This window comes from Festucalex cinctus, chromosome 1 (genome assembly GCF_051991245.1).
Source record: "Festucalex cinctus isolate MCC-2025b chromosome 1, RoL_Fcin_1.0, whole genome shotgun sequence".
Taxonomy (NCBI): domain Eukaryota; kingdom Metazoa; phylum Chordata; class Actinopteri; order Syngnathiformes; family Syngnathidae; genus Festucalex; species Festucalex cinctus.
In genome coordinates this window covers 26,025,515-26,084,072 of record NC_135411.1, presented here as the reverse complement: position 1 = coordinate 26,084,072, position 58,558 = coordinate 26,025,515, and the positions used below count along the sequence as shown (strand labels likewise).

The following is a 58,558-nucleotide window of genomic DNA, read 5'->3' as shown; positions in this document are numbered from 1 at the left end:
AGGCGGGGTTTAAATGAAAAGATAAAGTACAAATACGCGCGCTGCGGAGCGTCTTTGTGTGCCAGCGGATGCATGAGTGATGTCTCCCAAGCCGATCAGCGTGCTCATCACCGGGACGAACCGGGGCATTGGCCTGGAGATGGTGCGACAAATGATGGAGGACAAGGGCCGAGTGAAGAAGATGTTTGCCTGTTGCAGGCACCCAAACGGACCCAAAGCTGAGGTGGGAATCAGAATAACGTCAAATTTCGCCGTTCAAACGTGTCAGTCTATGAAAGGTATTGAGCAAACTTGAGGGTTTGTTGAAAGTTGTTTTTTTAGGAAACTATATCGTCCCAGCACTCCTAAACCGTAATACAAATAACATTAAAATAATATTTCTAATGTTGTCTTTCAATTTTTGTTAAAGCACAAATGTGACGGACTAATTTCGACCGCAAAAAGGGGGCAATCACCACCACTGATACTACTACAAGTCCCAGAATGCACCGCAAACATGCCAGTTTGGCAGCTGTACTTAATCGTGAGCGAGTTTCTATTTTCAATTCGCATCAAATTTCAATTCAATTTTTTTTTCATTCTTAAAAAAAAAAAAAATGAAAGAGGACAGAAAGAAGTCAAACTTACATCTGCCCCTGATCAAAACACACACAAAAAAATAAAAATAAAAAGGTCAGCAAGCAGTCAAGATGCTTTCAATACAACAATTCAACCAAATAATTCAACAGCATGACTTTGTGCTATATTTTTTATTTTTTTGCAGTAATTGTGCTTTTATACAGTTTTTAAAAAATACAAATGGACTGAGATGATTTAGTTTTATAATGCAAATTGTTAGACAAACTGACACCTTGAGTTGAAACACATCGTTCTTTTGTATTGTTGTATTGTTCTGTATTTAGGTTTGGAAAAAAAATATCAATTCCTCTTAATTTGTACTCACTTTCCCCTTTTTTTTTTTTTTTCAAATTTGATTTGCATGTTGATTGGTAATATTTCATGATGGTCTTTATACATTATTTTAAGGCGGTTGAACTCCATCAATTCTTTACATTTTAAAGTTTTTAGTTGTATATATATTGGATTAGTGTGATCTCTTTATCCACATCCGAAAACGACACGAATAGCACGTTTCGGTGATATTGGTCATTTAGATTTATTATTGTATTTTAATTTGATCTATTTCTAATGCATGAACGTGCATTTATAATCTGAAACTGGGAAAGGGATGTCAAACCAAGGAATACGGTGGTCATGAACAAAATCACTTAATAAAATGTAAACAGTATCTGTATGAGTTGGAGATTTGTGCTTACAGACCGAGATGAATTAGGAGTTTAAATAAGGTTGCAAGAAGCACATTTGTTTCTCTTAATTCCTAAACCAATGCCTGTGTTTCCTGTTGTATTTACAGGCCTTGCAGGCGCTGGCGAATAAGCACCCAGACATCATCACCATCGTCACTATGGGCAAGAGCACTTTTTGTTTGAAATCACACCAGGCCTTGCTTCTTAAAGTCACATACATCTACAATGTTATGCTTTATAATTTGCTGTCTTCAAATATATTTTCCAAAGTGCTTGAATCAGTTCAGTGAAGCGTGTTGGGCATCCCTGATCTAAGTGACAACTTTCTACATGACAGATGTCAACAACCTGGAGAGCATCAAAGAGGCAGCCCAGCTGATCCGCTGCCAACTAGATGGGGCGGGCCTCAACCTCCTGGTCAACAACGCCGGGATCGCCCTCGAGGGGAATCTTCAGGAAACCACTCCCAAGGACATGCAAGATTCATTCGACACTAACGTCCTCGGCCCCATGAACATCGTTAAGGTAGGTGGCGAGCTTCTAACCGTCAATATGAGAGCAAGTCATCAAGCGTTTGGTCACCATTTAGGAGTTCCTGCCTCTTCTCCGGGAGGCGGTGAAGGCCAGCGGAATTTCGGGGATGTCCTGCGACAAAGCGGCCATCATCAACATCTCGTCCATGGAGGCTTCCATGGACGTCACAAAGCATTCGTACGCCGAGGCGGCCGTTGTGCCGTTCCGCGTCAGTAAGGTAATCGTCTTTTTTTCTTTTCTTTTTTCCCAGCTGGTACGGGTACGCTAAAAATGATGTGACATTTCCTTCTGAAAAATGCTCACATCATGGAAGCGCCAATATAGTTCAAAGTCACATCAGACTGCAGTGCTGATTTGGAAGGCCCTGGGCAGATTACATGAATTCAACTTCAAAGGAAAAACTTGTGTTTGAATTTCGGCTGTGAATATCGGTCGGTGCTTCTGCTTTGCTCTATTCAGGCAGCTCTGAATATGGTGACGGTGTGCGCTGCAGAAGAGATGAAGAAGGAGAAGATCCTGTTTTGCTTGTTGCACCCTGGATGGGTGCGCACAGACACGGGTGGCCAGTGGGTGAGTTGACCGACCACACCTACTTATGACACAACAATATACGCCAGAAGATGCTATCTGAAAAGAATTAAACCCATTCTGTGCATGTATGTATGTACACACACTTCCCACACAGGGCCCGGCCCGGCCCTTTATATCACATTGTTAGCAGTTCATACAAATAAAATACAAAACAAAATCAAAATCATCAATCTAACAAACGAGAGCCAAGCCAACAGATGCATGTGCATACATCACACACGCACACACCGACAGACAGACAGACTGGAACTGGTCTTTAAACAAACATTGATTATTACATCATGCTTGACATCTGTACATGAAGACACGCCTCATACTGTCTGAATGTGGGGAATTTCCATGATGCTCTGTGCCACAATGGAACCGGCCCATACTAAATGATCATAAAGCAGTATTGGTGCCAAGCTGAAAACTGGATTGGAGTTAAAATCTTCAGAACAAATACTGTATTTGAAAATGAAAAGTTGTGTTTTTATGTCTTTTTGTTGTTGTTGCATATGCTTATTTTTGAGTAAGCAGTTATTTTATATTAAAAAGTCATATTTGAGGGGAAATAAGGCCGAGTATCGGACCAATACTCGCCCATCGCTAATTTATTTATTTTATTTTTTTTAAACTACTACATATGTACAAAGATTGTTTTTCTTGAAAATAAACTTTAAAGTCAACATTATTTTGTAAAATTACTTTTTTTGTCAAAATTTATGTGTCACAGTTTTCTTAAATTAATATTACATTTGTGGAATATGAGTTATGCAGCAAAATCCATCCATTTTTTTCCCATCTCAGGGGACTGCCATTTTGCCACTTGACATCAATGTTGCTCAAGCAACGACCAGTCATAGTTCACCTGTTTTCTGAAGCTGCACTGTCATTGGTTGTTACCTGAGAAACTGTGATGTCATCTTCAGTCGACAGCAAGTGGCAAAATGGGTGCCATCTGAGATGGATAAAAATGACTCATATTCCACTAAAACAATATTAACCAGAATACCATATTTAGACTCGTGGGGCTGAATAGAACATAATATTGTCAAAAACATTTGTTGGGTTGGCTTCCCTTTTTAAAAAATTAAATTAAATTAAAGCAACTCTTATTTCTGAAAGGTTTGTATTTTAGTCTCTTTTTTTTTCTTAGAAATATACAACTTTTTCTCCCCTCAAATACACATTTTGTTTTTGGTAAAATGAAAAGTTTGTAGTGCATTTGCTTCTTTTTTTCATTGTGAATTTAAGACGTTTTCATGATTGATAGCAAGTAGTAGCATTTTAATATGTGACCTTCTGCCAGTGGTCACACATGAAACTGCAGCTTGATGTCACTTTTAACCACAATCCTTCAAGATTGTTTTCATTTTCATTTGTCCTCCAGGCAGAGATTGATGTCAAGGTGAGCGTGAAGGGGATGCTCAAAGTGATGGCCACCATGGCCGAGAAGCACAACGGACTCTTCCTGGATTATGAAGGCACCACACTCCCTTGGTAGCGTCAGCACCAAAATGGGAAATAAAAAGAATTAAATATCATCTTTTCGCTTGTTGTGAACTGCTTAAATCAGTCAGTGATTGGCAAAGTGAGGATACGTGGCCACACCCTAGTGGTACTCCAAAGTGAAAGAAATGGTGAAACTGCATGTCTTACTATTTTTTTTTTTTTTTTTTTATCCATGATAGCAAACTTATACATTTAGTTTGAACTTTTTAGAACGATCCATTTTAATCAAATCATTTTTTGAGAACACTTAATTGTTGGTGGTATTTGGAGAGCAAAGTACTTGGTGTCATCACCAAGTGGAGTTAGAATCATGCCGAAACCCCGTAAACACGAAAAAACGTGATCTACGTATGATCTACGCTCCCCAAAAATTTCAGGTGAACATATTTAACAGAGTTTTGGATCGGGCTTATAATGAAACGTAACAGATGAGGTCGTCAGGAGTCAAACCTAGAATCTTCTGATTCGGAGTCAGATGTGTTATCCATTGCACCACTTGCCCCTCAAAGGAAAGTGAACTCCTGTAAGCCTCAGTGGAGAGTTGTCATTGTCCCACGAAGAGGGAAGGCTTTTATGTCAATCAGCAGTAAAAAAGAATTAAGCGGAGTGCTCGAGTCATCTGCCGTGAGCCGGATTTGAACCAGGGTTGCTGCGACCACAACGCAGACTATTAACCACTATATAATCACAGCTACACTCAGACCCGTCACCAGAAAGAAATTGTAGGGGGGGCATTACCTTTTTTGGGGGGGGGGGGCACACTTTATCAACCTAAATCTAATGTTCATCAGGTTGAACAGCGGCATTGTGACAACTGCAAAAGTGTTCAGAAATATTTTCTGTCACTTAAAAGCGGCAGTTCGTTCTGAAATCTAAAAGACAAACTAAAAAAAATATGTGTAGTTCATTTTGCATTTATTCAACTCAAAAGTTCATTTGAAACAAATCCACTCTTCACTTCTGTAAACAACTATGTCCGAATGAATGACTCTGTGACCCAGCCCCTTCTATCTGGAATTGGCCAGCAGTTGCCTTCATTTGCGTGTTGGATTAGGGCTGTACGATATGGACAAAATTTCCTTTCATTTTTGCCAGACATCTCTATTCTTTGATCTTTGACTCAGCATGAGACTTTTTTACTTTTTTTATGGTGCCTTCTGTATTTTGTGTTATTTTATTTCTATACTTATACAGATTTTTTATTTTTTTTAGTATTTTATTTGTGTGTATACTTATCTACTTATATTTACTCTAATTAATTTGATTTTGTGTTATTTTATTTCACTTGTGTCTACTAAAAGACTAATTTCTATTCCATGCACAGCACTTTGTATGCAGCAATTGATGTTTTAAAGTGATTTAGAAATAAGGTTGAGTTATGTCGATGATATACAGAAACAACATATGGGTTCAGTGAAAAACTAAGCAGAATATCAATCCAAAAGGATGTGTAAAGTGCTGTTTTTTTTAATTAGAACTTAGTGACAGTCATCAACATGAACAAACTTGGCAATAAAAAAAGAGAATTCAACTCACATTGTACTGCAACTGTTTTAGTGATAAATAATTTTATGCTCCTTAGTTGTTGTTGTGTATGTGTGACTGCTTGGGTCTGTTAACAGCATACTGTGTATTGCTACAATTCATCCGTGCTGTGTGGCTTGACTAATTAAAATAAAAGTTTGACACTCACTTGTAAACGTAACCAGTGGACTCAGGATTCCCAATGATGTCAACTGTGTCATCCTGGATCAAGGTTTGGCGTTTGGTGGCTTCCATTAAAGCCGCACGAGTGCTCACTGCTCAGTCTTTGTCCCAGCGCCAGCCGGCAAATGCGCACTATCTACCCGGAAGTGGATTTGGCTAAGGCACGTCTGCAGAGCGCGCGTCTCCCCCCACCCCACCCCATCCCTCCTGATCCTGATTGTCATTGGCTCGCTTAGTTGTCAATCACAGCCAAACTTGAAAGGAGGTATGTGGTTGGCTGGCACGCCATGCTTGACTTAAAACAGAAGGCGCAAGTTTACGTGACTGATAGGACGAATAGTTGGTGAGTCATCTTGCTAGGGCGGGCACGGCTGACTGACAGGGCGGGCACGGACCCCCAAGGCCCGCCCATGGCGACGGGTCCGGCTACACTCCAGTTGTCTTGTGGATAAAATTGTTTATCACTGCAGCCGTCAACAAAACCCAGACAGGAAACCAGGCTGCTGAAACAGCACTGCTGTGAAACTGTCAATGTCCTGGGCATAAAATTGTCCACCAGTGCGCCTTGAAACTGACACTGAAACTGAGCCAAAAGGCGAAGCTTTCGATTTACCGGCCGATCTATGTTCCCACCCTCACCTATGTTCACGAGCTGTGGGTCGTGACCCAAAGAACAAGCGGCCCAAATGAGTTTCCTCCGCAGGGTGTCCGGGCTCTCCCTTAGAAATAAGGTGAGAAGCTCGCTCATCCGGGAGGGACTCCGAGTGGCTCGGGCATCTGGTTCGGATGCCTCCCTGGAGATGTGTTCCGGGCATGTCCTACTGACGGGAGGCCCCGGGTACGACCCAGGACACGCTGGAGAGACTATGTCTCTCGGCTGGCCTGGGAACGCCTTGGGATCCCGCAGGAGGAGCTGGTTGAAGTGGCCGGGGAGAGGGAAGTCTGGGTCTCCCTCCTGAAGCTGCTGCCCCCGCGACCCGACCTCGGATAAGCGGTAGAAGATGGATGGATGGATGGATGGATGGATGGATGGATGGATGGATGGATATTATTGACAGTGATGGATATGAAGTGATTTATATCTATATGAAACTATTTGCATACAGGCTACATCCTCTTGGCCCTACCTCCATCCACTGTGCAAGAAATAAGAACGATGCAACATTAGTACCACTTTTGCTAGTCTCTCTCTCTCTCGCACTGTCTTTTTTACTTTTTTTTTTTTTTTTTGTGGTCGTTGCTAGAGGGCTTTAAAAAAAATAAAAAAATAAAATAAAAAGGTCACAAAATATAATAAAAAGTTAAAAACATTGCGAAACACTGCTTGTACCATCTTCCACATGCATGCAAATAAGATAAAAGCACAACTTTAAAAAATACTGCATTATATAGACTTAATGTTTGTGAGGGTCAGTCAAAGAATGTCGGTGGGCCGGTTGTTGCCCCCGGGCCATACTTTGGGTAGATTTAGAGCATGGCCACCCATTGGGCAAAGTATGGCCGAAACAGGTTCTTTATCAATCCATTCTAATTAAATTAATTCTAAATAATATTATAAATGAACATGAATAATTATTTTATTATTAAAATGTTAATATTTTCGCATTATAATAGATTGACAACAAAGTGAAATTGTACAAATTGTTGAACAGTGTGGAATTTTGGACTCTTCATGCAGGGTGTCCATAAAGTCTGGGTACAAAACACATCTTAAAACTAAACAATTTTATTCGATTGTGATATTCATAATGATTATATTTTCAACACAATTTCCATCATTTTCAATGCAGATACAGCCTCATACCAGGCAGTCAGAAACCTATACGTCACTGTTTACGCAATTTTAGCTCCAGTAATCCGAAGACAACGAACGAGAATTAAATGCTTAAAAAAAAACAAACGTTAATCCTCCCTCGGGGGCTTCCACAAACAAATTCCCCTTGGATCATCGTCGGAATATACAGTCCCCCTCTGGGGGAAAAATATATATAAATGTCGGTTATTTACGGAGCCCCAGACATGACATTGCAGGAAAAAAAAAAAAACTAGCTCGTGCGCACAAACTACTACTTCGTATGCACGAACACCTACTTAGCGCGCACGAACTACTGCTATGTGTGCACAAATTCGTTGCAACGTGCGCACTAACCCCGGGTTTTCACCGGATGCGGTTGCGGTGCGGTTGCGGTGCGGTGCGTCTTGACTGCGTGCTCCGGACGGGTAAATTTTTTTGTCAATCCACACCGGCTCCGCACAGCTGCGGTCCGGCAGCTCCGTCGCCGCCCACTTCCCAACGTGTCTCGCGGGACCGCGCGCGCGCGATCATGTGGCATTTCACAACGAGAGGTGGACTTCTTTTGATTTAACATTTTCTTCTTCTTCTGCTATGAGATTCCATGCAGCATCCTTTTTTTGGTTGTCCTTGTAAAGTATATTAATAACGAGAGTCGGGTCAGTGCGGGTCCACTCTTTATTTCTGTCTTCCGCGTCCGGCTGCCGCTCAGTACGGCAAGCGAGACGGGCACAACAAGCAATCGCGAACATCAAACTCACAATACATTACAGTCCTTATAAAAAAGGATGTGCCGTGTCATATATTATTTTGTGGTTTTCCACCTCCAATATAAACCTCTCCTCGTCCATGTTCGCTGGTGTCTAAACCGTGAATGAGCACATGGCCCGGCGACGCCCACGTCACGTTTTGCTGAAAAACTTGCGAAATAGGAGCTGGCGAGTGTTTTATTCTGAAAGGTAACCGGAAATTTATTTTGAAACTGCCTCGGTCTTCCTGTCCCGCTCGATGTGTTTTGTGCTAGCTTGCCATTTGCCGGAGGCCTACCGCTGCGGCGTCCGGCAAAAATAGAAAATAGGTCTATCCTTGCGGAAGGCTTGCGGCACGCCGCAGGCCTTCCGCAGTCGACACGCAACGCACCCGCAAGCGGTGTAAACTGCACCATTTGAATGAATGGAATCTAATTGCTTGCGTCGCCGGACCGCACCGCAACCGCACCGCAACCGCAACCGGTGAAAACCCGGGGTAAGTAGGTTGCTCATGCGCACGAAATAGTTAGAGCATGCGCACTTAGTAGCTGTGGCTTTGTACCGGTCAGATATAGACAAATCGAACGCACCTTCTTTAAAAGTTGAAATGTCAAGGGAAAGCGACACAATGTTTAAATGTTTAAATGTCTCTCTGTGATAATGATTCCTTGCAATGCCAGGCTTTTCAATATGTCCTCACTCAGCCTAAAATGAATTTCGATCATTCTATCCTTGTGCATTGTGTGCATTGTCCATTGTGCATGAGATAGGCTCCAGCACCCTCCGCGACCTTTAAGCGGTCAAGAAAATGGATGGATATTTTCTATGCATTTTGATACATAAAAATTAGAATTTTATCTCAATAGCTTCCACGTGTCCACATGACCTATTTACTCAAAATCAGTAGGTTAATAGTGCTGTGCCAGCCTCATAAGATACACCTCATTTTTCCAATTTCCATTATACATCTTAATGATTTATTTATTTTTTTTAAATACATGTAATAGCATTTTAGCTTAAAAGCTTCCAGGTCGTGTGAACAATTTACGCAAAAATCAGCGTGGGATAGTAGGGCTGCGCCTGGCGCATGAGATAAACCTCCCAAATGTTAGAAATAACTCTTTGCATGACCCTGATACATTTTTCACTCGAAATGCTAATGACCAACTTAAATCATAGGTTGCTACATCACAAATGTACTTTCCCGTAACGAAACAGAGCAAGATTCTGCAAGTCATTGAAAAGGCTTTTATTTGATAAATGAGGTACATGCGAGATAGTGTACTGAAACAGTTTGCAAAATGTCTTGAAGTGATTTAAGTTTGGATGTGTTGATTTCAAAGTGGTTACTGTGATCAGAGATGTGGCCTCAGTATGCATTGTGGAGAAGTAGTATGAGCAGTCTAGTTGCTCTGACAGGTGTGGGAAGTGCACAGTTTCTCCAGATCTGTGGAAGACAAAATCCAAATTAGACGATTTGGATGCATTTCTGGTATAAGATCAGACTTTTACTCCATACTTTGAGGGAGCTTTAAGGCCAAAACGCATTCAAACCTGGTGTGGAGTCAGTGCACTGCCTCAGTGAGGTCATGGCATCCATGTAATCTGGTCCCAAGAAGGTCTTATAACTGGAGCCGCTTGGCACCTCCTGGAGGCACTTGGTGGAGTCTTTGAAAAGGAGGTTCTTCTCAGGTGTGGACTCAAACATTTTGAAACTGGGCTCGCTGACGCTTCTGCCGAAGCGGGCCTAGAAGTGAAAGAGAGAAGAGAAAATGAAAATCAATCTTTTGCACGACTTGCAAGGACAAAACTTGTGAGGCAACAGAGCAATTCCTACCTGCTGTTCCTGAAGAATTTTGACAACATTATCACGTGTCTCAGGACGGGTCACCACAGCGTGTGCTGGGGAGACTCCCAGGTGGCAAGATGCGAAGTCTGTGATTGGCACTGGACCATCCTTGGTGGGGCAAATCAGCTCATAGTCTGTACTCATGATACGAGTGGCCCAATCGGGACCGTTTCCTGCAATGGAGCACAAGTATGTGACAGGAAATGGTGTTTGGGGGTGGGTGGGGGGTTAATTACTCATATTACCGTCACTGTTTTCTGCAACAATTGTATGTTTAATGAAGGCCACGTCACCAGCACCGTCAACAAGACATCTGAAAAGAGAGAGGGGAGAATTCATTCAATAAACTCACTTCCATCTACCAATGCAGCATTTGAGGTTTTAAATTACTATCCATGTTTTCCTAAGCGGCATGGTGCAATATTTCCGTTACTCTGCTGTTGCAATATCATTTTCCAGGTACGCCAACTTCTGCCCGAATTCAAAATGCATGTGATCATAAATTGAAGACTAAACCAATCATATAGTGAAAGCTGGTTTGCCTTTTTGTACCCTGCAATTTGCTGGCAAACAGTACAAGATGCATGTACCTGGCTTAAACAAGTCGCTACTGCTCAAGTCAACTGGGATGGAATGAAACCCAGCCATTTGCTTATTTGCAAAGCCCTGTTTAGACCAAGGGCAATAGAAAGCGGATTGATGCTTTCCCAATAATTCTTAACAGCTTCACTGTTAAGACTTTACCTAAAGGCCCCAGCGTAGCCGTAGTACTTCTCCTCTGAACTGGCTTGGCACTTTGCTTTGTCATCCACAGTTTTGCCACTGCCTGCACACTGAGTGCAGAATAGTGAATCTGCCGGGGATCCGGGGGCGCAACCGCTACTGAAGAACTTGGCTGAGAAAACAGCACAAGGCAATGGTGTTACGATTTAGGTAATGTTAGCTGTGGTATTAAAAAGCCACCTGTGTATTTTGGGTGTGATCAATTAAACACTAGTAAAGCTGCAACCATTTTAATTGTTGCACTGTTATACACCAGTATTGACAAAGTTTGAAAATGTATACAATTCAACTCACTGACATTCATATTGGTTACTTGTCGGTGTCGGTCAACAACACCTCCTACCTCAAAAATTGCCACTTACAATTTAGTCATTTATTTCACATACAAGTGTACTTACTGAAGTCGCAGTCGTTCGTCTCCTTGTGGATTTTACCCATGGGGATGTTCCAGCCGGCAGTTCTGCCGAAGCCTGTGTGGCAGGACCTCTTGCCCCTCAGATTGGCCCAAGTCACCCCAGAACCCTTTTTCACCACAGCGACGGCATAATAGGAGAAGGCTGGGGCTAAATACACAATTATTTGATTTAAAGAAATCTTTAGAAAAATGACATTGAAAAGTCATGAGTCAGGTTCACTGAAACTGAATTATATTTGTTTGTCCATGTGAATGGCTGGCAAGTAGTTCCAGCTGTATCCACTTTTCCATCTCAAGTAAACAGAGACCAACAATGACAAGTAGTATATAGAAAATGGATTTACCTCCATCTATATCGCATTTGGCTGTGGAGAGAAGAGGCAGAAATGTTACTTGAGCCAGAATCAACACAAAATGCAATCTTTTTACCTTCATCATACTGCTCCATCATGGCTGGAACCAGACCGCACTGCCCAGCGGTGTACACCTCTCCTCCATCCACTGCCATTGCATCTGCATCTTTGCTCTAAAGTGAAAAAATAAAATGGCTGAAATCCTCTTCAATATCAAGCGTGGGCTGTAAAATCAAATGTTAACTCCACAGTGTTATATAATGCGTGAAGAGATTGTTTTTGTATATCTGTTTCTAATTGGAGCTCATTTGGCAAAATGATCCTGAGAATTACAACCAAAATCTGTGACAAGTAGACTACGTTCTGATATTAGACATGTCCACTCAATTTAACAGTTTTTTTTGTTGTTTTTTTTAACACTTTCCAAGGTGAGCTACCATGTTTTGCAGACCCTTAAATGTGTTTACACATTTGTATTTTTTTACACATTTGTAATTTTACCATGATCTTCTTCATGCACTCTTCCACAGTAGAGCCTCTCTCGCACAGGATATTGTATTCGCCATCCACCAGGCCATTGATGCTCCATTCGTCACATTTCTGAGTCTCACTGTGGCCCACGGAACACCATTTGATGGCGTTTGATTTGGCTCCAGTGACCTCTGAAATGAAGTGATACCAAAATTTTCCTCAAAGTGTTCACCTGTGGTCAATTGAGTTTGCTACCTTTGTTGAGGGAGCGCACGATGCCCAAGTAGCTGGCACCCAGATACAGGAAGGAGTTGGCATTGGCAGGCAACCTGACAAGCTTTTGAGTCGAGTCTTTGAACATCAGATTCTTGGCGGGTGCATACGCTTCAGAGGAGAACAGGTTGAAGCCCTGTTTGTAAAAAAAAAAAAAAAACAAAGAAAGAAAGAAAATAAATAAATAAACTCCAGGAATCTATTACAGTAGCAAGCCAAGGGCCTTATGACAAACTCAATCGTTTCAGAAATCAATTGTGTTGATCCTACCTGCACTGTGTCGAGGCTATTCCAGATCCGCTCTGCCAGCTGTGGGTCTTGGCGGGTGACCACGGCGTGAGCGGGTACCCTGGCAAGGTGGCAATCCTTGTAATTCTCAATGGGTGCTCTGGTGTTGTCTATGCACAGCAGCTCGTAGTTAGCCTTCACGTTGTCTGCAAGAAAAAAAAGTCACATTGTTATTAAAGACATTGATTTAATTTCCATTAATTATAGTGCAGTTAGTCTTGCTCTATATGTTTAGTACTGTACACACATGCCCACGTGGCAGGAAAATGTTGCAGTTTCTCATTCAGCTCTAGATCCCAAATGGGTTCAGACACACGGGAGATGTGTGATGCTAATATGTGAAGCTTTTTTTACTCACAGCTTGAAAATAAATGAACACAAGGTAGGGTATATTGAAGGAACTCACCTGGTACAGTCAGATGCTTGACAAACGCCACATCACCAGCATCTTCTACCAGACACCTAGTAAGATTTTTTTAATTTTATTTTTATATGTAAAAACTGATTCAAGACTTATCAGTGACAAGATGTATTTTGTCATATCTCGGACCAAGTGGCTATCATTTCAGACTCAGAGTTCTATTCTGGGACCTTCTACATTCTACAATCTATACCAGAGGTGTCAAACTCATATTAGCTCAGGGACACATGGAGGAAAATATATTACTAAGTGGGCCGAAACGGTGAAATAATGGTATATAACTTAGAAACAATTGCCGTCAATTATACGCAGATTTTTTCGATTTTTGGGCCAGTCCTAAATTATGGAGCTCACCTGTAATCTATTGTTTAAAAAAAAATGAACAGGAATGCAAATGAAAGACGGCAACATCTTGCCTGTATGAATCCCAGACGTGTTAAATCTACCTGTTTTGCATATATGTAGGTCCCAGAATGCTTTGTGTGGCACAGTTAATGAAGTTATAAGGACGTTAATCCCTGTCATATGTATTTGTGTTACCAGTAATTGAATTTGTGTCATATTTACCGCGTTTATGTTGGTCTATTATTTAAAAAACAACATTTTCTTAAACAAACCATAACTTTAAAGGGATTTTACTTATTTATCTATTTTTGGCAGTCAAACATTAATATTTTGCCTATAATAAATTTGATATTTTCATTATTTCTCATGTATAATTAGTACCTTTCAAAACATTTTGCAACTTGCTGCCGACTGAAAATGACATCACAATGGCTCGGGTAACCAATCACAGCTCACCTGTTTTCTAGGTTTGTTCATGTGACATTCATAAGCTGAGCTGTGATTGGTTACCTGAGCCCTTGTGATGTCATTTTCAGTCAACAGCAAGTTGCAAAATGTGTTTTTAAAGGTACTAAGTGTGTGTGGAAAAATAATGAAAGTATCAAATTAATTACAGACAAAATATTAACTTTTTATTGCTATAATGGGCTAAATAAGTGAAGTATCCCTTTAAGTTGTGTTCAAAATAACGACTACCAGGGCGATTCTCTGTACAAGTTACATTACTCCTCTGAGGACTGCTTGTGAAATTACAAATTTATATATTTGATTGTGGCTGGCTGATTAATTGGTCCGACATTACAAATTATTATTATTATTATTTTTTAAGTTACAAAGTCGTCTCGCGGGCCGGGTTAAACCTCTTTACGGGCCTGATCCGGCCCACAGGCCGTATGTTTGACATCTTGTTTGACATCCCTGATCTATACATTTCCAACCATAACCAAAGGTTCCTCTATTCTGTAACAATCCATTGAAGCAAATATTAAAAACTAACATATACCAGTATAAGAATCAGATGAGTAGGGATGAACTGCGCTTACTGGAATGCACCACCGTAGTCATAATAAGGTTCGTTGTGAGAACGTGAGCAGTCTCCCTTGCAGCTTTTGCACAGTTGGGAACCCTTTTCTGCTCCTGGGGCACAGCTCTTGGAGAAGAAGTTACCCACAGCTACACAAAGAAAATTAGGAGGTGGATGGTTGGCTTCAAAATGGCTTAAATCAGTTCTAACCATTGACATCACTCACCAGCCTCAATCGTTTCATCCTCAATGCCTCCCCAATTCAGCACACCCAACTTGAGCAGAGTTCCAATTGGGATGTTCCAGCCAGCAGATTTTCCCAAGCCAGTGTGGCAAGATCTCTTCCCTTTCAGGTCTCGGATGCCGAACCCGGAGCCCTTCTTAACTACAGCCACTGCGTAGTAACAGCTATCTGAGTCTGAGCAGATTGAAGAATGATTTCATGTCATTTTGGAAAAACGAAGGCATATTCCTCTGCTGCAATATGCTTTGAGCCAGTTTCCATAAATGTGCACTTTCCTGATGTCAAAGTTGGGTCAACAACTTAACTGAATCATGTCAACACACCGCTCACTAATCAACCAGTTCCGCATAACGACTTAAAATTCTTCGTGGCTAATGAATGATTGTTGACTTACTGGCACCATAGTCCTCAGCAATTATGGGATGGAGTTTGTAGTTCTCCAGGCCAGCGGTGTAGATGTCTCCTCCATCCAATGTGATGGCGTCTGCTGAACCCTCCTGTCCAGAGAAAGAGAGGGGAGAAAAAAAAAAAAAGGTGACATCATTGGCAACTTTCTGAACAGCCAGTGTTGCCAACTTGCTGAATTCAGTGACCTTGTTGGCCCTCAAATGGTTTTCAAAGAAGACGAGCAACAAATCAAGCTATTACTTTGTACTCACCCAGCTCTCTACGCAAGCACAGAAAGAAAATGCAGGTTTTGAACCTTGAACAGTTTTGGACTGAGGCAGCTTTTCAAAACACTAGTGCACCATTCTGTTTAAGATCAATTTGGGGGGAGAAAAAAAAAAATCACACTCACATGAATGGCAGTGATGCATCCCAAAGAGTCCGATCTCTTGACGCAGGTGAAGACTGGCTCCTTGGCGGCAAGGTCCAAACACTTCTGGTACTCCTTGTCAGATTTGACGCACCACTTCACATGCTCGGCGGGAGCTGACAGCACAACAGCTACTGCAAAAATCACAACAGTTGGGCATGAACAGTACAACTAAGCAGCATTATGGATCTTAAAATGGATTCATGCTCATACACTACAATACATGCATACTTAGTTGGGCTGAAATAGTGTTAACCAAGATTTTATTGTACACTGGAAAAGAAAAGCCATTACTGAAAGCCTGATTATGTGACGTCCATGTACTAGTATGCCATTTAATCTAACAAAAACACATAGATGGATGCTGGTGAATAAATGTTTTCATATGCAAAATATTAGAATTTACCTAAGTAGCTGAGCAGCAGTAACGTAGGACTCAGAGATGACGAGAGGAGATGCTTCATGGTGGACGGTCTCCAGGTCAGCGGAGTGAGCTGCAGTCAGAGCTCTCTTATATAGCCACATTCTCCACTGGAGGGGAGGGAGCAGGAAGAGATAAATGACAGTTTGCTTACAAGTGTCCCCATTGTGTACCTTTGTGTGCTTTGCATAGTACATGTATGGACAAATTAGCAAATATTATAACACATTGATTTTAAACCTCTTTGGGCTTGATTTTTTTATTATTATTTTTTTATGCAGAATTTGAAGCTTGATAAAGAGAGATTTCAAATGACTTCAGTCTTTAAAAAGCTGGTGCGAATCTGAGTCATTTTCTCAACACATTCACATTTATCGCCTTATTACAATATAGTGTCTGTTATACTGTGTCCAAATGCTAAATCGAAATGCCGACTGAATAACTGTACTTTCATCCAAAACATTCAGTTTACACCACATTCAGCATTAAGAATTAGCATCTACTGCAATCTATCAACATATGATAGTGACATTACTGAAATAGAAATATTAAAAGAATAGTTTTGTTTTGTTTTTATTTCACAACTTCTACTTCCTATAGTTGGAATACATTTGTCAACTTAGCTATTGGTTCAATGCTAAATGTAATTGCTAATTAGCTTAACATTTAGTTTCACCTCAAATATTTAGATTTAAAAAAAAATTAAAATACTGCTACCTCCAAGTAGGCAAATTTAAACGTGTGTGTGTGTGTGTGTGTGTGTGTGTGTGTGTGTGTGTGTGTGTGTGTGTGTGTGTGTGTGTGTGTGTGCGTTACACAATGGTTGACGCTACACGTAAACAAAACTGCCGTTATTTTCAGCATGTGGTGCTTAGCAAATGGCAATAAACCACAAGTTGTAACAAGTATTGTCCTCCCTAGTCTAAAAAAAAGGGCACCAAAAAAAAAAATGGAAACAAGGGCTAACTTGTCCACCATGTGGTGACTACTAGCCCAAACGAAAACAACTAAAATAGAAAAGCTCCAGAATGCTCATTAAGCAAGGATTGTGGCAGCTGTGGGGCGGGAAAACAAGCAAATATGTTGACAATAAAACCAAAACGGCCTCATCACCTACTTTGTGCCTTGTTCTTTGTGGCACTACAGCAGAGAAGAGAGGACCACAAATCCTTGCGCCACCTGAGTGCTCATTAACTTCAGGTGCTGCAACAAGCTGGTAGGCCAAAGAGGGAAGGGCGCTCCTAGTGGTGGCCAGAGGGATCGAGAGAGAGCTTCATGGTGGCACCATGAATAAATATTTGAATTCCAATAGAGCAACAAAAAAAAACTACTTATATTTCATAAATATTGATATTTAATTCATGTTTATGAAATAAAAATATTAATCTCATATTTCCCAAGTTACGTCGGTCAGAAGTGATTGACTGATAGTAATTATTATGATTGTGAGGAGAAAATTTCAAATAAATTCCTTAATTCTTAGCTAAATTGTCTACTGAATTAATTTAAATGGTCATGATTCATGATCATGATTCATGATCATCATCATCATCTGATATATGACATTGACTCATTGTAACGAGGAGTGAAAAAGGGACTGAGGAGTAGGGTAACCAGGCGTCCTGATTTAGAATTTTTAGTGACGTGTCCTGCGCAACACTAAATAGGACACTGGTTTGTCCTCCTTTTTAAAGAAAATGAGCCACTGTTGAGTTTATGTGACACAGCATCAGCCCCACCCAACGTTTGTCACAACTAGCTTTAGTTAAAAAACTGGCTTTAGTTAAAAATCTCATATATCATTGGTTCAATAAATGTAAACAAAGCTCCACGTGTAGGTGTAGCTATCTGACTACATCGTTTCCTTGCCATCTTTGACAGCAGCGCTAGCAAGCCATAAAATAAATAAAACAAAAAGGCAGTGCTAGCAAAAATGCCAAAACGCCGGACGTCTTTTAACATTAAATGGACGAATGAGCACAATGAATGAGCAGCCATGGAACGTCACGCAGGGAAGCATAACAGCAAGAGGCGAGCAGCAGGTGGGTTATCCTTGAAGGTATTTTTTCCTTATTTATTAACTTATGTTTTTGTTTTTGTGGCACACTGTGACAGAAGTGTGTCATTGCATAGTGGTTTTTAAAAAATGGTATTGTAAAACTAAACTTTGTCAAAAAGGAGTTTAACTTTTTTTTGTTTTTTACAATTTAGTTACACAAACATGATCTATAAACCAAGCAAAACTTTATTGTTGATGAAAATACACCACAAGTCGGATGTATTAATTTTTAAAAAATATATCCTTCTTTTTGATCTTATGGAAATGGCTACCCTACTGAAAAGTGCACTAAAAGCATCGTCCAAGGAGATAATGGCAGCAGATAAGCTGATACTACACAGAACTTTGTATAATTCCATTGCAATCAGTCAACTCATGACAGGCTGTTCCATATGGCCGTGTTTGCAGTGTCGACATCACCCAAGAAAAGAGTCGAAAGGTTCACTTGATTGTCACTTTGGTAGATTGAACTAGTAACTTTTTACCACTTTGTTCTACGTGAACAAATATTGAAAATCCACCAAGATACGTTTCACAATAGAACTGGGTTTTCCTGACCTCCTATTAAAGGTGTTTCAACACTGGAATGTTTGTTCCGCCATTCTGATAAAACACTTCACAAAATAGCACTTACGATGTTGACATATTTTGACATGTCCACTTTGTGCATAACAAAGAGGTGAGATCAGGATGTCGAAACCACAATAATTCCTGCTTCTTGATTTAAGGATGACCTCAAATTATATACTAATACCAAACTCAAACTCACCATTTGAATAATGTGCCGGTTATTGGATGGCGCTAAAAGACTATTTTACGATTATCCTGTGGCATAGAGTGTGTTTTTAGCCCTTCCTGATCTGTCAGGAAAACATTCGGGCCCCCTGACAATTTTAAATATTAGATTACACACAAAAGGACAATTGGGTCAAATTTGCGACCCCCCAACCACCCCCTGTGGCGTGTGGGTGAGTTAAGATTCGTATTTTCCTCCCTGATGAGTTGGGAAAACATTTAGGCCTGACAATCGTAAATAAGATTACACACATGCCGATAATCGGGCCTAATTTGAGATTACCCAGTCTGTTCCGATTAAAGTCATCCGAGGTCCGATCACGTCTCTGAAAGATTATCATGCACGATCATCCTGCGGTGTAGGGTGTGTTAAGAGTGATTTTCCACAACGATCTGCAAAAAAAATTATTAGGCTGAAAATAACACGTTAAGCAGGGTACACACATACCGATAATCACTGGGCCAAATTTAATCACGTTCCTCCATTTTGCTTAAAATCAGCAAAGGCCTGATTATCAGATGTTTCTAAATGATTATCCCGTGATGTGTGTGTGGGGGTGGTGTAGTGTGATTTTATTCCTCCGCAGTCTTATGGCAAACCATTCAGGCTGCAGGCCTGACATTCGCAGATGAGAAGAGGGTACATGCATGCCGAAGACAGCAAAAGCCAGGATTTGCTGACATCTGTGCTATTGAACAGCATTCCTACAAGTGCAGCGGAAAACGTGCTGTTCTGATAAACAGGAATGCTACTCAGTACTTTTGCACGTATCGTATGACTAATAGGAGTGAGTGGAAAGGTTGAAGGTGAGTCATGTGCTTCATTTCACATGTTTCCCACAAAACCAATATTTGATTACTCTACTAAAAAACAAACAAACAAAAAAGTCAGATGTTACACATATACACATAGGCCCACCAGCTCTTATCGTAATTCTGTTTGAAAATGTGAGCAACCCCACACAATCGCCAACTTTGCTCAATGTGCTAATTTATTATTACTTATTGTTATCTAATATGAGTAGCAGTGTTAGAGTATAGAATATACAAGTATTGTACGGTATAGTTACTCAAGATAATGTCATAGTGTCATAGTAATAGTAAACATCGTAAACATTAATGTCACAGTACTGAGTCTGACCTGTGAGAGGCATTGTGGTGCCACAGAGCATCCAGACGACTGGAAAATACAAAATAAGACTAAGCTAGGCAAACTGCTAGCTTACCTGGTCACCATAGCGTGGTAGCAAACTCTGGAAAGAGCCAAATTGAGCGTTGACCGAACACATGTAAAGCATTTTGTGACGTTTGTCTGTGAAAGGCGCTAAAGCCTACAAATAAAGTTTATGTACGTTTAAGGTTTAACATTTACGATTGACGGGATTTTCAACAGCGTCCTGGAGAGAGAGAGAGGCACTTCCTGGTTTCGTCACAGCTTCATGTCACTTACACTAAAAAAAAACAAAAACAACAAAAAAAACAAAAACAAAAAGCTCTAAACGCGGATCTTAATACGTCGGCTGCGAACGGGGCGGGAGCAATACAAGATGTATTCTCGTAATATTTATGAACAAATACTGCGAAAAGGACAGAAGACTGTTCGAGTCAGCCAGAAGCAGCAAAAAGTATCCATGGAAAAAGTACATTTGGTGAGTCACGCTGCTCTTTTGCACATTTTATTTTTATTTTTTATTTTTTTTGCAGCTGTTTTTTTTTTTTTTAGGGAAAAAGACAAATTGTGGTTTCTTTGAGGTTTTGTACGAGGTTACATAATGATGGCCTGCAGTAAGGATTAAAGGGAATGTACAAACTTTGTGCATTTCAAATCTAATCAGAATATACACTGATTTCACACATGATGCTCACACCATCATGGCACCGTGCCGTGCACCTGTCCCTTATTTTGGGATGAGAAAGTTGGCAACCATATTAGCAGCTGACGATAATTATTCAACCTGTTTAGTCAAGTCAAGTTTATTTAAATAGTCCTTAATCACACAATAGTCTCAAAGGGGCTTCACATGGCCACAATTGACAAATACAGGGTGTACTCAAGTTAAGGCGCACTCGACTTAAGGAGTTTTGACTTTACAACAGTTACGCCCGGTCCACTATTTTGGCCCCGTCCGCCATTTTGGCTCCTCGTCCGTCATATAGCCCGGAGTATTTTCCCCTTGCCCACTATTTAGCCCCTAGCTAGTGCTAGCACTAGTGCACTTGTGGGAGTATTTTTGGCTTTTTCGCCCTCTTCTTTTCCATCTACCTCTAAGCAGTAATGGTAAGTACAGCATCTAATTTTTTATATATATATATATATATATATATATATATATATATATATATATATATATATTATTTTTTTAAATGTATTTTAGATTTTTAATGCAAATTATTTTGATGTAAATTAAGTCTGAATTCAGGTTACATCGCTAGCGTAGGAACGTAAGTCTGATGTAACTTGAGGACTCCCTGTAATTAATGACATCCCTAAATGTCGGCCTCAAATGTGTTCTGAGCAGATCAGGGGTAGAAATCACTCTTAAAACAGCCCACACTCACAATCGTTAAGGAAAACTTTCAATATCAAGTCACAGACTTCGCGATTTGCTGCAATTACTGCATTGTTAGGTGGGGTGTGCCACCTTTAAAAAAATAAAAAAATAAAAAGTTTAAAGTTTTTCCCCATCCCCAGACTAGATAAAAAAAAATTTAAAAAAAGTAAAAAACAAAAAAAGTGTTCAAACCAGACATAAAATGTCTGCCCTTGCACAACCATGACTCTTGTGTAAAGTGCGGTGTGCACCTTGTAAACATTAACTAAAAGGTCAAAAGTGGACCCCATTATGGGGTCAACACTCGCTTATGCAATGAGAGGGGTCTGAGGTTCCCGCCTTATCGAGCATTTCGTTTGCTTCCTTTTGCCCCATTAAGCAACGTATAATTTTATTTTATTTTAAGCAGGACGTTTGCTTTGGCAATGCCATTTTTGGTACGTGTAAGGCTAATGCTGCATAAGCAATGTCTGTATCAGAAGAAAAAAAATAGAAAACTGAGATAATGTGGTTGCATAAGTGTGGACACCCTCTTAACTGGGGGTTATGACTGTTCAACATTAACCAATCCCATTCAAACACATGCTAAATGGGAGTCGTTAAACACCTGCCTCAAATTAACCTAAAATCAAGTTCAATTGTTCCATTAGCCCAGGGGTGTCCAAACGTTTTCATTTGGGCCACATACAGAAAATCAGAAGGACGCAAGGACCACATAATGTTATGAAGAGAAATTGTGTTTCGTCCTAAAAATTGTATAAACAATTTATTTGTGCTTTTGCATATTTAGAAAAATGCTACAGTATATAAACCAATTTATTTGTAATATGGTTATTATAGTTTTGGAATTCTTCATTTTAGTTTTTATTTCTTTTTTTTTATTTTTATTTTTTTATTTAGTTTTAATTAGATTTCAAGGTGGTTCTTTTAGTTTTTATTAGTTTTAGTTCTTTAATAAATGCTTAGTTTTAATTTGGTTAGTTTCAGTATTAGTTTTAGGGTTTTTTGTGTATTACTAGTGCGCAATATTTAAAAAAAACATTGTGGGCGAGATGTCATTCCAGTTTATATCAAAATAAATCTACTAAAAATCCCATTTAAAATAATCCCCAAAGGCTCATGCATTAAATTAATTACCAAAGACTAAAACGAAGGACATTTTTGCTATTATTATAGTTAGTTTTATTTTAGTTAGTTTTGTAAACATAAAATGTAGTTTCAGTTAGTTTTCTTTTTTAAAAAGCATCTTTGTTTTTATTTTATTTCGTTAACGAAATTGTTTTTTGAATTTTAGTTTTTTTCGTGAGGATTATTTAAGTAAAATAATCTTTAATAGCACCTGTGTTATTCGACATCCTCCCTTCTTACTTTGACCATCTCCAAACATTTTATTTTATTTTATTTGAACTGATTCAAATGCCATTTTTTAGCATATGTCGCGGGCCACTAAAAAATGGACGGTGGGCCGCAAATGGCCCCCGGGCCATAGTTTGGACACCACTGCATTAGCCTTTTGCTGAGATTTTTGTTATCACACCTTCGATATTGGTCAGAAGAAACCTCACAAAATCCAAAATGTGAACGGGGGTGTGTCGACTTTTTATATGCACTGTATGTGGTTTCAATATTATAACCGAACCACCTGAGGAAAAAAAAACTATGATGTGATGAAAAGTGAAAACACCCTCGACCAATTAACTCAGAATTCCAAATCCATTTAACCACATGCTGCATTTTAATTGTGTTTTGAGGTTGTATCACAAAAGGTGCTGGTTGGCGGTCTCATTTGGCCTCCAGCACCTTTTGTTCTTGCCACAAAAAAAAAAAGAAAAAAAAAAAGCCCTCATGAACAGTCATTTCTACACAGCGAGGGGTCGAGTCCTCTTCTATTTGTACAGATGCGAGTTCCCCACTTGATTAAAAAAAAAGTTTTTATTTCTTTAGCGAGGTCTTAAAAAGGATGGCAACCTGTCTGCTGTTGGAACACACACAAACGGGGAGTTATTGATCTAACGCAGCACTTTGGACATGCTGTACTGTTTGTAGAGCAAAAATGGTGAGTGTGTGGGCAAATAATTATTCAACACTGCTGAATCAGTAAGTTTGCACTCCTACAAAGAAATGAACAGTCAAAAATTTCCGCATTTAATATTTTAATAGTGTTATTGTGTCTTGACTGATATCAATTTTTGCCTATTACGGTACTAATCAACAAGAAAAAAAATGGACACTTGATTTCTTTCTGAGAGCAAATGTACACTGTGTTTCTGAAATTTGAAGGATTTTCAAGAAAACTGAAGTCCTGTAGCCAAGCTCATGTTTTATTTATTTATTCATTATTAAAATCATTTTAACTGCAATATTAAACTTTTCAATGTTTGGTGTGTTTTAAAGTTGTTAATTTTAAGAGACCTTAGCCTCTCCAAGTGTCAATGAGAAGAAGTGGTCATTCAAAGTCCAAAATTATACATATATATACTCTGGTCAAATGTGGAGTGGAAGACTCTTCTATTAAGTGAATCTGGATATATTTTTTTAAATATATTATACATGTTGAAGACTATTGCTGAAAACGTACAAAGACTGTAGTACTCAGTTGTGGAGCTTCTAAATCAGGGGTGTCAAACATAAGGCCCGCGGGCCGTATTAGGCCCGCAAAGGGGTTAAATCCGGCCCGCGAGATAATTTTGTAAAGCTAAAAAAAAAAAAAGTGTAATGTGGGAATAATTAATCAGTCGGCCACAATCAAAATATATAAAATTTGTAACTTCACAAGCAGTCCTGTACGGGGGAATCGACCTGGATGTCATTATTTTACACACAACTTAGTTACAGTTTATTTAATTATTATTATTATTATTTTTTTTTTTTTTTACTCATAGACCGACAAATGTGTTAAATACGACACAAAGTCAATTACTGTTAACACAAATAGATATGACAAGGATTAGTGTCCTTATAACGTCATTAACTGCGCTACGCAATGTGTTTTGGGAACAATATATATATATGAAAAACAGGTAGATTTAACAAGGCCAGACTCCGTTCCATTTGCATTTGTATTTTTTTTGGAACAATATGATTACAGTTGAGTGCCGTAATTTAGGGCTGGCATAGCGAAAATCTGCGTATAATTGACGGCAATCGTTTTTAAGTTATATACACCGTTATTTTACCGATGCGGCCCACTTGGTAATATATTTTCCTCCATGCGGCCCCTGAGCTAACATGAGTTTGACACCCCTGTTCTAAATTGTTCATCATTTCAGTTTTCATAATTTCTTGGGCTTGGATAAATCAGGGCTGAGCGTCACACTAAATGAAAAAAATAAATAAATAAATAAAAAATAAATAAAAACAAAAACAAAAAACAAAAAAAAACTTGGATCTAACAGCCAGCATGTGTACCTAGGCTTTGAGGTGGGGTGGATGATATATTTTGAGGCTCAAACATGCTGGGATGTACAAGTATAAACAAGAAAGATACTAAATGAGGGCTGTGCAATTTATCGAAATTTAACTAGAATTTCAATTATTACGCTCCACAATTACAAAATCAGCATAATTTAAAAAAATAAATATAAATACTAATTTTAGTTGTTTAAATTTAGACATTTACACCTTTTTTTAATTTTAAAATAACTAATTTAATAAATTTTATTGCACCCAAAAGGAACTTGCATAATTATAGTGTTTGAAAGAATGTTATTTGTCTTAATAATTTTTACATTTAAACATTTTCTTGTTTTGTACCAAGAAAAAGCCGTGACATCCTAAATCGTAATTTCAATTATTACCAAAATAATTGTGATTAATATTTTCTTCATAATTGAGCAGCCCGAGGGGGTGTGATTTCAGTGCATTCAGCAATCAGCAGACACGCCCACAGCATTTGAGGGTGGATACAAGGGCTTGATTTTTCACTATTTTAAAGCCGCGGCCATTCAAAGTTGGCAGCGTTGTTCATAACACTTCTCCGTGGTGTGGTAAATTTGTAAGACAGTTTCAATTTTCACTTTTCAGGGACTTTAAAGTGAATTTTATTTGGTGAATGTGTATAAAAGTGGCAAAAATGTGTATTAGCTATTAAACAACTTTTGCATTTTAAGATCCAATAACTTGCAGCATAATCTTAAAACATCCATCCATCCATTTTCTTGACCGCTTACTCCTCACAAGGGTCGGGGAGTGCTGGAGCCTCTCTCAGCTGGCTTTGGGCAGTAGGGATGTAACGATACCGGCAATATCGTGATATTAAAACTGCCACAATATCGTCGTCGTCATGTTCACGATATTTAAATGCGACACATCTGTTAAAAAAAAGTTAGGTTGATTTCCATTTGTGCAGTTGTAGCACCCTCTGGTGGCTAGTTTTTTAGTGCAGTTTAATTTTCATTAGGGATGTTTTGTCCCTTCTATGTTTAAAATAGACTAATTGTCAGATGAATGTAATATGCTTGTGAAGTGAGTCAATATGTGGAGGAACTCAATGTGTGCTTGCATTAGCTGCTAATGCGAGTAACTCCCTCAATATTAAGTGTTATTAGAGATTAGAGGTAGTTTATGTGTATTGCTGTTATGTACAAAAGCCCAATATTGTGCTTTTTTAGTATGAGCTCTTTTTTTTGTTTACAATATTGTGACCTTTTTTTAAATATCGTGATAATTATCGTATCGCAATATTTGGATATCGTTACATCCCTAGTAGGCGGGGTACACCGTGGACTAATCGCAGTAATCTTAAAACAGAGGATTCATTTAAAAAAATAACCTCGATTTTGATCAATGGCATGTGTCATTTCAAAACTTTACTGTGCTTTGAATGAGTTTTAATGATGATTCATCTTTCAATGCAATTTGCTTCTCTTTATGTATTTATTTATTTTAATCATTGATAAGCACTTCTTTGGTAACCCTGTTCCCATATGTACATTACGCATCACTATAATTGGGAAAGGGGAAAAAAAAAAAAAGAAGTTGTGTATTCCTTGTGGAATTGTTGTCCCAAGTGAGTGAACAAGACACCAAAAAAAAAATTAATAAAAAATGCTCCCTTGGTTTTTGGTGGTTATACTTTATCATGGGCATTTTCTTGGCAGCATATAAAAAGAAAGAATGAACGAAAGAGAAGAAACAATGTCAAACAGCATGACCTCAGTGTGTGTGTGTGTGTCTCTCTCTCTCACTAAGCCATCTCTGTACAGCAAAGGTCCAACCGACTGGCCTTCAGTCGTTCCGTATCAAAAGTTGGCGCTCCACAAAAAAGGTAACGGCTCGTCCATTTGTCTCTAATCGAGCGATAATAAAAACGCGAGTAAAAAGGTGATCAATGCACTCTTCTTTAGAAATGTCACACATCTTCGAATTGAGAGAGCACAGTTGGGTCCGAACGAACGAAGAGCGAAGCCTCCCTTTTCTTGCTTCCTGGTACGGGAAATAACAAGAGCTACTAGAAAACAAACTGGGAGGTCTTCTCTTGAGAGTCCCTGCTAAAGCCTGATACGCGAGGATTGGATCACAATATGAGCTTTAGTATGGCCATTCAATTCCAATGGGCCTGGAATCCAGAAAAAAAATAAGACCTGAACCCTATCAAGAATCAAAAGACTTGTCGGCATCCGGTACTGGCCAAAGGAGCTGTGAATCTGTGGGACCATGAGAAGGGAAAGGAGAGCCCCCTAAACCACCATGAGCCTCCTCTAAGTCCCTCTTACTGTCCATGATGGTTGTTTTGAGTCCACTATGGGCTAGTTCCTCTCTTGCACGAACACAGTTTCCTGCGGACAAAGCCCCGCCTCCTGAAGAGTGATGTCATAGTCCAAGTGGGTGAGCTTCCGCCGCGGGAAGTTGGTTACGAGTTCGAAGCATTCGTTGGGGTAACCTTTTGACTGGACGTGTCTCACCAGCGCCTTGAAGTCACAAAGTAATGTTAGACACAACAACAGGACCACAAAGACATTTCTATATTTTTTAAGCAAATTTTGTTACATTACAGCCTACAGCATTCCGCCGCAATATTGCAGTTCATCCTTTGCACCCTTGCTGTAATCATATTTAGGAATATTCACCTTACAAACTTTTTGGATATATGAACACCTCTGTGTTAGAACAGTTTGAGGATTTAAAAAAAAAAAAAAAAAAAAAGTATTTGTTATTTTTCCTCGGTGATACCTGACTGAGTGACGCAAAGTTTTACTGTGCTGTCTTCTCTGCTATCCACCAAATAAACGTAATCAACTCACATTAATGTGTAAAAAGTGAAAACGTTAATACGTTGCAGATGCACTGTATACATACGTCTCTAAATTATAATGCAGTGCAGTGACAATAAATGAAACTTGAAAAGTACTTTTTTAGACAACCAAAGACGATGTTGAGAAGAGTATCAATATAATAATTTTTGTTTTCATATTATTTCAATAAGGTGGACAACGCTTACCATAAGTTTTGCTTGAGAAGACAAGGATATTTGCTCTCTTTGTCCATCTGGGTAACGAAGCATCAATCTGGCCTTGGGACCTATGTTTAAAAAAAATAAAATAAAAATAAAAAAAATAAATAAAAACAAAAAAATACACACTTGCATGGGTGTACATTTCTTATTCTCCTTTTTGTTTTTTTTAAACATTTTATGTCACACAAATACAGCTATTGTTCACCGTTTGGGTTCCTCTGATGTTTCCTGAAGGGATAAGTGTTAGAATAAATGAGCTTTATTTAACTATGGAGAGAAATGCTTCACTGTTGCTTACTAAATATTTTAAAAGAGGCGGGAGATTCTAAATGTAATGAATAACCATCGAGAATAATGCTGCGTATATAACTGACCACAGGGTGGATGAGCTCAAGTTATTGCTCTCCAAGCAGGATAAATGCACCGATTTATTATAACAGCTTAACCGATTTTTGATGTGGTGATTTGGGGGAAAAAAAACAACAACAGCAGCAACTTAAAAAATCAGCATGTGTGTATACCATCCTCCTAAAGTATGGTACCTCCCTTTAGACATCTAATTAACCAGTTCAAACAGAATAAACAGCGCCTCATCGTGGTTATTTGGGTCCAACCGTTATTTATTATTATTTTATTTTTTTTAATATATATATAGTTTTGGCAGCTTAACGATGCATTCGGATGAATGGATGACGGAAAGATGAAGTTTTTTTTTAGCCAAGTATGGCGTATTAATTGCGGAGCACAACAAAACACGTCTGCATTTCAACAGCCTTCAGGCTTAACGCGGAAGTAAAAGAAAGAAGAAAAGTGTTTGCGCGCCTCACAGTGGCACAAGCGCAACATTACACATCAACTGAATACATAAGTCTACAGTTTAAGATGAAAAGAAGCAGCCATTCGCTGCTAATACTGTTGTCAAGCAACCACTCGAACGTTGCGTGCGCATGCGTATTACATAACGCCACAGAAGAGCTAAACCGTGAGCGCACAGAAGTGCGCTCAACCCAGCGCCCTCAGGTTAGTGGCACCGCCTCTGGTCACACCCACTGAAAGCCGAGAAGCTGGCTGCTCCTTCCTTTGAAATGTGGACATTTGTGTTATTCATAACCGCTTGTAAATGTCCACAAGCATTCACGGCAAAACGGATTCATTCATGGAAAAATAACACGGGAGAGTTGCCAGTTCAGCAAACTAATGCTACAACATACCGGTAGTCTCTGTTTTAACGTTATGCTACTTTTTCTTACGATAAAGCGTTATGCCACTTTTATGCCACTACATATTAAAATAGTGTAAAAAATGTCTGTCTGGCTCACATTGGTTGTACCACACTGCTTTTACTCGCCATGGCCAGTCGTTTCCATTCACAACATTTAGCGGAGCCGAAATTACAGCCCCTTCGAGAGAAAGATGTATGGCCTAGGCGTGGCCTGGTGCAGTTATTTACATAAAATTAACACACCCCTAAAACAGTCTGTTTGGAACAAAGTGTTTTTTTTGTGTTTGTTTTGGGGTTAGCAAAAATTTTACATCCAAAGTCAATTTTGACAAATGCATGTCACAGACATGTCTTTTACACATTTGACAACTATTTTAGTATGTGGAAAAGTAGAATAATATGGGACCTTTAACACTTGCAACAACAAAGAGATATGAATAACAGAACATTTGACTGTTTCACAATACTTTGTCCTCAAGCTCGTATCCCACTGAGGGGCTAACGTTTGCGAAGGGAGCGAATGTTGATTTCTTATCAGGGTTCGTTCAATGTCGCAACATTCGCTACACCTTCTCCTAATGTTCCCCCTAATGATTTTTCTTGTCACAAGGAAATTTTGAGAAACGTCTCGTGAACATTGCAATCTTGAATGAACACTGAAAACAAATCACCATTTTCCACCTTCGAAAACGTACACTCCTCAGTGTGATACGGTCTTAGAGTATTTGTTTAACTTTTCAACACATAATAATTGGCCTTTTTTTTTTAGGTGGGGGGCTTTGAATCTTTGTCTAATGTTTTAAGGCTATGTGTAAAAAGAATGGGTCAGCCAATGAATATGTTGGACCCTAGTTATTTTGTTTCAAAGTACTGTACCATTGTCTTGAGGACAGTCGTCTTCACAGGTCTTGGACGGCCCTGCACTGTCCGCTACCACTGCACACGAGTTCCCCCCGGGACCTGCATCCGGGTGGGACTGACGAGGCCCAGAGAGCGAGGGCTCCAGGTGGTTCTTTTTGCTCTCCTCCTTTTTGTGACTGTGGTTGTTTTCTTTAAATGGAGATTTCCGATGACAGGAAGACGTGCTATCGGGATGGAGACGAAGCTGGGCGGACCCAGCCGTGGGAGCTGCGGGGGGATGTTTGCTGGTGGAACTTTTCTCTTTCGGGGGTTCCGGCATTTCTCCGTCCGAACCGTCGACCGAGATGGGTCCCTCGCTGTCGGAGAAGGGCTCGGCGTCCGAGTCCTCCTCCGACCTGGGGGAGTCGGGGGCGTTGGGGACATTGGAGGACTCGTAGTGAGTTTCCTGTAGGGAGGCCCGGATGGCGGCCTCCAGCTGGCTGTCTTCACTGGCATCGATCAGACTCTCCTAGAACAGAAAACAAGAGTGCAGCTGTTCAAAACAAATCAAGGAAGAACAATAGCAAGGCGGGCGGGGGGGGGGGGGGGGGGGGGGGGTTGCGGGGTAGCCAAACTGTGTGATTCTCACCAAACTAAACTATCAAAAGAGAGGCCCTTGGTTTATGGCAGAGTTCTGTTGCCACAGCGTAACCCAGATTTGGATGCAATTTGAAACACACTGTAAGATATCACTAATGCAGTACTTCAGTTCAGTCGCTATGAAATTAATCTTTATGTTTGATTAACACCTCTAGGCCATAACAGCAAAGAATCCTTACAGTTTCCTCTCCAGCAGGTAAAATGCATGCGCTATAGGATTTAGGTCTGGGGGTAAACGTGGCCCAACAGTTCAATGGAATCTTTTGTTGGTTTGCAAGAGTTACTCCCTTTAGTCTCATATTTGTTGGCATATAAAATGCATGCTCTATAGGGTTGAAGTTTTACAATAGACTTGTCTCAAAAGGTCACCACAGCCTTTAGTGTTATGTTAATTAATCACATTAATTAATTAGTCAAATTAATGTTTTATGGCAACATTAGGGGTTCAAGATTAAAATTTGAGTTCAAAGACAGCATTTTTTTTTTTTTTTCAAATTACGGGATCCTTGTCACAGTTCAGTTTCTTGATAATGCAGTAGGCATAATAAGCGAAGTGTGCATTAGGTATGCGCATGTGTGAGGGAAAAAAACGAGGCTACCAACTACCCTATCAATTTGAATGGCGGAGATTAGATTGTCACCAGACAATCTGTGTCTAACTGTACACTTTAAAGCTTTCAAGTCAACTTCCCCGATGTCAGTAAACCACATGCTATGCATGTTAATAAAAAACAGCAACATTCCAGCCGTTGGAACGTTTCTATCAGAGCCGATTCCATTGGATCCAATTCATTTTCACTACGATAATAAAACCCTTTACGTCTAAAAGGGAAGTCAAGCGAGCCATCACACCACGTTAGCCAACTTCAAAGTAAAAGTCTACTAAGGCTATTTGCATTGCCGTCAATGGATTAGTTGGTACTTTATTTGGAAGATTGCCTTGTTTACGTTGAGTATGTTTCAGCTTCCTTGACATGTCTGAATGGTGTCGAGACGAGAGGAAGAAAAAAAATCCAGTATTATTAAAATGCTCCCATACATGCAACGTACACAAGGAGTTTCAAATTCCTCTGCTACAATTATAGTGAATGTGGACTGATCATGTTCGGTATCTAAAAAAAGCTTTAGATCTTTAAGTCCAACTCACGAAAACTCATGTGTTGCGTTTATATTTGTGTTTAGTGTAAGAGTCCTCATTATGAAGGGGGGACCAATAAGTGAGAAATGAAAGACGTACAGAGCGAGCCCGTTTGGCGGGCGGCGCGGGGCAGGACGGCCCGTCCAGCTGCCCGTGCTCAGCCAGGAAGCCGGTGGCCTGCTCCAGGAAGGATGCCACGTCCAGCTGGTTCCACTCCACCATTTTTTGCCCTAGCGGGATACACATGGCTGCGGGTTTCAAAACAGCTTTGAATCCCGGCACGTGTTTCACTCACCATACAAGACGGTAGGTGGTAACAAAACAAAGTTACAAACTTTTTGGTGATTTGTGAGGACACTTCAGTGGAATTAACTCACTGGAGCGGAACAGATTAACTACCTGCCCAGCTGTACAAGCCAGCGCCGCTCACAAGAACACTCACCAGTGCGAGGATCCAAGATGGAAATATATGGAAACTTGTTGAGTTTATAGAACTGGATGTACCGTTGTCCCTCTTCACTGTCATGATACACCTGCAACAAACGTTAAGATAAGGGATCCGCTCCACCACTGGAACTTGGCTGGAATCAGCCTACTGTAATGACAAACCGGTTTGTTCTGACAGCCTTCCAATTGCATTTCTGTTAGCAGCGCTGAGCGGTAAACAGCAAGTAAAAGCTGCGTACCTGCCAGAATATAAAATGTTCTCGAATGATGGTCTTCACGGCGTCGTTACTCCAAACGTCTCTGTTCAGGCACTGGCAAGCAAAATCTTGCACGTTCTGAATGTTGATCATCAACCATTTGTTCTCTAACTGGCCGCAGTCTTTTGCCTATTTGAGACGGTAACGACACAACACAAAGTCAAATTTAGATAACTGTATATTTGTAGAAAGGGAACATGATTCAAGTAACCAGCTTGCAATTTGGACGCAAAGGGGTGTGACATATCGACCATAACAATACTCATCATCATAACAGAAACTATAAGAAGTTGTCAAATTTCGAATTGTACAACCTCACAGGGCATGTGGATGCCTGAAAGTTAACCACTTTCCTGTTTACAGCACACCTGCTTTCCTCTGAGTGAAGGTCAGCGCACAGAATCAAGGCTTGTGCGGTGTAGTTTTGTAAGCGACTCCTCACCGTCTCAAAGCTGCCTTTGTGCATCAGCTCAATGGGAGGACGAAAAAGGTCTGCCAAGGTGCTCAGTTTCTTGTCCACTGTTCCACCGTTACGCAGCTCCTGTTCCTGGCGGACTGGAAAGAGAAGGAATGCGAGTGAGGGGAATTATCGTCAATGGGGGATTAGAAAAAATACTGTAGTAAACATGACTTGAGTGAGTTTAAGAGAAAGTCAACCAAAAACATTTCTTGGCAATAATATGTTATATGTGACCTCACTAGTGTAAAAATGACATTTTCATTAATATTACATTTGTGGAATATGAGTTATGCAGCAAAACCCAGCCATTTTTATCCATCTCAGGAGGCAGCCATTTTGCCACTTACTGTCGACTAAAGATGACATCACAGTTGCTCAGGGCTCAGGCAACGACCAATCACAGCTCACCTGCTTTCTCAAGCTGAGCTGTGATTGGTTGTTACCCGAGACTAGGGGTGGGCGATATGACGATATTAGATTGTTAAGGATCGTTAAGTGTTAAGTGTCTCATAAAGCTGAAAGATCGGCAAAATCGTCTGTAGGGCACATTTTATACAGTTCAACTTTATGCAAGCTCAAGATTGGTTTATGCTTGACGCATCCGTGAGGTCTCCCCCCCCTCCACTCCGCTCACACAAACACGCACACGAACTTACAGCGGGGCCGTGACGTCACCGCAGACAACGCCGTGGCACACGCCCATTTCCTTGTTTTAAGTGAGAAGAGGAAGAGGCGTCCGCCGGGCTTCGCCAAAGTCATAAAAATACAGTATATACAATAAATATAATATGGGTGACAAAATTAGCGCGTATCTCGTTAACTAAAAGTGCCTTTAACGGCACTAAATTTTTTAATGCTCGATTAACGACCGCTTCCTTATTTGGAAAGCCTCTAAGAGAATTCCAGTCGTGAAGCAGCAGAAACGTCCACGTCAAATGACCCAATAGAAATGCACTGTACTGCACTGGAGCTACAATACACAATGTTTCAGGGGCAGAATGTTCGAGTGGAGGAGCCGTTTGGACGGTGTAGCACTTCCACCACTTCCCTGCTTCGACAGAACGCACTCGGTAGCACCGGTGTTAGCGATTAGCACAGCATCATAGCTGCTACAGCTCTTCAAGAGGTGTTCCTCTCTCAACCCCATATGAGAGCCAAGAGCTGAATGGATGCCATCTTGTCACTTGGAGTGACTCCAAGCCACTTGATCTTTTGATGTGAGATGTATTTTGTTCAACAACTCCAAGAAAGTCTAACATCATCTTCTCTTTCGTTGCAGTAAAGCACCGTCGGGTGAAAGTATGATCATGTGTTCGCTTGAGAGTGGCATCACGGCGCATCCGGGAACTTAACAAAATAAAAGTGTCCGACGTTGTGAAAAGGAGTCACTATAACACAATTTAGCAGTAATAAGAAAGCTTAGTTGGCTTAAGATGGCTGTTTTTTTTCTTCTCTTTTATGGTTTTATATAAATTTTAAATAAGTTTGAAATATTACAAAAATGTTCAGAAATGTAAAGATTAGTCTAAAAATATATGTAAAAAAAAGAATTGTGATAAAATCGAGATCGTGATTTTATTTTTAAAGAATCGTGATGTGAAATTTTTACCATATATCCTACCCGAGACCGGAACAACTATGACATCATTTTCACTTGACAACAAGTGGCAAAATGGCCACCTTCTGATGTCTTATTATTTATTTGTATTTTAAATTTAAACATTATTGTATTTTAAATTTAAACATTATTTTGTTTTGTACAAAAAATAAATAAATGATCGTCCTACTGCTACAACATCAAGTTTTTGCCAACAAATAAAATAAAATAAATAAATACATAAATGAATATTATAAATACATATTATAGATGTTGTAAATTTTGTTCGGTCCAAAAGGAACTTACAGAATTATAGTGTTTCTATGTAATTGGTCTTAATATTTTAAATGCTTAACATGTTGTTCTTTTGAACAAAAAAAAAAAAAAAGTTTGAATAATCGTGATTTCAATTATTGCCAAAATAACCGAAATTATTGTTTTTTTTCTATAATCGAGTAGCCCTACTAGTGGGGCTGCATAAAACATATTTTTGTCAAGAATTTTTGGGGGAGTTGACGTCCTCTTTAAAGAAACCAAGAACTTTGCACTCTTGGCAAAATCCAAAATAAGATATATTCTTGTATAAAGGATTTAGCAGTGAGAATATTGCCATGAAAGATTATACTTGTAACTATCAAATATTTTAACACTCAATTATTTCACTCATTATTTATAAGAATAGATATAAATTAGATAGTTATTTTTATTTTTTATTTTTTTATTTTTTTAAATGTGAGGAGGTGCAAGTAATATTGTTGTCCACTTGAGGTCGCCATCCTTATATTCCACACTAAAATATCTGTCACTGTGTTTGTGTTGCCTTAAAAGTTGTTGCCTGTCCTGGTGAATGACGTGGGAGCCAGTGAATGCCAGTGTAGAGTTGGCTGTTGTGAGCTGGTTAGCAGCTGGCTGTTAATCGACAAACCGCCTGCCAGACATTATACCGTTGAGTGCCTGGGTGCCAGTTGTGGCAGCTTGTGTATAAATGTGCTTAATATGTGTTGATTTTCCTACTGTTTGTTCAATAATAGGAAAGCGCAACTGTGAGTTTTCTATCCTTTATCAAATTACTCACTAAATTGTTTCAGCCCTAAAGATCACTCACTTGTTTCTGTTTGGAAGTCTCTAAAGCCATCGAAAATGGATCGGGCCGGCCTCCTTCGCTTTGGCACTTAAGATTGATAAGACGCAAGAAAATTGCAATGAGTACTTGTAAGAATGAAGCGATAAAAAAATAAAATAAAAATACAATACAATACCTCCAAAAAGTGGCTCCGGCTCCACAAGTATGTCCTGCTTCTGGGGAATGGGTGCTCGTACTTCGCTGTGACCACACACAAGACAAAAAAACACTGACCATCCCATCACACAAAACAAAATAGTTTGAGGATGAGCACTTACTCTGAAGGCGGAACTCTACTGCTGGATGCTACCGAACCAGAACTCGTGCTGGGCTCCTCGGCCACCACGCCTCCGTCCAGAAACATTGTCACTGCCATTTCCAGGTTGTTGTTGCATGCTTCCAACATATGCTTCCCCACACTCTCCGTAGCCCCTAAGTGGCGTATTAAGGGAGACATATAATGCATTTTTACACAATTACACCATTTAAATCAGCTCATGAATGGCTTAATTTGTTAAAATAACTCAAAAGATTGATATTTATAGATATTTTTACAGCTCATTTGTTTGCCGTGGTGGAGTCAGCTTGTTTTCTGGGCAGGTCTGTCTCAGTGTGTGCCAATGTTGAGCCAAGCCTTCTTGAGCCAGACAACAAGCTCTTTGCACAAAGTCACCACTGGCTAATTTAAGAATAAAACAGTGCATCATGAGTTTATGCATATTAGTGCATCTCCTTTTGGTGTTCTTGCCAGAATAATGCACACATATGTACATACTTGCATCATTGTTCAAGGCTCGAAATAAGCGGTTTCACATTGCAGGTTTCAAGGCAAAATTTAAATTTTGCACGTCATTATAACACATTGAATATCAAAACTGAGACTCAATTGCCAGGGCTTTCCAAAAAGCTTCATTGGGCTGCATTGCTCACATCACCCACCACAGGCAGCTGGCGGTTCACTTACAGCTCGGTGCTACCTACGCACTAGCTAGCTAGCTAGCAATGAGCTTCATAACACTAAATAAACTAATATATGAAAGTTTAGTATTAAAGTATAAAAAAAGTAAAAGCAAAGTAAATAAATAAATAGATAAATAATTCTGAAGAAGGGCGAAGCCACGCTAATTGCTAAGCTAACCTAAGATTGACACAGCTAGCACATTTAAAACCGGTGCTTGGGTGACTGAGCGCACTTCACACAAACGTCTGGCTGCAACCGTGTGAAGCCAAGATCATCCAATTTAAGCGAATGATAGCGAATTGTTGATTTCTTGTCAGGGTTCGATGAAGTTCGTCGAGTTGACAACAAAAATCATTAAAATCTGAGGCAACTGTTTAACGAATGTTTGCGCACATTGAACAAACCCTGACGGGAGCACGTATTCGATACCATACCAACGCTCGTAAATGTAACCGTTTACATACATAAGGGTATGTAAACTTATGAGCATACTACATGGCGAGATAAAAGCATAATTGTTTTGATATTTTCAGAGGTTGAAGCTGACATGAGTAGAGATGTGCGTATGAATTTTGGTGACGATTCATATCATTTTTGTGTCAATAAGTGATGTTTAGCTTTTAAACATTTGCAGTTGTGTTCAAAGTTTACATACCACAAACTTTCAAACAAAACTGTATGTCTTTGAGCATAATCGGTGCCAAATGAAAAGATGTTTTATAAACATGAAAAAATAGTAAACATGAAGAGGAGCTGCCTAAATCTGTGTCAAAATTATTTTTCGATGAAAAAAATATAAATACGTCGCTGTGTCCTTTTGCTGCTTCTGTTTATTAGTATGTCATAACAAAAGGTGCACGCCTTCTGTCCTCTTTCATCTATAACTGCTTCAAACAACAAAGAGTATGTAGTAGGAATGGAAATTGTTGAATTCTTATTGTATTCTATGTTTTATGTTATGTTTGTTTTGTTGTGTTTCTGTAAAGGGCTTTGTGACAGCTATATAAATAAAGATGACTTGACTTAGTGACATAAGTTGCTTTGACTTCACTCGTCCACTAGATGTCCCTAATGTTACTTTCACTGAAGCCCCAAAGCTCTGAATTTGTTTTGACACAATTTAAAGGAACCACACAACTCTAATCTAACTTTCAACATGAAAATAACAAGCAAATTGATAAATGTCTAGACTGTTGACAGAAAACCTACTCGCTAAACAGAGCGGGAACAGGAAATTAATTATGGTACGCTATTGTGTATGTCAGTCAGGTGGTATGGCCTGTAAGTATATAAAAATAGTATACAAATAATATCAGTAAAGTTATTTATTTCCACAATGGAGTCCTGAGTTTTAATTTTGACTTTTCAGATATGCACAACAAATATTTTCAAAATTATTAACAGTATTTTTTTTATGGATGTGTGCTATATTGGGATTTTGAATACTAGTAGTGATGGCAGTAATTGCAATCTGACATTGGTGGTATTAACGAGGTAGATTAAATCAGTCAAGTCCCCATCTATGATATGATGGAAGCATATTGCTGCCATACCAGAAAAAAATGTGTCATGTTATAACACGATAAATTTCACATTGTACTGTTTAGGTTTGACCTCTACATTCGGCAAAACAAAACTAAGCAATTCCTCCTGGCTCAGTCACTAGCGGAGAGCTATAGACGTCTATTTTTTAAATCTTAAATTTTGTTGGCCTTATTTTCTTACGTTACTATCGTGTTACGTAGCACGTAACTTTGACTCACAAGACACAAAAAGACGACATATCTACATAGGGCTTTGAATTCAAAAGGAATTGTTTTGTTTTGCCGATTGCAAAAATGAAACGTTACATTCATCACGTGATACTGATACTTTATTTTCCTGTTGTGATATCAAGTAAGTTGCCAAGAATTTACAAGCAAGACTATGTGTTACTGTTGCACTTGAATATTTCCTGCACGGTAGTAGTTTCACACTTCCGTCCCTTACCGCGCATGCGCGTTCCAGTCTGCCAACATGGTGGCGCGGTAGCCCATCAAACATGTCTGCGTGAAATAAACTTTACACTTCTCTTGTATTTTTCATCGCGTGCATACGAGTAACCGTTTATGGGATGTACGGATCTCTAATGCGCTGGTAGAAAATCACACCAAGAACCGTGAGAGTTTAACATCACAGTCATCTTTTTAAAAGAGATGACTAGTAGCACAAGGCGATAATGATGAAGGCAAATGTTAGACCTCCATTCTGCAATTACGCACAACAGGAGATGTCTAAAAGTGCAATAAAAAGCAGCTATGTGCTCACGATTTGTAACTTGTAGTGATCGTCACTAAGCACTACGGAGAGAGGCTAAGTTGCTGTTGTCGAGGTTTAAGATTTAAGTTCCGCACCCATTCACCAGTGGAGAGTCTTTTAGTGGAGTTGGCCAGTTAACAAGGGCTGTGCTTTTTTTCTCCCCACTGACAGCGCAGGGGCACCAGCCACATTTAATAAAACTGCGCACGTATTTCCTTGTCAGTCCCAACACGGGAAGCTATTCCCGCACGCCTCCCAAACACTATCCTTCAAATTAGTCTGGAAACCAAGTGTGATTTTTACCTGTTATTGCTGTGAATTGTTGTATTAACCCGTTCACCCCCGGAGCCGAGGTGTCTCCGAGCGCCGCCATCTTACCGCCACAAACAACAACATAAATGTCGCGCATGCGCAACAAAACCTTTTTTTCCCGAGTGGCAAGACGTCACTTTACGCGAGTGGTGCATTGTGGGAGTTGAAGCCTTTACAGAAAAAGCAACAATAATACTATTTAACAACAAAGAAATTAGAATAATGTTGATATATTTCTTTTCAAATGCAAGGAGTAAATGTAAACAGTTGTCAGAAAAATGACAGCTTAAAAATCTATTTATGTACAATAACGAAGCATCTGTACTTTCCACCACTGTCCAAAATCCCAAATGAAAAGCAAAATCTTGTAGTAAGTAGTAGTACTATACATTTATTGTTGTTTGCATAATACATTCTATTTCAAGTTCAAAAACCCTGTGATGTAGATTATTTAAACAACAAATAGTATCTTTCAGTGACAATTTTAGCTCACTTGATCTGAACCACTTCATTCACTGGCAAAACACACACTGACTCTTTCAATCCATTATTTGTCATTGCAATTTCCTTAAAAGCAAGTGTAAAATAATATCTAAAAGGTGTATAACGTTTTAATTCCACAAAAAAAAACTGTTGCCTTAGCCATGACATCAAATGAACAAAGTATATCTTTTGAATGTACACATGGATCCAATCAAGTGCTCTCACTTATTTACAAGAGACCACCACACAAACAGCCCCTCAGCTTTTTTTTTTTTTAAGCTGACTCAGCTGTCAATAAATAATACAGAATGTGTCACTGCAGCATCTATAAACTCGTCATCCGGTCTCAAGAGCTTGAGGTAAACCAGTAAAAACCTATGTGAAGCACTCCAAACGAATCTGACAACGGAACAAACGAAAGAACCAAAGCGGTGATCAGTATTACAAAGAAAGAAAAAATAAGTTATTTGCCATCCGAGATAGAAACAGATGTTACATTCTTGTAGGCTTTATTTTACGACAGAGGTGTCACTCAGCCGTAAGATGGATGAGACGAGACTTGGGGGACATTCGTCGCGTTTTTCTGTAAATTATGTTAGAAACACACACATGAAATTTGCAAATAAGTTTGAAAAGCTGCATCTTCCGATTTAAAGGTTTAATGCCAAGTTTAGGAGTGTTTTGAGTAAGCTCAATTGCAGGCTATTCAGTGAGGGCATAAAGTAGCAACACTTAAGTCTCGTTTATTTATTTATTTTTTTTAAACGTATGTCAAAATTTAAAAATAAATTGAGCCAAGATACAAAGAAAGTAAATTCAAAAGCAGTATTGGACACGTAGTGGGGGAGGAAGGCAAAAGGTGGTTTAGAGCAAATGAAGAAAGGATGGAAACTAAATTGTAAGTAGGGAGTGACGGAGTTAGGGAAGGTAAAGAAAAAGAAAAAAAGAAAGAAAAAGAAAGAATCAAAGAAACAAAGAAAAGAGAAATAAGGAAGGAGGGGAAAAATGAAAAAGCACCTCTGAAATTGAGGGCGGTGAGGACCACTTTTAAAGTGTATACGGTACCTACTTTTCGTCGAGCTTGTAGTACAGTGCTACCTTGACTTATGACTAATTAGTTCAATTTACTCTCACTTCAAATAATGTTTCGCAGTGAAATGAACTGCTATTAATCCATTCCAGTCACCAAAAATAAGCACAATTTGTTACACCTAATTTTAGTAAAACAACTAACAATGTACTGTTTAAACAATTTTAAAATGTAGTATTTGTGTTGTGTGCCTTGGAGGGGCGTGGCCTATTGATTGACATCGCAAGCTCGAGTTGATAAAGGCCTAGCTTGAGTGTGTGAGCATCTGGGCGCAAGTCATTTTTGTATTTGACTATTTGTCCCATTCAATACAACAGTTTATTGGCAACCATGGCTCCCCTTGCACCTAATGTCTTGCAATATGTTTCCTTAACTGCCCCCATGGTGGAGCTCACTCGTAACTCAAATTTTGTCTTGCAAAAAAAAAAAAAAAAACACCTACTACCTGGTACACACATTTAACCCCAATTTGACCCTTCCTGACCAAGGACGTCCAACACGATTGTCCCATTATCCTTTGGTCTGAGGTGTGTTGAGGATTTGCCCCGACGTGTGTGTGGGGAAATCCGACTACTTTCAAGCCATGCGACTCTGGATTGTCAATGTGAATGTTAATTCAGATCAATCATGGAAACGCCCTGACAAAGAAGGCAATAAAACAAGCGGTGGTAAAGAAAACAAAATATGTCCTACCCAATATTGTTTTTTGTATTAATGTGGGTGGAGTTCCCAAGATTGCAAGAAATATTTTCCAAAGCAAGAGTTTTTTTTTTTTTTTTTGTCGCCGTAAGCATTTTAGGCCTGGTACACACCATCAGGATTTTTCACATCTTAAAACTAAGATTACTTTATCTGTGACAGGCCCCAACTATGAAGGTGAAAAAAAAATAATAATAAAAAAAAAAAAAATAATAATAATAATAATAATAATAATAATAATCAGGCACTGTACAGTTTTGACTGTATTGTGAATGGTCTGCTCTAATAACCTCAACACACAGCACCAACACATTAAGATTATGTTTTTCTGTTCTACTATTGATTTCGAAATGTAGTCCTCAGGGGCAAGAATGTGTCACACGTGATCTGACAAAAACAAGTAAAGGCGTCTTGACACTTGCACGATTTTGTGGCACGTATTGAAGTTGTGCCAGTGTGCGAACTAGTTGTAAAGTGGCGTGTAGTGTGCGTAAACCCGTCGTGACTGCGTGCCATGTCGGGGCAAAAATTTTTAAATGTTCAATATTTTTGTCATGACAAAATTTCGCAACCGGGTCGTGAACTATGCGCAGACTGTTTGTGAACTCGTCGTGACGATGCGGGAAGGATGCACGCCAATGCGTGGCAGTGCGCGCCTCGGATGGGCCCTCCCCGGCACCGGCGACGCGCCGAGAAGACGATCAAACTTGACTATACTAGAGGGAGTCGTAACAAGGTTTCCGTAGGTGAACCTGCGGAAGGATCATTACTGGAGAGAGAGGGCGAGCGAGCCCGCGCGGGAGGAGGTGACTTCGAACGAGAGGCCGAGGAAAAAACGTACTGTTGCCCACATTAACTCGTTTGCTCCCAAAAACGTATACCGGTATATAGGTTATATTTTAAATGTTTTAAGTGTCCCAAAGCCGTATTTATATGTTGTTGTTTTTTTAATGCTACCGCATACAGAAGGCTTTGATGCAGGCTCTCAACTGCAGTGAACGGGTGGAAAAATGGTAGTAATTACAAAAACGGCCAGCAGGTGGTGGCAGGGTATAAGAGATCAACCAGGGCCACGTTGAAAACAAGCTGTTTCCCATATTTGGGAATAATGAAACAGATAGAAATATACTTTTTCCTAATGAAATAAGAGACACTAATCTTTCTTTTGGTAGGTTCCATGTTCATATAGCAAAACAACACAATATTCTTTGGGACATACAAAATCAATCAAAATCCAGTATTAGTATTTAAGCTTGTCAGCCCGACCTGGTTTGGATCCTATTATAGGGACAAATGCACTCTTAATTTAACACACCTCAGGTGAAATGATAATCTTAAACCCCGTTTCCACCAATGGTATCTATCTACTCTACCCAAAAATCTACCCGGCTCTACTAGCTTTTTTTGGTACCTATTACTTTGTGGTTCTAAAAAAAAAAAAAAAAAAAAAAAAGTGCCAGGTCCTAAAATGTGACGTAAATATTTTGGTGACCAATGATTGGTCCAAGACAATCGTCATCAACGAACTTGGACTCTTGAGGAGGTGCAAACCTTTTTAACATTATTAGCTGATGAAAATGTGTAGAGGCGGCTGGAGGAACAAAAAGGTGTTTGTCAGGTGTGTGCAGTGCACGCTAACTACGGTTGTTTGTACAGGGGTGTCCAAACTTTTTCGTTTGAGGGCCACATACAGGAAATCAGAATGACGCAAGGGCCACATAACGTTGTGATGAGAAATTGTGTTTAGTCATAAAAAATGTACTAATATGTATTTGTGTTTTTGCATATCTAGAAAAATGCTAAAGTACATAAACCAATTTATTTGTAAAAGTATTTTTTGACACCCTCCTTTCTGACTTTGACCATCTCCAAACATTTTTTATTCATTTTTATTTTATTTTAACCGTGTTAAATGCCAATTTTAGTATATGTCGCGGGCCACTGAAAAATAGATGGCGGGCCGCAAATGGCCCCCTGGCCGTAGTTTGGACATCCTGCTGTAGCATGATGTCACTGGCGGGGTGAAGAGGGGCTCCCGGATGGTGGCAGTGGAGAAACACAGTTTTAAAATGTAGTTTTTTTTAGTGTAAAACCAAGTAGAATAGAGTAGAGCAGAGCAGAGTAGTTACCGTTGATGCAAACAGCGATTTAAAGGACAATCTCGTCAGGGGACAAAAATTGCCCAAATGCCTTAATGTGTATACCCGGCAAAAGTGACAAGGGTCAAATGTAGGTCAAGTCAAGGTATCACTGTATTTTGATTTGGTGAGTGATCCCTCTTCCCTTTTAATTCTTCCATAATGTGACAAATTGGTTGCATGATCGACAATAACAAAGTGATGGATTGATGTTATTTCACAGTTCATCTCCAGTGCCAGAAATAAAAGTTTCCACAACTTGGATGGTGTTGCGAATGAGCGCATACGTGGGTGACATTAGTGTTGCACTGCATATGATGTGTCTGGAGACAGGATTTGCTGATAGCAGTGAGTGGATGTGCAGGGGGACGTGGGGGTAACACTGAAGTGGACGTATACCGTACTGCATGTTTAAAAGCGGATGAAGGTGGCGTCGATCTGGCGCACGCTGGGCAGCGCCAGCATGATCTTCCGCCGGTACTGCGGGTCCTGCTGCAGCGGGTTTCTCTCTAGGTAGACCGTCTCCAGGGATTTGGCGTTCTTCAGCTCGTCCAGATCCGACCAGTTGTCGATTTGGTTGTCGTTCATCTGAGGGGAGTCACAGTGCTTGTTTAGGACATTTGCAACTTTTTTTTATTTTTATTTTGTGCCGTTTCTTTATTAGGTGGGAGTCTTATCAGCGCTGACTTAGGTTGAGATGTGAGGCTCGGTCACTGGCCAATCACAAGGCACATCTAAATTAATGCGCATCAAGGTTTTCATTAGAATTAGTTTTAAATTTCATTTCGACTTTCATTTCTTGTTTTCTTTTTTAATTCAGTTAGCTTTCTTAGTTTTTAAGAGCAGGCTTTTGTTTTTTAACGATGAAAGCTCATGTATTCAATTAACTGACAAAGATGAAAACAAAGGACATTTTTGCTATAATTATTAGGGATGCAACGATATCCAAACAGTACGATACGATAGTATCACGATATGAAGGTCACGATACGATAATTATCACGATATTGCGGGGAGGTTGGCGTTACAAAAAAAGGCCACAATATTGTAAAAAAAAAAAAAAAAAGACAATATTGTGCTTTTGTGCTTATAAACAACCTACAATCTCTAATAACACTTAATATCGAGGCACTTGCTTGCTCATGCAAGCACATGTTGAGCAGTGTTGCCGGTAACGCGTTACTTAGTAACGCGTTACTCAAAAAAGTTGCTTTCTAAAGTAACTAATAGTCTAACGCGTTACTTCATTCTACAAAGTAGTCTGATTAAAGTTACTGTCCAGAGAATCAATGCGTTACTCCACATTTTCATGACGAAGACAAACTATCTCACTGTTGTAACAGTCACAAACAACTACGAAGATGAGGCAGAAGTCATTGATCACCACACTGAATTCAGCCATGGTCTGGTCATGAATGGTTTGCACATTCAAAACAAAAGTGATGATACTTTTACTACTAGTTTTATTAACCAACAGGCACACAACACAACAAAAAAAGTGTGCATTATGGACCATAAAAGTGGTAAAAAAAATAATTTATTTCCATCCTCAACTGGTCCGTGAAGCATTATGGGATGAGGTCGTCTCCGCCCTCTCGCCAGGGGGAGTGACGTCAGACAAGTTACGTTTTCAGTAGGGGTGGAACAAAAAAACGATTCGACCGAACCATCGTTCGTCAAGGGGAGCTAAACGACCGTATCGGTTGCGAGTGAGGCTTTATGGTTTTCATAACAATAGCAAGAGTTCTGCGCCGTGCTCTACTTGTTTTGTTTACATTTCAGTAGCATCACCATTCAAGCTACTTCCGTGTTTCCGTGCTCGCGACACGGCGCGCGCGCGCGCAACGAGTGACAACATACAAATGGAGACAGTTAGCAGAAGCCGGTGCCGTACGTCTCGGTATTTCCCATGGCTATCGAGTCCTCTCGGTGCACTTGTGTGTCCCGGGCCGGCGTTGGTACTGCGCGCGAGCCAAAAAGAATAACTCCCGTGACGATCCAATGCATGGATTCAAACGACACAGGTATGTCCCACAGCCAACACACCAGCTAAGCTAAAAGCACACTGCAAGTATCTCATTTCTCAGTTTGTGGCTCCCTGTCAATGTCTACAACTAGCATGAGCAGCAGATAGGAGAACTGAGACGTGCCCGCGATTACGACAGCCCAAAAAACAAAATATAAACAGTAGTGATTCTGTGGTCATCATCGTGTCTCAGATTAAAAAAACAAAAAAAGATGTCATACATTAACCAAAAATGAAAGTGTTGACAAAAGAAAAAACAATCGTTAAATACAAAAATTGTTGATTAAAAAGGGAAATGAACTTTTGGAAATATTTTTGCATATATTAAGTGGTTAAAATGTGTTTGATAGATTTATTGTTCCATAAGGTGGCTTCATATTTCTTTTGGCTGGACGGTAGGTTTATTTCATGTCTTAAATTTATGTTTCTGAAATACTTCACAATGTGCAAATATTCTGTTTAATTGTGTTGGTGTCTGTCTAAAGGTTAAATATTTATATTTAACATTAAATTATCAACCTTTTGTTTTCCTGATCCTTATTTTGAAGAGAAAAAACAAACAAACCAAAAAACAATTATAACTGTCAATAACTACTAATAAATATTTAAACTGATACATGTGTACACACTGGAATAGCGGAACAAACAAACAATAGAGGAATTTAGTGGATTTTCATTTTCAACCTGGATAGATTTTTATTTTTTGTTTTATAAAAAGTATTTACGTTACAAGAAGTCAAGAGAGACTGCCTATTTTGTTTTTCATAAAAATAACCTTTATTTTCATGTTAAAAATGCACTTTCAATAAAGTATTTGGAACTCTGTTTCTACTGCATTATTTTTATGTTGAGATGGTGTTATCGGCAGCTGCTGAAAGTAACTAAAAAAGTAACTTTTAATCTAACTTAGTTACTTTTAAAATCAAGTAATCAGTAACGCAATTTAGTTACTTTTAAAACCAAGTAATCAGTAAAGTAACTAAGTTACTTTTTCAAGGTAACTGTGGCAACACTGATGTTGAGTGTGTGCTCCACATATTGATTCGGTTTATATACATATAAGGGCCAAAACATGCCTTGTGAAAATTAAATTGCACTAAAAAACTAGCCACCAGAGGATGCTAGAACTGCACAAATGGAAATCAACCTGACATTTTTTTTTAACGGATGTGCTGCTTTTAATATCGCAACATGACGACGATGATATATTGTGGCAGTTTTAATATTGTGAAATCACAATATTGTCGTTATCGTTAAATCCCTAATAATTACAGTGAGTTTTATATATATTTTCAGTTTTTATATTCATAAATATTTTAATTTTTAGTTTATTTTAATAATGATATATATTTTTTCAATTATAGTTTTAATTATTTCACATATTGTTAACGATAACTTTGGCAAGCCTTCACAATCACACTTCTAGGCAATTTATTAAACTAGCACAGCTGAAGCTAATCCTAGGTGACTTTGGGCTAGAGGTGATGGATGTACATCCTGGAGTGGTCGCCAGTCAATTGCAGGGCATATAAAGACAAACAACCATTCGCATCAATAGACAATTTAGAGTCTTCAATCAAGGAAGCAAATCTAGAGCACTTCCCCAGACTGGTCACCAGCCAATCACAGGGCACGTATAGACAAACAAGCATTCACATCTAGGATCAAATGAAACTAACATTTTTTATTTTTTTTTAAAGGAGGAAGCAGAGGCAAAATGATGCAGCAATTTGAAGCACAAATCTCTGAATTGTTATATGACGACTGTAAATTGTCCACACATTGGGGATACAAAGTCTACACACCCCTGGTCAAATACCAAGTTTTTGTGATATAAAATAAATAAATAAATAAATAAATTCAACGTGTATCCTTCCATAAATGTGACCTTTAAGTTGTAAAATTCTATTTAAAAAAAAGGACATCTTTTCGACAGGGGAAGTTAAACAACTGTGGTTGCACAAGTGTGCACTCACTCTTGTGATCAAGAATGTGCCTGTGTTCAGAGATATTCACATTCAAGCTCATGTTAAATGGGAGTTGGCACACACCTGCCATCATTTTAAATGACTATGATTAACTCCAAATAAAGTTTCGATATTCTACTCGGCTTTTCCTGACATTTTTGGAGTAATCTCTTATAGCACAAGCCATGGTCGGGAAAGAGACATAGCATGAGTGTCCAGAAGACATTATAAAAATGAAACATTTAAACACTTGAGTCCTACCCAGAACTCTTGTAGCTCTGTTAGATGACTGATGTTCTCGATCTTCTTTACTCTGTTGGCTGCGATGTCCAGAGTCGTCAGCTTTTTCTGACGGGAGAGAGAAAGTGGTGCGAGGTAATACTGAAAACACTTTGCAGCTGCTGTTTGTTGATGTGCACAATGGACACGTTCTTGCGACTCACATTGTTTTCCAAGCCCTCAATGACCTCGATGCCATTGTGGCTCAGGTAGAGCTCGCGTAGGCTGACCAGGTTCTGCAATCCTTCCATTTTAGTAATCCGATTACTCTGAACGTAAATACAAAGAAGTTGGAGGAAAATATGACTTTCGTTTAAAGGGATTTGACTGTTTGCCATGGTGTTTCCATTGATTAATTTCCATTAGGTTTACTCAACTCAACTCAACTTTATTTATATATGTGAAATCCTTTGCAAAATATCTCCCCTGTAAGCAGTCCGAGCCTAAAATGTACTGTAAGAACCACTATGTCAGTATGAGTACCTGAATGCTTAACACAGTCAGGCTGTGTAAGCTGTCCATATTCTGCAGCTTGGTGATTTTATTGGTGCCAAGGAATAAGCTTTGCAAAGACGTGAGCATATCCAGGTTCTCTATGACCTATGAACACAAATAAAGAATCATGACTAGGACTTCTTGATTAACACGTTTTATAAGCCTGACGACAAACGTACTCGAATGCGATTGGAGCCCAGCTCCAGCATTTCCAGACAGGGGAAGTTGCCCAGGTTGGCGATGTTGCCGATTTTGTTGTGAAGCAGAAAAAGTTTCTTCAGCCGCGTCAGTTGTTCCAAACCTTCCACCTTCCTCAGAACGTTGAAGGAAACATCCAGCTGCCTGCGGTTGAGCCAAAAAGACAGATGAAGAGCTTGTTGCATTTGAAAAATGCCATTTTTCTGATCCAGTACCATACAAAAACAAAAAGCCCATGCCACAGTATTTTACTGTATTAAAATAAACTTAAAAAACAACTAAAGAGAACAAAGAATTACAATTCCGGGTTGTGCATCATGATGTCATGCCTCAACACCCATTGACATTTTGCTGCTTTTTCTGGTTTGTGTGCCTTGGCCACCAGGGGCCAGTATAATAGTCATTTAAACAGAAAAATGGTCACAACAAAATTCAGAATTTTTCACAGAGAATTGCAGAAAATATTGTTATATTGTGTGTCTAAATGTGTTACTATGGAGAACCCAAACTTCAAAAATAATAAATAAATAAAAGTTCCTTATAAATTACACAAATAAAAAATAAAATAAATTTGAAATAATACAAAAATAAATATATAAATACAGTATAATTAGATATCAATTATTAAATAAAAACACTGCTATCATATTTATTTTATGCTGCAGACATTGTCAGCATGAAATGCTACTTCAATGAGCAAAGGCTAACAATTCACGGACACACACAACAACAGACCATGTTGTTAACAGGAACTTGCGTGAAGTTGTCGAGCAACTAGACATTCAAGTCGCAAGTTCTGGCGACAGTGGACAAGTTGGTCGTTAATGGAGCTCTCCATGCAAGCTGTTGAGACTTCTTTGTTCGCCGACCGTGAGTGAGAGAACACACTCCCCTGTCGAAAGGCTGTTTGCGGCGCCAAATAGTCCAAACCCAAGACATGCTTAAGACCGCCATCTCATTTGAATAACATTTCAAGACACATTTCATGCTGACAGCATCTACAGGATGAAATAATTATGGGCAAAGCGTTTTTATTTCTTGATTGATATTTAATTCTATTTATCTTTGTATTCATCCATCCATCCATTTTCTTGATCGCTTATTCCTCACAAGGGTCGCGCGGGTTGCCAGCCAAATTGCAGGGCACACAGAGACAAACTATCTTTGTATTTATTTCCACAATAATTTTGTGTTTATTTTGTTATGTAGTTCTTTTTTGTTATTTCTATTTAAATGTATATTATTTTTTTGTATTTAATTTCAGAATTATATTTTTAGATGTGTGTATTTAATTTTTATTTATTTTGGCAATTTTGTTCAGCAATAGTCTGTCTGAATGTGACTACACTGTGTTTAAATGTCACTTTCCTAAACTACTGCTAAATCAATGCTAGTTTTGTTCTCCTGCCTGTATGGCATTTTGGATTGAGTTTTAACATGAAGCTAGCAGAATTTGATGATAGACTTTTTTTTTATAGACAAAGGCTATATGGCCTCAGAAAATGAAGCTTCTTCCCTCATTTCAGTATAATTCCTTGGCCACTTGCTACCACCAAAGTAATGTTTTGATATTAGACATGGCTTTGGCCTGAGTGCAAAAACAATGAATTGCAAGAATAGGCTCCCCCAGAAAAAAATGACTAAAGGCAAATTTACAAATGCTTATCTGCAAATATTCAGGGGTTCACTGTATACAATTAAAATCCCAACTTACTCCAACTGCGTGAGCTTGTTCAGATTCTCCAACTTGCGGATTTGATTGTCATACAAATCAAGTTCTCGCAGTGAGCCCAAGCTGTCGAGATTTTCAATTTTTTTAATCAGATTCTGTCGTAAGGAAAGAGTCTGTGTGGACAGAGAGAACAAAGGATTGTTAATATTTAAAATGGCTTTTTTTTGTGAGTTATTATTTAATTTCTAAGATCTCACTTGCCAAATGTATCAGACTTACTTTTGCTTTCTGTAGCACTTCCAGTCCTTCAATTTTTCCAATGCGACAGTGAACAAGGTCAACATCCTGTAAAAAGAAAATTAAAAAAGTAAAAATTAAAAAAGAAAAAACAGTCAGGTAGTGTCACATTGCATCTCCAAAACCATTATTTTTCAGAAACTTTCAGGAAAAAAAAAAAAAAAACCTCACCTCCTCTTCCGGGTCCAAGGTGATGGTGTCCATATCAACGGGAGACTCCTCTTTATCTAGATGGAGTGAAATGATAAGATAACACAACATCCATTAACTCAAAGGCCAAAGAGAGAAAGAGACTTTAACGTTCATCCAACCCTGGAGAACAGGCCCAGAAACACTTCTTGCTGCCCCTGATTGGGTAATCATGTTAGGATAACATACTTGTGGCGGGAGGCTGATTTGGGTCCATGTCGCCATTGATGCTCTTCCTCCTGGTCTCGTCGTCGCCCGACTCCTCGGATTCTCCCCTCCGATCCACTACAAGTCAAGCACACAAAATGAAATGTAATCCAAATGTATGTATAAAGCGCATTTAAAAGCAACAGGGTTGACCAGAGGCGAGTCTAGGATCAGAAGTTTAGGGGTGCTATAAAGACGTTTAGGGGTGCTTGGTTGCTACAAAGAACGGAGGTGGGGAGGTAGTTTACTGCGGTTTTGGGGTACTTCCTGCTCCAAAAATTGCATGGGAAGTCAGTGAGTAAATCAAACCTAATAAACATTATACAAAGGCAAGTAATATATAAACATACACATCGACAGTATGCATGTTTCTGGAGTAAACCAGCTCCCCACAGTTTACAGTGAGAACACAAATGGACCTTGGACTAGTTTGTTTTCTGACTATAAATTGCTCGTCTGTAGTTCGTTATAAAAAGAAGATATACATTAGCATACACATCAAAAAAGAAATGCTCTTGAATCTGCAAAATAATAATATTGCTATATAATATTGCTATATAATTGTTTGCTATTAATAAAGGTTGTCAATTGACATGTTCTAGTATGGTCATTTTGTTTCTACAATACATTCCGGATAGGGAGAGACGGGAAAGGTTGGGCCTCCAAATAAAAATTCGCTTTAGTCAGGGACAGCCCTGCACAGCCTGGTAAACAATTTTGGCCGATAGCAATGACATAGTACAAAGGAAAATACACCATGTCTGTTAGTCGTTACAAATGACTTACAACAACAATCTGACCCGATTCGTGGGTGTGCTCTCATCATTCCGTAGCAGTCTGCTTTTCAGTCCGCCGTTCACGTCGTTAAACTGCCATACATACTGAGCGGTTTGAAATAATTTGTAGAAGAACGTTAGCCACATCACTACCTCCCCGGTACGCGCTGACCTGTCACGCCGGGATCGGACATGGATTTTCGGGGACAACGTGGTCCAGGTTTGGCATAAACCAACGACGTCAGCCAGCGAGCCTTGTTGTTAGCACGTTAGCTAGCAAACGTGGGCTAGACATCTGTTATACACTCGTAAACGACACTTCAAATTCATTCACTCATGGGGTTAAAGAGTCGCTCGTCGTCATAACTGACATTCAACCGGGATGCTGGTGGAGACAGGGCGACGGCGTTTCGATATTTACTCACCTTCCATTTCTTGCGGCTCTACAGCGGAGAGGGAAGCCATGTTTCCTGTAAACACTCCTGGCAACGGCTCAGCCAATCAGAGGTAAGGGATGTACATACGACGGCACGTTACAAGCTGGCGCCAGACACACGCGAAGTACTGTACAGTGATAAAGATTAATCAACAAAGAAAAACAGTGGATTTTTTTTCCTCTATGATGCTTCAATTGTGTAATATCCAAAAATGGATTACCTGTTTTCATGTGAAATGTCTATTTTATTTTTTTGTATCGTGCTATCTTTAAAATCAACAAATATGCAAATATGTTGTCAAGTAACAACGCAAAATATCTTGAAGGTAAATATGTGTTGAATTGTGTCAATAAAAGCATATATTAAAAAGCATATATATATAAAAAAAAATAAAAAATAAAATACTGTACACTGCTTGGCACCCATGAATTCACATATTTGCGGATTTGTTTCTCCCAAAAATGTTCAATATTTGTCAATGATTTATATATATATATATATATATATATATATATATATATATATATATATATATATATATATATATAGAGAGAGAGAGAGAGAGAGAGAGAGAGAGAGAGAGAGAGAGAGAGAGAGAGAGAGAGAGAGAGAGATGTGGCAGAATAGATGCCCCTTACCACAAGGGGGCAGAGTGCCCCTAATTAAGCAGCCATTAAATTGTGGAGCCGCGCAGGGTATCTCCTCCCCACGCCGTGACCTTGCCATTGTGCGCTCCGTGTGGCACTACTCCGGGTCATACTGTTGTCTTGGCTTTTTAACATCTTGTCCTGTGAATGTTTAAACTGCGTGCCTTTTAGTTGTGAAGCTTGTTTTGGACTCCTGGGGTGCAAGTCCCCAGGTGGCGTTGTCCCCCACTAACTATGCCACAATCTGGCGTTGTCGGCAGGATCCACTATTAAAGGACAGATGTGATTTCCAAAAGAGAAAAAATAAATAAATTCTTATTGTTGGTCTATTTTTTTTTATTTTATTTTGTGTGTGTTGAGTATTTTATTAGCATAAGCCAAGACAGCAGCAATAATTCAGAATTATTTTTTTTAAGAATTTTTTTTTTTTTTTTCTCTCATCCTAGTGGAAACCTGGGTGAGGGCCTCGGTATGGAGGAGGAGGTACAGCAGCTTCGGGAGCTTGTTCTGCAATTGAAGGCGGACAATGAGCGTCTGCTTCGGGAGCGTGGCGTGCCTCATTCGGGCCCCAGTGGAGCAGTCTCTGGGTCTCCTGGTCCAGCCGTTGGTGCTCCACCTGTTGTAGCTGAGCGGTTAGTGGTTATACCTAGAGAGCGCAGATGTCCCATGTTTAATGGCAAGTCGGGCATTTGTGCGTCTGAGTGGGTTGAGGAGATAGAGGCATGCATGCGGGCCCGGCACCTCTCGGCTGCGGACCAGGCCCTCTTTATTATTGACCATTTGGAAGGAGAGGCACGAGAAGAAATTAGGTTCAGATCAGCTACAGAACAAGATGACCCAGTTTGCATTCTTGCAATTTTGTGAGAGTTGTATGGTCAAACTCATTCCTACATCACTCTGCAACAGGCCTTTTTTGCTAGACAGCAGCAGGAATGTGAGTCGCTGCAGGAGTTCTCTTTAGCCTTGTTATCTCTTATGCAACCTATACAGCAGAGTGCACCCAATGGGATGCCAAATGCTGATGTTTGTAGAGCATGTGCATGACAGTTCCCTGCGTCGTGAGCTGAAGCAAATGGTCTGGCGTCAGCCTGCAGCTTCCTTGTTGGAGGTGCGAAGTGAGGCCATAAGGTGGGAGAGGGAGGGACGTCCGGGAGGTTCTCGGGAGCGTAGCTACTCTCTTCCATCTGGTCACGGTCTTCAGTTTCGTGTTCAGGGCAGTTCCGTTCCAGCCCCTGTTGCTGCTCCCCATGGGCCCAGTCTTACGGAGCTGATGGACCTTTTGAAGCGCCAACAAGGGCAGCTGGATGATCTAACGCGCTCGGTTGCCGCCTTGCAGGCTCCCCAAACTCAGAGTCGGGTGTCACAAAACAATGTGATTTTCCGTAGGTGTCAACAACCTGGACACTTTGCCCGCCAGTGTGATGGCGAGCGCATCCCCTTTCGTGCCCGTGCTCATTCTGTCGCGGGTTTAGCTATCAATCCTCCTAGACCTTCTTTGCCCCCTCAGCAGTCGGAAAACTGATGCCTGCTGAGTTGTTGAGCCAAAGCTCAGTAGGGGAATCTCCAGGCTCCATAGACTGCAAACCGACTAGCCTAATGTCATCTTGTCCAAGTGTTGATGTTCTTATGGGTGATGTCTCAGTGTTGTGCTTGGTGGATACTGGGTCCATGGTATCCACTATAACTGAGAGCTTTTTCCAGCTGCATTTTGCCCCATGGGGTTATGATCGCTTGCGGTCTTGTCACTGGCTACAGCTGCGTGCAGCTAACGGCCTAGCCATCCCATATGTTGGCTATTTGGAGCTTGATGTGACTCTTTGTGAGAAGGTAATACCGCGTTGTGGTGTCTTGGTAGTCAAGGACCCACCTGGAGCGGCCCCCTCACCCTCTGGAGTCCTGGGGATGAATGTGATCCGACGCTGCTATCGACATCTTTTTGGGGCATCTGGTCGGTCTTTGTTTGAGTCACCCTCTGTGTTGCTGGCCCCTGATCAAATCATTGAGGCCCTTCCGAAGTGCCACCAGGCTGCTGTACAGGCTCAGGAAGACCCTACCGGTTCAGTCGTGCAAGGTAAACGAGCCATTCGTATCCAGCTGGCTTCATGAAAATGGTGGCTGGTACCTGCTCCTCACATTTTGAGAACCAGACGGTGCTCTTTGAGCCCCCTGATTCTGGCTTGCCAGCTGGGTTGCTGGCATCTCCATGTTTGGTCCAGGTTGTCCGGGGTATGGTTCAGGTTCCAGTGGTAAACGTGGGAACCATGGATATACTTCTGTACCCACGGACTTCTCTTGGTGTTCTCAGAGGGGCTCAGGTTGTTAGCCTACCCACGGGGGTAAGCGAAGTGCAGCCTTTCACGGCTACAGTCTCATTGCAAGAATCCATCATTTCAGCACCTAAAGAGGCCCCTCAAGTGGATCTGTCAATGCTGACGGGAGAGGAGCAGGTTGAAGTAAGATCAGTGTTGCAAAAGTATAGCTCTCTTTTCAGTTCATGATGGAGATTTGGGCTGTACTAATCTCATTTCCCACAATATTCCACTCCTTGATGACGTTCCAGTTAGACAAAGATACCGTCGCATTCCTCCCTCAGAATATGAGGACGTGAAGGCCCACATCAACCAGCTGTTGGAGGCTCAAGTCATTAAGGAAAGTAGTAGTCCTTATGCCTCACCTATTGTCTTGGTCCGGAAGAAGGACGGAAGCCTGCGCTTGTGTGTTGATTACCGCCTCCTTAACAGCAAAACCCGCAAGGATGCTTTCCCCCTGCCACACATTGAGGAAAGCTTGGATGCGCTTTGTGGAGCTCGTTGGTTTTCAACGATTGACCTCGCAAGCGGGTACAACCAGGTGCCAGTTTCTGAACCGGATCAACACAAGACTGCCTTCTGTACCCCTTTCGGACTTTTTGAGTTCAATCGGATGCCCTTTGGGCTGTGTAATGCCCCAAGTACGTTCCAGCGGCTGATGCAAAGGATGTTTGGAGATCAGCAAGGACAGTCACTCTTACTGTACCTTGATGATATTGTGGTCTTCTCCTCCTCAGTTGCACAACATCTACAGCGGCTGGAACTGGTGCTTGGTCGGCTTCAAAAGGAAGGCCTGAAAGCTAAGTTGGAGAAGTGTAACTTCCAGAAAGAAGTGAAGTATTTGGGCCATGTCATTTCAAGCGAGGGAGTTTCTACTGATCCTGACAAGATTGATGCAGTTTCCAAGTGGAGACAACCAAGTCGTGTCTCGGAGCTACGCTCATTCTTAGGATTTGCAAGCTATTATCGGCGCTTTGTTCAGGGCTTTGCGCAATTGGCTGCCCCTTTGCATAGATTAGTGGCTGAGCTTACAAGTAAAAAGATCAGGAGAGGTTCAGAGCAGGCCCTTGGTGCTGCTTGGACAGCACAGTGTGAGGCCAGTTTCGAGGCCTTCAAAGCAAGGTTGGTTTCGGCACCAGTGTTGACCTATGCTGATTTTTCTCGCCCTTTTATCCTGGAGGTTGACGCTAGTCACAGCGGTCTGGGGGCAGTGCTTTCACAAGAAACTGACAGGGGAGTTCAGCCGGTGGCATATGCAAGTCGTGGCCTTAGACCTACTGAGTGTAATATGGATAATTACAGCTCCATGAAATTGGAATTCCTGGCGCTGAAATGGGCCATGACTGAAAAGTTTCGGGAATATCTGTTGGGGCACAAGTGCCTGGTCTTCACAGATAACAACCCACTGAGCTATTTGCAGACTGCCAAGCTGAGTGCCACAGAACATCGCTGGGCTGCGCAGCTGGCGGCATTTGATATCAAGTACCGAACAGGTCGCAGCAATCGTAATGCTGATGCCTTGTCGAGGCAATACTTGTCCAGCTCTGGCTGGGTGGAAAGTATTGTGCCCGGCACTGCCGTCCCTAGTGGCGTCCAGCATGCGGTGTGCCCAGGGGAGAGGGTGGTGGCAACTCAGGGGGTAGTATCTGCTTGCCCATCTTCTTCGTCAGCAGATATTCGAACCATGCACAGGAGGCTGACCCTCTCATAAAGGAGTTTTTGGTGTTCTGGCGGAGGCAGGCTCAACCAACAGCAGTGGAGAGACCTCAGGTTTCCAAGGCAGTGATGGCACTGGTGCGCCAGTGGGACCGGTTGGTGGAAAGAGAGGGGGTGCTGTATCTGCAAATTTTCCAGCCTGATGGTGGTAGTCAATTGCTCCAGCTGGTTTTGCCTGCAGTCCTTAAGCAGGAGACAATGACTTGCCTGCATCAGGACCAGTGTTGCCACAGTTACCTTGAAAAAGTAACTTAGTTACTTTACTGATTACTTGGTTTTAAAAGTAACTAAATTGCATTACTGATTACTTGATTTTAAAAGTAACTAAGTTAGATTAAAAGTTACTTTTTTAGTTACTTTCAGCAGCTGCCGATAACACAATCTCAACATAAAAATAATGCAGTAGAAACGGAGTTCCAAATACTTTATTGAAAGTGCATTTTTAACATGAAAATAAAGGTTTTTTTTATGAAAAACAAAATAGGCAGTCTCTCTTGACTTCTTGTAACGTAAATACTTTTTATAAAACAAAAAATAAAAATCTATCCAGGTTGAAAATGAAAATCCCCTAAATTCCTCTATTGTTTGTTTGTTCCGCTATTCCAGTGTGTACACATGTATCAGTTTAAATATTTATTAGTAGTTATTGACAGTTATAATTGTTTTTTGGTTGGTTTGTTTTTTCTCTTCAAAATCAGGAAAACAAAAGGTTGATAATTTAATGTTAAATATAAATATTTAACCTTTAGACAGACACCAACACAATTAAACAGAATATTTGCACATTGTGAAGTATTTCAGAAACATAAATTTAAGACATGAAATAAACCTACCGTCCAGCCAAAAGAAATATGAAGCCACCTTATGGAACAATAAATCTATCAAACACATTTTAACCACTTAATATATGCAAAAATATTTCCAAAAGTTCATTTCCCTTTTTAATCAACAATTTTTGTATTTAACATTTTTTTTTCTTTTGTCATCACTTTCATTTTTGGTTAATGTATGACATCTTTTTTTGTTTTTTTAATCTGAGACACGATGATGACCACAGAATCACTACTGTTTATATTTTGTTTTTTGGGCTGTCGTAATCGCGGGCACGTCTCAGTCCTCCTATCTGCTGCTCATGCTAGTTGTAGACATTGACAGGGAGCCACAAACTGAGAAATGAGATACTTGCAGTGTGCTTTTAGCTTAGCTGGTGTGTTGGCTGTGGGACATACCTGTGTCGTTTGAATCCATGCATTGGATCGTCACGGGAGTTATTCTTTTTGGCTCGCGCGCAGTACCAACGCCGGCCCGGGACATACAAGTGCACCGAGAGGACTCGATAGCCATGGGAAATACCGAGATGTACGGCACCGGCTTCTGCTAACTGTCTCCATTTGTATGTTGTCACTCGTTGCGCGCGCGCGCGCGCCGTGTCGCGAGCACGGAAACACGGAAGTAGCTTGAATGGTGATGCTACTGAAATGTAAACAAAACAAGTAGAGCACGGCGCAGAACTCTTGCTATTGTTATGAAAACCATAAAGCCTCACTCGCAACCGATACGGTCGTTTAGCTCCCCTTGACGAACGATGGTTCGGTCGAATCGTTTTTTTGTTCCACCCCTACTGAAAACGTAACTTGTCTGACGTCACTCCCCCTGGCGAGAGGGCGGAGACGACCTCATCCCATAATGCTTCACGGACCAGTTGAGGATGGAAATAAATTATTTTTTTTACCACTTTTATGGTCCATAATGCACACTTTTTTTGTTGTGTTGTGTGCCTGTTGGTTAATAAAACTAGTAGTAAAAGTATCATCACTTTTGTTTTGAATGTGCAAACCATTCATGACCAGACCATGGCTGAATTCAGTGTGGTGATCAAT

General features: G+C 40.0%; 4 protein-coding genes across 6 annotated transcripts in view; 1 reads left to right on the top strand and 3 right to left on the bottom strand.

Annotated features, from left to right (window-relative positions):
• Window positions 1–3,958, top strand: part of LOC144020302 (C-signal-like) — a 3,964-nt gene extending 6 nt beyond the window's left edge. Inside the window, exons 1-6 of the mRNA XM_077523680.1 lie at window positions 1–223; window positions 1,415–1,469; window positions 1,645–1,832; window positions 1,897–2,058; window positions 2,301–2,411; window positions 3,805–3,958. The exon at window positions 1–223 is cut by the window's left edge and continues 6 nt beyond it. Coding sequence (XP_077379806.1) covers window positions 80–223; window positions 1,415–1,469; window positions 1,645–1,832; window positions 1,897–2,058; window positions 2,301–2,411; window positions 3,805–3,918 — 774 coding nt within the window. The 5' untranslated portion in view covers window positions 1–79 and the 3' untranslated portion in view covers window positions 3,919–3,958. The remainder of the gene's footprint in view (window positions 224–1,414; window positions 1,470–1,644; window positions 1,833–1,896; window positions 2,059–2,300; window positions 2,412–3,804) is intronic.
• A 5,450-nt stretch (window positions 3,959–9,408) lies between these two features.
• Window positions 9,409–15,988, bottom strand: tfa (transferrin-a). Of its 2 annotated transcripts, none has more exons than XM_077525879.1 (17): window positions 15,864–15,988; window positions 15,440–15,591; window positions 15,035–15,137; window positions 14,623–14,814; window positions 14,416–14,545; window positions 13,013–13,068; window positions 12,589–12,752; window positions 12,301–12,454; window positions 12,076–12,236; window positions 11,651–11,747; window positions 11,566–11,586; window positions 11,205–11,369; window positions 10,768–10,918; window positions 10,269–10,336; window positions 10,012–10,196; window positions 9,729–9,921; window positions 9,409–9,621 (listed from the first exon to the last, which is right to left on the bottom strand). In XM_077525879.1, the coding sequence occupies exons 1-17, from the start codon at window positions 15,919–15,921 to the stop codon at window positions 9,578–9,580; spliced, it is 2,094 nt and encodes a 697-aa protein (XP_077382005.1). In that variant the 5' UTR covers window positions 15,922–15,988; the 3' UTR covers window positions 9,409–9,577. The 2 variants fall into 2 exon arrangements, with proteins under 2 accessions (XP_077382005.1, XP_077382012.1); XM_077525886.1 differs by having other exon boundaries at window positions 15,440–15,588.
• Window positions 15,989–26,338: 10,350 nt separating this feature from the next.
• Window positions 26,339–39,184, bottom strand: ubxn7 (UBX domain protein 7). The gene is made up of 11 exons (XM_077525807.1): window positions 39,045–39,184; window positions 35,761–35,914; window positions 35,619–35,683; window positions 35,465–35,530; window positions 32,745–32,857; window positions 32,285–32,431; window positions 32,041–32,131; window positions 31,698–31,828; window positions 29,837–30,329; window positions 27,724–27,803; window positions 26,339–27,193 (listed from the first exon to the last, which is right to left on the bottom strand). Exons 1-11 carry the CDS (start codon window positions 39,148–39,150, stop codon window positions 27,032–27,034), a joined length of 1,608 nt encoding a protein of 535 aa, XP_077381933.1. The 5' UTR covers window positions 39,151–39,184; the 3' UTR covers window positions 26,339–27,031.
• Window positions 39,185–39,424: 240 nt separating this feature from the next.
• On the bottom strand, window positions 39,425–52,111 carry ppp1r7 (protein phosphatase 1, regulatory (inhibitor) subunit 7). 2 transcript variants are annotated; one of them, XM_077525809.1, is made up of 10 exons: window positions 51,995–52,111; window positions 50,776–50,871; window positions 50,569–50,624; window positions 50,380–50,445; window positions 50,143–50,273; window positions 48,410–48,572; window positions 48,219–48,335; window positions 47,900–48,004; window positions 47,718–47,804; window positions 39,425–44,051 (listed from the first exon to the last, which is right to left on the bottom strand). In XM_077525809.1, exons 1-10 carry the CDS (start codon window positions 52,032–52,034, stop codon window positions 43,875–43,877), a joined length of 1,038 nt encoding a protein of 345 aa, XP_077381935.1. In that variant the 5' UTR covers window positions 52,035–52,111; the 3' UTR covers window positions 39,425–43,874. The 2 variants fall into 2 exon arrangements, with proteins under 2 accessions (XP_077381935.1, XP_077381936.1); XM_077525810.1 differs by lacking the exon at window positions 51,995–52,111 and adding an exon at window positions 51,580–51,887.
• Window positions 52,112–58,558: the final 6,447 nt, after the last annotated feature.

What these genes read in the sequence shown, in the direction of transcription:
- tfa (XM_077525879.1), bottom strand. Translation starts at nt 15,921, where the DNA reads ATGAAGCATCTCCTCTCGTCATCTCTGAGTCCTACGTTACTGCTGCTC. An exon ending in GACTACGGTGGTGCATTCCA is followed by an intron (nt 13,069 to 14,415) that starts GTAAGCGCAGTT and finishes AAATCTTACTAG; the next exon opens with GTGTCTGGTAGAAGATGCTG. An exon ending in GATGGAGCAGTATGATGAAG is followed by an intron (nt 11,587 to 11,650) that starts GTAAAAAGATTG and finishes TTCTCTCCACAG; the next exon opens with CCAAATGCGATATAGATGGA.
- ubxn7 (XM_077525807.1), bottom strand. Translation starts at nt 39,150, where the DNA reads ATGCGCGACATTTATGTTGTTGTTTGTGGCGGTAAGATGGCGGCGCTC. An exon ending in CGACTGTCCTCAAGACAATG is followed by an intron (nt 27,804 to 29,836) that starts GTACAGTACTTT and finishes TTTTAAACATAG; the next exon opens with GTCCCAAGGCCAGATTGATG. An exon ending in CTTCTCAAGCAAAACTTATG is followed by an intron (nt 27,194 to 27,723) that starts GTAAGCGTTGTC and finishes TGTGACTTCAAG; the next exon opens with GCGCTGGTGAGACACGTCCA.
- ppp1r7 (XM_077525809.1), bottom strand. Translation starts at nt 52,034, where the DNA reads ATGGCTTCCCTCTCCGCTGTAGAGCCGCAAGAAATGGAAG. An exon ending in TGACTGTGTTAAGCATTCAG is followed by an intron (nt 48,005 to 48,218) that starts GTACTCATACTG and finishes ATTTACGTTCAG; the next exon opens with AGTAATCGGATTACTAAAAT. An exon ending in TTGAGGGCTTGGAAAACAAT is followed by an intron (nt 47,805 to 47,899) that starts GTGAGTCGCAAG and finishes CTCTCCCGTCAG; the next exon opens with AAAAAGCTGACGACTCTGGA.